Source organism: Herpailurus yagouaroundi, unplaced genomic scaffold (genome assembly GCF_014898765.1).
Source record: "Herpailurus yagouaroundi ecotype Mexico unplaced genomic scaffold, PumYag 162, whole genome shotgun sequence".
NCBI lineage: Eukaryota > Metazoa > Chordata > Mammalia > Carnivora > Felidae > Herpailurus > Herpailurus yagouaroundi.
Window position 1 is genome coordinate 34,064,669 of NW_024412403.1, and position 72,089 is coordinate 34,136,757.

The window sequence follows — 72,089 nt, forward strand, 5'->3', positions numbered from 1 at the left end:
ATACATTTTGTGTGTCTTGTTATGACAATAAAATATTCCAGTGTGTTTGTCCATCTTTTTTATTTATTTATTTATTTATTTATTTATTTATTTATATATGAAATTTATTGTCAAATTGGTTTCCATACAACACCCAGTGCTCATCCCAAAAGGTGCCCTCCTCAATACCCATCACCCACCCTCTCCTCCCTCCCACCCCCCATCAACCCTCAGTTTGCTCTCAGTTCTCAACAGTCTCTTATGCTTTGGCTCTCTCCCACTCTAACCTCTTTTTTTTTTTTTTTTTTCATTCCCCTCCCCCATGGGTTCCTGTTAAGTTTCTCAGGATCCACATAAGAGTGAAACCATATGGTATCTGTCTTTCTCTGTATGGCTTATTTCACTTAGCATCACACTCCCCAGTTCCATCCACGTTGCTAATGTTTGTCCATCTTTTACCTTAAGAATATTACATTATATAATATTCTCAATTTATATTAATTAATTTATATGGAGAATATTACCCAACAGCTTCATTTTGTTCAGTGATATCACTGGTCTAAAAAATTAATTTTTTTCTTTTTTCTGTTTTGCAATTCTAAATAACTGTTTTATGAGTTCATAATTTTTTAACTCCGTTGTCTCAATCTATGTCTTCAACAAACACATTTCCTAGATAATCATGAGGCAGAAATCAAATCGCACCACATGAAAGGTGACAACAGAGTAGTTGGAGAGAAGATTTATTCTGGCTGAGCAGAGCAGGGAAGGCAGGATAAAAAGAGGTGGTAATCAGGTTGAGTGGAGTTGCTTATAATTCCCAAAACACTGTGCATTTTTATCCCTCCTAAACTTGATAGTGGCTATTTAATCTTGGAATTTCCAGCCTCCATTGTCTTGTATTCTGGTCAAACTCCTACTCCTCTTACAAAGGCTTGGCTGTCATCTTCTCTGTGAATTTTTTTTCTAACCTTTTCAGATCAAATTAAGCATTGCTCTTTGAATTCCCCACTACCAAATTGCACGCAAGAGCTACAAAATATAATTTACCATACTGTGTGGTAATTTTTTTATGCCTGTATCCATGACAGAATGAGCCTTTTTTTGGTCAGGGGTAGTGTTCTTCAAAATTACATTTTTAGTGGTGGAGAGTTGGCATTCAAACAAAGTTTTGTTTTATGTCTTTAAAAATGAAATAAATGAAAAGGCATTCATTAAGATTTAATAGAGCATTTTAACCTTATTTTCTCTAATTTTGCAATGCTGTTCTCTGTATAAGTGAGAATTTTTATTCTGAAAATGCATTTTAAATATTCGAGTTACATGATGTGATTTGATTCAATAACAGTGAAAGGGAAATTCATAATGCAGTATGATAGACCCCAAACACCCCCATATCAGACAGCTTTTTGTTGAAGAAACACAGGAAAGAGTACAGGAAGATAACAGTGAATGCTTCAAAGAGCATCTGAAATGCCAATATGAATTCTAATGCATCTTGAATGCTAACTGACAGGTAAATCCTGATTCAGAAATGACAACAGAGACAGGAACCAAAGATGGACAGTCAACGTCCATCTGGCATTTGGCGTTTCCAATTAATGTTGATTTTTGTTTACTAACTGATACTGTTGTTAGACATTATAATTGTAAAGAGTAAAAAGAAATATATTTTATATTTCATGTACCCCACATATTTTTTTCATGTACCCCATATTTAGTAACACTTCACAGTCAGATGTCAACAAAAGTAGACAGAGAAAAAGACATTTCCAAATGTTTCTATTTATATTGATGAGTTGGTTTTTTCTTAGCACTAGAGGAAGTGGTCACATACTTTGATATACTTACATTAGTTCTTTAATATTTTGATACCAAACTTCTTAAGTATTTGTTTTTATTTTTAAATTTAAAAAATGTATTAATTTTTGAGAGAGAGAGAGACAGAGTACAAGCAGGGGAGGGGAAGATAAAGATGGAAACACAGAATCCGAAGCAGGCTCCAGGCTCTGAACTGTCAGCATAGAGCCCGATGTGGGGCTCGAACTCGTGAACCGCGAGATCATGACCTGCGCTGAAGTTGACCGCTTAACTGACTGAGCCAATCAGGTGCCCCTTTTCTTTTAAAAAATTTTTTTCAATGCCAAACTTCTTAATTATTATCATAAGGACCATTTGTATTTTTCTAGTAAGACATGAGATGGAAAAATATCAGTGACAGGAGGAAATAAGGTATTCCATAAATTGAAGAGTAAGTACATAAATATGTCAAAAGGAATGGAAAAATAACCAGATAACAACAAAAACAGTCTAATTAAGACCAAATATGGCATATAAAGATTATAATTCTCAACAGTTCAAGGTTCTGGGTATCATACATCTAGTAGATGCTTCTCTATAAGTTCTTAGGCATAAAGAAAAGGTTACTAATAATAGAATATATCATTGTTGGAGTTTGAGAGGGGGTGCTAAGAACTTTAAAAATGAATTCATTTTACGATTCAGTTTTTAAATAAAAGTCAACTTTTACTTTACTGTTTATTAGAATCATCTGATTAATAGGTTTTAAGAATGACCTTATCTTCAATATACATTCAACTCCACAGATATTCTACTCTATAAAAATAAAGACAGTCAGTGGGCACGTGGGCTGTTCTCATAATTTGGCTATTGTAGATAATGCTGCTATAAACATTGCAGTGCAAGTATCCCTTTGAATTAGTGTTTTTGCATTCTTTGAGTAAACACCTAGCAGTGCAATTAGTGGATTGTAGGGCAGTTCTATTTTTAACGTTTTGAGGAAACTCCATAGTGTTTTCCACATTGACTGATGAATGGATAAAGAAGGTGTGGTGGAATATTGCTCAGCCATAAGAAGAACAAAATCTTGCTACTTGCATCAACATGGATGGAGCTGGAGAGTATTATGGTAAGTGAAATAAGTCAGTAGGAGGAAAAAAATACCATATGATTTCACCATATGTGAAATTTAAGGTACAAAACAAACAAGCAAAGGGGAAAAAAAGAGAGAGAGCCAAACCAAGATCAGAGTCATAACTATAGAGAATAATCAGATGGTTATCAGAGGGGAGATGGGCAGAGGGGATGGACTATTTAGGTGATGGGGATTAAGGAATGCACTTGTGATGAGCATTGGTTGATGCATGGAAGTGTTGAATCACTGGATTGTGTACCTGAAACTAATATTATACTATATTCTAACTAACTGGAATTTAAATAAAAACTTAAAAAAATCAAGACATTTTCTGTATAAGCTTTCCAACCCTGTTTTTCAAACCTTAGCTACAAAATTTTCAACGAATCTTCAAACCCTTTCTCTATAATAAAGTTTCTTGAGCATCTACTCTATTTCAGATGAACTCTGTCAGATGGTGTGGATAAAGAATAAGAACATATATCCAACTTCCTCAGGAATTTCACAGCTTACAAAATAAGAGATGTACACAACATCAATCACTGCATATTGTGGTGACTGTAAATCAGAGTAGCTCTTTCTTTCCCTTGGCCATTGTTGAAACATTTTTTAAATTAAAAAAAATTCCCTTTTATTAACACAAATAAATGAAACTGACAAAATATCTCATTTGAAAAGTTGATGCTTATTTATCACCTAATGATTTGAATAAACATTTTAAAGAATGTTCTTAATTTTGACATAATCTTTTATCTTATTTTGGTTTTAAATTACAAAGATTTGAAATGGACCCAGCTTAATAAATATTACTTTAACCTTACCCAAAGTTTCTATGCTTTTTCCTTTGTTAATGCTAAGGTAAATTTTAGATTGACTGTAAATAGATCAATAATGTTTTCACTACTCATCCTCATGGAAAAAAAAAGAACTCTTTAATTCATGAGGGAAAAATCAATATAATGCAACATTTTCCTTAGGTTAAATAGGAGCAAAATCTTTTTTTTTCTTTTTTTTTTAATTTTTTTTTTCAACGTTTATTTATTTTTGGGACAGAGAGAGGCAGAGCATGAACGGGGGAGGAGCAGAGAGAGAGGGAGACACAGAATCGGAAACAGGCTCCAGGCTCTGAGCCATCAGCCCAGAGCCTGATGCGGGGCTCGAACTCACGGACCGCGAAATCGTGACCTGGCTGAAGTCGGACGCTTAACCGACTGCGCCACCCAGGCGCCCCGGAGCAAAATCTTGATAACTATTTGTTTACTTAATTTTTGGCTTGCTTCAGACACAGCCTGAATGCAGTTATGTTGTAGGACCAGATAAATGGGGCAAACACTCAAATGTAACAGTGTGTTCCAGTTCACTAGCAAAATTTCCCAAAGCAGGGTCTGTGATCCAAATCACATTCCATGTTCTCTCACTAGGCAGCTGAAGTTCAAAATCCTCAAGAAATTGCTTGGGCACCTTTAACGAATAGCATACCAATGGAAATGATGTGATGAGAAGAGTGAAGACTTTGGTTGCAACACCTGTACTTCCATCCTTGATCCCCTACAAATGGACATTCAACTCTGAGAAGTCGTTTAACCTTTCAGCTTATCCAGAAACAATCACAATATTGGTGCCATTTCTTTATCTTTCTTACAGGATAGTGTAGCCCTATAAATACAACTACTTGTGATTTATTTTTTTACTCCTTTTTTGTAAGTGTATTTATTTTCAGAGAGAGAGAGCTGTGTGTGAGTGACGGAGGGGCAGGGAGAGAGAGAGAGAGAGAGGAGAGGGAGAATCCCAAGCAGGCTCTGTTCTGTCAGCGCGGAGGCGGAGCCCGAGTGGGGCTGGGTCCTGAATCTTGAAATCATGACCTGAGATCAAGAGTCCGATACTTATCTACTGAGCCACCCAGGCGCCACTAGTTTTTTACTTCTAATTAACTTTTGAAAATTATCCATTCTAGTTCAAATATTCAGAGATACAATGTCTTTTAAAAATGTTTCCTTTAATTCATACATTCTCGGAGGATAATTTAGAGCATCTATTAGAGATTAATGCAGCCTCGTTCATACATCAGTTGTTTAATGATTATATATATGAAACTGGGAATAATTCAGAATTCCTGAAACATCTCCTTCTGATTCATTGTGCTTTATTGAAAATTCATTTTTATATGCAAAAAGACAGTTTAACATCACCTCTCAGGGAATTCTAAGTTTCTAGTTAAGTGTTTACTAGCCTGGTCATACCAAATGAATACTTTCCCTTATGTTGTATCTTTGGCATCAGGGCAGACTTTGAAGAAATAATGTTAACCTCTTCCAAATTAATTCTGTGGTTGGAAATTCTATGAACACCCAACCAACAAATGCCTAATTGTCATCATTCATTATGCAGTTATCAGAGGTGGGCACTGATTTTAATATCTCCTGGAAGTCTTGTTTTTAACAAAATAAGCTTTCATTAGTAGTACAACCAGCAAGTTATTTTAGATAGTAGTTTCTGATTTCGTTTTCATGGCAGAAATTTGTCCTCTGTAAAAAAGGAGTTTTCCTTTTTTTCTTCCTCTTTTTGTATTTTTGTTTTTGTAATCTTCCCTCTTGTTCAATATTTTGCATAGCCCATGTTAGCTGATGTGCTAAGACTTAGTATACCTGATGAACTGCATTAATATCCAATGTATAACTCACAGAGAAAGATAGAAAATTAAGCTTGTGGGCACATCATTTTGATTGAGGCTATGATGAAAAAATTCCCAGAGATATTAATAACATTTTCTGATATATGTGCATAATTGTGTGCAAGATAAATCTCTATAGAATAGGTAGCGATTTTTAATGGCTCATTGCTTTGAGCTATTTGTTTCTTAAGAAAAACCATCAGTTTCAATAAAATATCAAAGCCCTTAAAGCAACTATTTTCTACTTATATCTTTGTCTTTAACAAATTATCACAGGTCACTGCTCGAAGTAATATGATTGTTCTGTATAGCTACACTCACTTTAATTTTAACCACAGGTCTCTTATATGTTTTATTTTGCTTTGTTTTTTGGCCAAATAATATCAGGTTATGTCAATCTGGGAATTCAATAAATAGACAAAACAATGTATCTTATTTTCTGAATTATCACTTCTATAATGTCATTTAAGGGAAGTGCTGTGAATCACTTGTTCTCAAACTTATTTTCTGAAGTGATAGAATGGCTGAATCCTGACCATCATGTAACACTTTAGTCAACAACGAGGTCAAAACCCAATGTTTTTGCTTAAAAAAAACTCATTCCATGTTCACATTATGTTGGCAGACTGATTAATATTTGGCATTGGGCATTTAAATGGTAAGGTGATGTTCAAAATTCAAAGGCCATTATTAATTTTCACTTGCAAAAATTCACAAAGAATCATTTTATATATGTTTTAAACCCATTATTAGCTTCTCAATTAAAAACATGAAGTCCCTTTAAGTAACGTAGTGAATTCACTGAAAAGGTGCTCTAACTACTACTAGTTTAGAATGCCCTAAGAATATTCTGTCCTAGGTTCTCAAGCACATTTTTACTTCTGAAAATAAGGGCTACAGGAAGCAAATGTTATTTAGAATTTTTAATACACATGGATTTTAATAGAACATATGATTAAGAAAATGATGAAAGTATGAAAAATGAAGACTTTTAAGGCTCTTCTCCTTGAAGGTATGAACATACCATTGTTTGATGTCTGATTTAATAGAAATGAAAAGCATTTTCTTAGATGATATGTGAGAGCAAATTAAAGTGTTTTTGACTTCCCAAATGAAAATAAAAATCTCTGAATTTTTTGATAAAACTTTTAATACTTTAAGCTATTAAGATTTATATGGCTTTCCGTGTTATCTTTGATGTATGAAAAAATTGTGGTTTCTTTGTGTATTCCCATACTTCACAGTGTCACAAGTTGGGGATTTATATACATATTTTTTAATAATATAAATGCTGTTCTATGAGAAAATATATTCATATGCTAGGATACGTGATTAAGTATTTCTGATAAAAATCAAAACAATATTTTTAATGAATTTATTGAATTGCACTTTAGAACATTCAGACTGAATGAATATTACTTTGCAGCATTTATTTGTATGAAGTCCACTGTGGTTTGCTTCTCAGATATCCCGGGTATTGTGGAAATCCTAACATTTGTTTAGGATAACATTATTTAGTTTTAATCAAAAGTCCTCATGAGTTTTGAGTCTTGAACGGGTCCAACTGGGAGAAATGAGAAACAGCAATATTTCATGTCAAAACTACAAAAGAAAAAATAATTCAAAGATACTGTACTAATTTCTAATATCAGATAATACGCTTAGTACTAAAAGGTAAAGTTCATACAACCTGAAAGTCAATATATTGAAAATATGCTATGCCATACAGTGAGTAGTTTTAAAATAATACGAGCATTAAAAAAATAGCAAATATATAGGAGATACATTTAGTAAGGCAATGTTCACATGTGATACTTTATTAACCCCCAATTCTGCATGCTTGTGTTTGTTTTATTATTATTTTTGTTATTAATCCTTTTTATACATGGAATCAAGATAAAAAGAATTAAAAAACTAGCCCATGTTACCAAGCTAATGTGAGCAGTGTAATTTAATGAAGGCAAAAAATACCTTTAAATCCCTATTCTCTACCTAGAAAATAAACTCCAGAAATATGAGGGTCTTTGTTGTTCTTGTTTATTCATGATGTTCATGCTCCTTGAGCACAGGCCACACGCAAGGGAGACACTCAGAAGACATTTGTTGAATGATTCCACATGTGTCCGTTGGGCACTTTAATTGCATTCTTTCTCTTGTAGAGCAGTTGAGTCATTAATGACACCTACTACGTTGAGTGATAAGAATTATGTAAGATATTACCAGAAATGCATTTAGTAATGCTCTCTTAGTTAAGTTTGAAACAACTTGATACATTAATTCTGGGTATGTATTTTGATAGTAGATTCCCACTTTTATCTAAAGACATGCCTAAAAATTAATTCTAGATCCCAGGTCAGGCTAAAATAATACATTTAAGCAGATTTTTCACCAGTAATATTCACATTATAAAAGAAAATCCCCTATAAAATTTCCCAGAAATGCAAAAAAAATAAAATAAAATAAATAAATAAATAAATAAAAAAAAATAAAAGAAAATCCCTCTTTGGCCTATGATATAGGCAAACGGTGGATTCTGACAAAAATCATGAATATTAGTAAAAATTAGCTATGTGATAGGAAACTGTTAAGTACTTTACCAACATTAACGCTTTTATTTCTTCTCCTTTTACAATCTCGTAGATATATAAAAACCATTTAGGGGCGCCTGGGTGGCGCAGTCGGTTAAGCCTCCGACTTCAGCCAGGTCACGATCTCGCGGTCCGTGAGTTCGAGCCCCGCGTCAGGCTCTGGGCTGATGGCTCAGAGCCTGGAGCCTGTTTCCGATTCTGTGTCTCCCTCTCTCTCTGCTCCTCCCCCGTTCATGCTCTGTCTCTCTCTGTCCCAAAAATAAATAAAAAACGTTGAAAAAAAATTAAAAAAAAAACCATTTAAAAAATTAAGAATGTACTTATTTAAATTATAAACCCAAATTATTATTTTAATATTTAATTATATGGAAATCATTATTGTGATATTTTACATTATTTAATCTTTGAAATCTAGTGTGTAGTTTATACTCACAGAACATTTCAATTGAGATGTTAAATTTTCATAGAGAAATTAGATTAGCTTTCATAAAATTTATTTGAAAAATTAGACTTATGTACTCAGAATGTTCCAAATATACTTAAAAGTTTTCTAATAACTGAATGGAATATTAGTTTTAAAGTTCAGACAACATATTAATAGAGAACAAGGAAACAGGAAAGCATGATGCTTAATAAACATATTTTAAAGGCATAAATTCATTTATGACCTTTTAAAAGATATCTGCCACTTAATAGAACTAGAATTTCTCAATTTTCTGTGTCCTTTCATATAAACTATTTATATTAATATTTTCTAAGGAGCAACAATTTTGCTTCATCTGATTTATTCAGACGAAATCTTTCACCAAATTATACATAGGAAATTAGTTTGGTGATTCTTATATAAATCAATATGCCTCTAAACCAATTCATCATATATATTTTTTTAATAGATAGATGCATTTTCTGAGACTGTGTGTGTGTGCGTGTGCATGTGCATGCATGCACACGCACATGTTGGTAGGTGCTTGTTAGGACTCTAAAAAGGAAAAACTAAAATAGATTAATGTGTTACTAGGGGTTAGGCTGTAAAATACACATGTTGAACAAGAAAACATAGATTCACATTTGATAATCTTTTTTTTCCCCATTAAGGATTGTCTATCTTTGCAATAATTTAGTAACAAATGCTATAATAACTTATGGACATGGAAAAATGAGCACATATTTTTAACCTGTCCAAAAAACTGATAAAAGTTAATGTAGGAGACACAACTAATTCACATTAATTATTTTAGACTTTTCTATTATTGATTATTGTGTTCAAGGCATCTTTGAATCTAACACTCAATTGCAATGGTGTCAAATTTGACACTGAGCCAAGTCTGATCTCATTTTTCCAGGCTTTGCATGATTATATCCTAAACACATAATTCATTTGTTTGTTCTATTTTAACATTGTAAAAAGATGATGAGTTTTGAAATTTGAGTGAGTGTATGGTTGTTGATTGACAAGTGAAGATTGAAATTATAACAAGTTTGCTTTATAATTTGGTGAATTTGTTCAAACATTGCCATCTGTTTTTGCAGGGAAACCAAGAACAATCTCTCAAATACAAATTGATTCTGCTTGGTCACTCAGCTGGTGGAACATAGGGGTAATTTACAGAGAGATGATTGTTCATTTACTTAAAAATTTCCTCATTCTTAGGCAAGTGATCATTCCAGAGGCAATACACTACTCACAAGTCTGTGTACAGTCTGATATTTCTCAACTGATTCAAAATGGAACTCTTGTCTCTGAGCTACTGGCTTTCAAGTAGAATCCAATTATACACCTTTCACTTTTTATAAAAGTCTCAGTGAGATTTTAAAGATCAATATAACTCCAAGGCAGAACAAAAAGAGGGTAAAAACTATTATTTTAACTAAAGATATAATAACACAAATCCTTATTTAAAAATTATAATCATTTAGCAACTACTATGCTAAATTCTGGTGGTTGAAAGGTACCGTACATTTGGCTTATTTTTTAACTCTTCCCTGAATAGACTAAAGAGAATCTTTTTTTAATTTTTGAAAACTACATAAAAATAGAACAAAGTCTATAATTAGAATCTATGTCTTTTCTTCAAAAGGCAAGATAATGTCATTTGGAACTGTTAAATTAATTAAACCAAAAGGCCATTGGTCTGTTCTAATGCCTTTAGTGGTCTGCAAAAGCTGCAAATGTTGTAAGATAACGAAATCAAAACCTAAGGACAGACAATTAGGCTTTCCGAAATAAGGCAATCTATATGCTATAGCCAATTATATAATTTCCTTGTTTTGCTTCGACTTTTTTATAAAAGTCTTTCCTCTAATCTCTGTGGGTGGAACTTGCCCCTAATCACTTGTGGTTTGACACTGCTTTATTAGAGTTGATTCTTTGCTAATCTAAACTCTTGAAATTTTTAAGAGGCTTCAGTTTATCTTTTAACAGAACTGAGATTCTTTGAGAAAGATAACAACGTATTCATTCAGTTTCCAACAGATACTTTGTAAATATTTGTTGAATGGAGGAAACAATTAAATTGAAATAAATTGAGTAGAATTGAAATGAGTATATTATCTATAAATGTAAAATTTCTTTATATCAATGGGATTGTAAATATTAAAAAAAAGAGATAACTTAGTAAAATACTTGTAATATATATTAGAGGAATTTTTTTAATCTAAGGATGACTTTTCAAATCAATAAGAAAAAAAAATCAGCACTTCCACTGAAATAAAAAAGAATATGGACAAAGATAATGGCTTGTGAATTATTTACAAGTGACAAAAATTTTCATTCCTATGAATAACCAAAAAAAAAAAAGGGAAAATTAAAAGAATACAATATACACATGATTTCAATTAGTGTATTACAAAATAGGGAAACCAAAAGTTTTCTTGTATCCTTTCCAATCCACCTGTTCTCTCTCCAGCCAAAGATGACTCCTGATCTGTTTCTTATCTCTACAGATTGTATTTTTTATAATTTTATAAAAATGATTCTGTAAAGAATATTTTCTTTGGCTATCTACTTTCACTCAGTGTAATAATTTTAAGATTCACTTATATTATAGACTCATTTTTCTTATATATTTGTATATATTATGTGTAAAGACTTTCAAAAACACTATTTGACATGACAATATATATTTATATTAATATATTGTATATAAATTATGTGTATTAAACCATATTCAATTATATGTTCTTATTAACTGTCATTTCCACTGGAGTAAAATCAAGGTGGAGTCAGAGATTTTTTTCAGTGACATTCACTTTTTTAATTTCTTTAGCTATTAGCTTAAGAAGTAGTTTTTGACGCATAGTAGACAATAAATACTTGTTAAACAATCATCAATGTCTGTATTTATAAAACATTTTATACATATCTGATGCTTTTTTTAAGATGCATTCCAAAACATGAGGGGCGCCTGGGTGGCTCCGTTGGTTATTCGTCCGACTCCAGCTCAGGTCATGATCTCATGGTCCATGGGTTCCAGCACCACCTGGGGCTCTGTGCTGACAGCTCAGAGCCCAGAGCTTGCTTCACATTCTGTGTCTCCCTCTGTCTCTGCCCCTACCCGCTTACACTCTGTCTCTCTCTCTCAAAAATCAACATTAAAAAACATTAAAAGAAAAGATACTTTCAAAACATGAAATGGTAGATTTCAAAAGGTAGGACTATCTCTCCACTAATGGATGGATAAACAAAATGTGATAAACCCATACATGACAACTTTTTAAAAAAATGTTTATTTGTTTTTAGAGAGAGAGAATGTGTGAGTGAGTGAGTGGGGGAGGAGCAGAGAGAAAAATGGGACAGAGGATCTGAAGCAGGCTCTGGGCTGACAGCAGAAAGCCTGATGTGGGGTTCAAACTCACAGACCCTGAGATCAGGACCTGAGATCATGACTTAAGTCAGGCACTTAACCAACTGAGCCACCCAGGCTCCCCATGACAATTTTTAGATAAAGTGGGAGTTAAGTAGAAAAGTAGCAGGACATACACATTTAAGATATCCTAAGTTTGCTTTGAAGAATTTTTGTGTGGGGTACGTGCGAGAAATTGTTATCTACTAACTGTTATCTATTCTCTGTCTATTGCCTATTTATTTATTTTTTTCTCTGAGAAACCGGATATACAATTAACCATACTGTTGTAACCAAATGACACTATGTTAGCCATGCTCATTCTGTTGATCAGATGTTACAATGATAAATGGAAATTGTGCTTTATTACTTTCCTTTTTACTCTCTTTTATGTTCTTTTCATTTTCTACAGTGAAATCAGTTACATTCATATTCACAAAATTCAGGCCATTTAAATTGAGTTTACTCAAATATACAGTTGTATTTTCATTTCTTTGGAAGTTGAAGTGTGACTTGCAATTATTTGAGTTTGATTGTAACTAAAACATTTGTAATGTCTATCCACAAGATAAGGGATAGAGATGGCCAATAAATAAGAAAAATATTTCATCTCCTTTAAACTCCAAGAAGCACAAAATCAGGTTAAATAATAATGAACTACTAGTTTACCTTACCAAATTGGGAGTAATAAGATAAATGTAATTATTTTGTTATATGATTGTTATTTCTGTGATATTTATAATACTTACATTTTTAATTATTATGCTTCTTAGAATGTAGTCAGAAAAACTGGAAAATAATTTGCTAGTAATGTTTATATTGCTTGGTTAAAAAAAAAGAAACAAAACGTGTATGTGTAAGAAAATGTTGAAAATCACGATCTCTGATAGATGAGGTGTTGATTATTCCATTTTCTTCTGCATGAAAATGTATTTATTATTTTATTGGGAAAGCTTATAAAGTTGATATGCTGTGGTGAATTAGGGGACAAAGACCTAAAATTTAGCTTAATAGCTTTATTTCTTTTGTATTGCCTACATGAACGCCTTTTCAATATATTATTCTAAGACTACTCCCACTGTGTTTCACGCATCAGTGTCACCAAAAACTGATTCTATCTCAGATTATTTTCTGTTATGTAGCAATATATTTCCATCTCAAAGACATTGTTAGACATTCTACAATGTGAAGGTAAAATAGCTCCTCTTCTATTTACTGATATGAATACCCAAATGTCTCCAATGTGTGATTTTCCCCAAGTTGCTTACCCTCTGTAAGTCTCATTTTTTCACCTATGAAATGAAGCCATTGCTAGCATGCCTAAAAATTAAAAGTAATTAAATAAATAAACAAATAAATAGTTTGTATTATTTTAATTACAGCTAAAGTTTATTGGATAGCCACCACATCTCAGAAAAAAAGGTTAAAGGCTTTGAAAGAATTATTTCACTGAATTCTAATTGGCAATATTTTAGTTAGAAATCCCACTTTACAGGTTAAAAATACTATATCTAGATATTTTGTGTTTTCCCCAGTAAGAGAGCCCTTAAAAGATAAAACCAGGATTAAATCTCATATAGTCTAATCTGAGTTCTTTTGTTTTTAGCCTCTCACTAAAGTTTCAACAAAGGCCTGGTTCTCAACATGGAACATGCACCCATTTAGACTGGGAGTCATTTGTAGTGCTTTCTGGACTTCTTGGCCTGGAATTTTATTTATCTATTTTAGTCATAATCATATCATTGTTGACTTATGGAAAAATAACATTAGTGGTACTTTTATGCAGAAAATAATAGGGACCATTGCTAGAATTCTAATTTAGCTATTTGTGGAAATTGATTCAAACTGGACACACAAACGTTACAAGCCCTAATAAGCAATCTAAGGATAGTTATAGTGAATTTAGCTTCCCTGAGCATCCATTTTTGCTTGACATTGTAAATACTTCACATTTACCCTTCAATTGTCATGGTGGTTAATTTTATGTGTTAACTTGGCTAGACAATATTATCTCAGGTTTTTTGTAAAACACTATTCTAGATACTGTTGTGAAGATATTTTGTAGATGTGATTAACATTTATAATCAGATGACTTTAAGTAAAGCAGATTATTCTCTGTAATGAGGGTGGGTTTCATTCAAGTAAGTTTAAAACCTTAAGAGCAAAAACTAAACTTTCCTAGTAAAGAAGGAATTCTGCCTTAAGACTATCATAGAAATTCTGTCTGAAATTCCAGCCTACTAGTCTATCCTGTGAATTTCAGGCTTGCTGGCCTTCACAATGACATGAGCCAATTCTTTCTATTTTTAATCTCCATCTCTGTCTGTCTATTGATATATCTATCTATCCTATTGACTCTGTTTCTTTGGAGATTCCTAAAATACTATTTTATAAGACTAGCAATAGTAAACCTAGTCAAATAGCTGATCCAATTTGTCTTGATAAGCAAAATAATACAAACAAAATAGATCAATAATAAACAAAAAAAGTAATTAAAGTACTCAGCTTTTCCATATGACTTGTGAAATGATGCTTTATAAACCATATAATATACTAGCTTACTTGACATGGATTAATGAAGTCACATAACATTATAAGCTCTTGGGTTTTTCCTTTGTTCTTTGTTGTAGAGTTTCAGGGACATCCAATTGAAAGCACACTAGTTCGACAGCTTTTGAATATAGCTCTTCATTTCTGAACTGTATTTTACCTTTACAATGAGGAAAGTTGCCTGGCTGGCTCCTAAGATTCTGAGTATTTCACGTATGATACACTGAGTAATGGAAAAACAATTGTTTGTTTCTATCCCTGCTACTACTATTGAATATGTATATAAATGCTCACTTTGTGAATGTCTGAAAAAATATATTTACTTCTTTAGAAAAACAATCACTTTAGAGGAACAACTAAATTTCTCTTTGAATTTGACCTAGAAATGTTTTAAAGATCATATAAAAAATATCAGCTCATATTTCTCACTCAAGATTTGTCTATGTCTCTATCCTAGTGAGTTTTGTTACTTGAATTAAATCCCTGAGAAGTTATTTCAGAAATCTTCATACTTGTCAACACCAAAGAAAATAAATATAATGGAATTAGCAAGAATTAATTACTAATTTTATTTCTAATTGATAATCAAATCCAGTGCCATGTTCTGAGAACTTCCGACATTTTTCCTTTTCTTTTATTCTTGTAAACATTATAGTTAAAATTTTAATGGAGCAAAACCCCTTAAGTATTAGTAATACCATCATAAAAACTGATAATCTGTGACATCTAATACTCAGAGTTATCACAAATTATTAAATGAGAAAACTAGCTCTATATGTTTAAAAAACATTATATTTTGAACTTCCTTTTAATACCTGTTATACTTAATGGTCTGTCATCATTTCATTATAAATCCAATAAATGCAATGCATATAACTCATTTTGATCATCCCTTAATTGAAACTTATTATATTGGTTTAAGGCTATCTTTTAGGTAGACATGGAACACTTTCTTTCCCTTGAGCAACATTATTTAAAAATTAAATTGAGGGGCGCCTGGGTGGCGCAGTCGGTTAAGCGTCCGACTTCAGCCAGGTCACGATCTCGCGGTCCGTGAGTTCGAGCCCCGCGTCGGGCTCTGGGCTGATGGCTCGGAGCCTGGAGCCTGTTTCCGATTCTGTGTCTCCCTCTCTCTCTGCCCCTCCCCCGTTCATGCTCTGTCTCTCTCTGTTCCAAAAATAAATAAACATTGAAAAAAAAAAAAAATTTTAAAAATTAAATTGAAAAATACCCCCCCCAAAGTTCCTAATGACACCTTAGTATTTTCTAGAGATTATAAAGCACAAATAGAGAATATTTTTAAGAACATCACTTTCTTGGTATTTGCTAAGTCCAGTGAACTTATTTAAATGCAAGTGAGAATGACCTATGCCCTTCCAAAAAGGTCTTCGATGCATAGACATTGGCCTGCAGGCAGCTAACAGAGAACTCCACTTGTCTGCCCTGATAAAGTATAAATTCATTGGAAGCACACAGTTATATTATCAACAATGAATAAACAAAACTAACTGGTGAGAACTATTGTTGTTTCTGTAGAAGTGTGCATTTCAAAAAAAGAGAACTGTTCTAAAGATATTTTGAAGTCTTGTCTTTTGAAATAAAGATCACTGTTCAAGAGAGAGTAGATTCATGGATTATCATAGGAACATTAGAATGTCCATTTAGAGCACAAGAGCATTTCATAAGCTCTATAAAATGAAATTATCTTTTCCTCTAGACCTTCAGCTGTACTCTAAAGCCAAGTTTTCTCAATTCTAAATGATTATTATAAATTATTCAAATTTTAACAGTATTGCAAAACATGAAAAATATAAGCTGTGACATGAATATTATATTTTCCAACACTGTTAAACAAACTGACCAAGAAAGCAGAGCAAGTTCCAACAATTATTTTTTCCCAGGTGAGATGTGTCACAAGAACACAATAATCTCTATGTGACATTTATTTTATTCTGTATGATGCTACAGAATATGCTATAATTATATGTCAGTCTACACCCAAGATTTTAAGCTGATACAGATTTTAAGAGACATATTTAATCCATAACAACATACTCAAGAAAAATGAAAATTATTTAATTAAATAGAGGCATGGGTAAATGTACTTTTTTCTACATTTTTATCAACTTACTTACAGTCAAGATCTTTTGGTAGCCATTAGCAATCATGTCACTCTTTCCTTTTATTCTTGTAAAATGAATTTTTGTAGTTACTCTGACTTATTTTCCTGATGCTTGGGAAATAACTCCAGTTACACCCAGACACATTTAATGGGTGACTGCATTTAATTACAACATCTCTAATTTTAAAATTTACATTCTGGATTATAACTCTTTTTATTCAATAAAGGGTCACATATTTTATATTTTATCTCTAAAATATCTCCAGTGTGTTTGTCTTTCTCCTTCCACACAACACCATTGAAATTCAGTCTCTTAGGTCTCTGGCATAAAATTCTGGGGTGCGTTTCTTGTCTATTTCCCTGAGTCTAGAATATTTACTTCCCTAATTTTTCCCCAAACTGAAAATTACCTTCATAACATGTACATGTAACAATTTACTTTCTATGTAAAAATTTCTCAGCAACTATGAATTACTGCTTAACTAGACTTAAACTATATTCCTAAATTGCCTTTCCCACCTAACCTTGAAAGATTTGCTTTTTAAAGAGGCACGTAGTCCACTAAAATTTTTATCAAGCCCTTTTTCTTCTGTACGTATTTTCTCATTTATACTCTGTGTCTAAAGTTCATGGTTTCTGACTCTACTTTCAGGAATCTTATGCCTTTGGTCATGCTACCCGAAGTATAGGCAAGTGAAAATAATAGTGTGGACTAGATTACAACATTTTAGCTTGTTTTTAAACGTTGTAACCTATTCTGGCCAGTTATTCACCAAAGTCTTCCTATTCTCCCTATGAGAGTACCATTAGAATATACCTCCCTCCCCTCTTACAGTCAGATGTGGCCATGTGATGAGTTCTGGCCATGGGAATGTGGACAGAAGTAAGTTTTCCAATTTTACAACCCAATACATATGATTTGACATAAAGCTCCATGCTCTCTGTTCATCTCCATGCCCGGACGCAGAGTGCCAATGAGGGACTCTGAGGTCCTAGGTAATAGCAGCCCCCCCTGGATGAACCAAGAATAGAGTTTTCAATGATTGCCTAAAACAAAGCCCCCCTACAAACTGGTATGACCTAACACAAATGCATAAATCTTTATTGTGTTAATGCACTGAGAGTTTCATTACACCAACCAGTAGCTTTCCCTGAACTATAAAAATGCCCAGCACCACATTTGGTAGATAGTGCTACTAAAGATTCTACTAAACATGTATGTTTGATAATTCCTCTACATGAACTCATGAGTGTTGCTGAAACAAACTCAAGTAAAAACTAGAAGATAGCCTATTTTCTCAGTCTCTATCTGGATCCCTATCCATACCTACATATTTTTAAAATATCCATTTTCTTAAAGGCCATGACATGCATCTACTCTAGTATATGCAATTTTTCATATATTTAATAATAGTTTTGTTATGAAATTTCAAATCATGTATTGATTCTGTCCCTTTACTTGAACTATATATTATTATTTATATAGAAAGAGTTTATAGCCAGAGTTTGCATGAGTAAAAATTTCACCTTATAATTTTCCACCTTAACTTTGCTGTGCTTCAAATTCACCAACTTCAACAACCATAGATTCGGTAGAGATTAGTAGTACGTTGAAGAAGATATATAAAGAATGGTTACTATCGTTGAAATTGGTAACTAATATGTGACAACTTACTGTATTTTAACTTCATAAGCAAGTGGATGTGAGCAAATGAGACTGCTTTGATACAATAAAAAACACTTTAGTTTTGCTATAAACATAGTGATATATTAATAACACAACAGATGTATTATGAAACCCCAGTTGGTACAAAGCACTGTACTGATTAATTTGAAAGAATGTGTTTCAAAATAAAGCTTCAATCACATGAAAGATATTTAATTCTTCTGATTTCAATTTCCAATTTCCAATTTTCAATTTACATCAATACTCATATTTTGGAGCTACTGCGTTCAGATTATATGAAGAAATTTTATTTAGAACACATGATGCTGTGCCCGGCACACACCAGGCTTTAACAAATGTAGGTTCCTTCTTCATCCTCTTCACTGAAGCCTTTGGCTCTGCTGTCCAGGTCTCCCTTCCAAGGCAGTGTCCATTTCTTCCACATTCCTATCTCATTTCTGTCTCACAGGAAAATTCAAATTCTCCAAATACCATCTTTCCAACTAGTATCACAGAACAAAGTTAGTCCATAAATATCTACTCATATAACATGAGCCTATTTAATGATGACTAAATGTATTGATCTCTTGTGCTAGTGTATTGGAGTTCTTGCTATTTACTAGCATAAAACTGTCTTTAAAGCCATATCATTTTCCCATTAAAAAATGAAACAACTACTAGCTATACAGCATTTTCTAAGTGCAAGGCACTGTTCTAATTACTTTACATATATTGACATTTTTAAGTATACCCCGAATCCTGTGAGATCAGCAAAGTTTCTCAGTTCCTCTAAAGGGCAAGTTTGGATTTCTGTTTCCAATAGATTTTTTTTTCTCCTAAGACACTGACTAAACATTCTGACTGTATGGAATAAAGTAATAGCTCATATAATTTTAAAACATCTTTTTAAGTATATCGACAAGATGGCCTGAAAGTAAGGATAGATCATGCCCCAAATGCAATGAAACTGACAACACTAGAAGATAAACACAGATATCAAACATAATCCTCAACCTGAGGACTTTCACTGAACCTTGGATATATTAAGCTTCTGTTGAGTCACTGAATTCGGAAAAGAGAATAAAATCTAGGGATGTATAAGCCAGGGAATCTAGTAGGACAACACTGCATAAAACTGAGATTCTGGAGGATACATATTTAACATAAGAATGAGTGAGAATTTCTAGGTACATTGGAAGAAAATACAAAGACAATCTGCCTCTCTCTCCTTGACACTGAGTAAAAGAAAACATATATATATATATATATACCCTCTAGAATCATATCCCCATGATGTCCTTCACCCCCATTGTTGCAGTAAATTCACACACACACACACACACACACACACACACATACACACACACAAAACGTGGGATTCAAAACAAAGCAAGAATGTCCACCATTTCAAGGCATTACTGAAACATGACATGAAAAGAAAATATAAAGCACACAGTTTGGAAAAGAAAAAGTAAACAAACTTATTTACAGAAAACATGACTATGTATGCAGAAAATAATAAGTAATCTACAAAACAGCAATTAGATCTAATAAGCCAATATAGTAAGATTGCAGGATAACCAGTCAACATACTAAAATCAATTACATTTCTATATGCTATTGGCAAATACTCTAAAAATAAATCTATTAAGTGACATCATTTACACTAACATAAAAATAAAGGTTTAGAAATAATTTAAGAAAATAGGTCATGATTGTATTTAAAATCAAGATTTGGTATCGGCAGTGTTAAGTTTTTTTTTTTTCTCTGTAATTTTGAGTATATCTATTGTTCATCACTAAATAAAAAGAAACATTATAATATAGAGAAAACTTCAACCATTTGTTACTAAACTATAATGCAAGGCTCAATATTCAGACCTGAGCTCCAATTTTACTTCATACTGAAGGCTTGCATGGTTACCGAATTTGGTGAAGTTCCACAAACACAACATACACACATGCATGCTAGTAACTCTCTATGGAGCCTGTCACATTAATGGCTCTCGATTAACACAATACCTGATAACCATGCCCTTGTGTAGCCCCCTCCCATATTGGCTCTGAACATCACCATAGAATTGTATAAGCCAATGGGACGATCAGCAAATTTGACACAAAAAGATTTAATAATCCTTATACACGGGAACTTGCCCTCTTTTTGTGTTGTGACCATCATGTAAAGAAGAACTGACAAACTTATTGGGGAGGCCCTTTCAAAAGCCATCAGTAACTTCTAGACATGTGAATGAAGCGATGTTGAACTTTCAGCCTCAGCCAAGCCACTACCTGAGTATAGTTGCATAAGGGACCACAGATGACATCAAATGATCAACTCAGCTCAAATTATCAATCCAGCAAATCAGAGCAAGTAGTAAGAGTAACTTTAAACCACTAAGATTGAAGGTGATTTGATGCATGGCAATCTGTAACTGATACACACTGTGTAGTTTTATTTTCTTCGTGGCAGCAAGTACTATCTTGAAATGTCAAGTTTATTAATGTATTTATGTATATATTTACTTTATCTTGTGTACTGATTTTCCTCAATAGAATATAAGCTTTATAATATGAGAAGCCTTATCTATCTGGCTCACTATTGTATTTACATGGCCAGGAATATTTAGGGTACATCTTAGATATTTAAGCAATATTTTAACTTAATTTGAATAAATAAAAGTGCCTTTATTCCAAAGAATTCCTGGCAATTTATTTCTCTGGAATAGAGCTTCGACTGCCATATTCTGTTGCTCAACTCCAGTGAGTATCAGAAATATAGAACAGGCATGTTCAAAACTCTTACTATAATAAAAAAAATAATAAATTAACTTGAAAACACTAAATATAACTATATAATATACATAATACATATAATATATAATATACTATCTATAACACATTCAATATACATATTTAATACATATAATACATAACAGTGTATGCTATGAATATATTATACAACCATAATAATATAATACACAAATAACATAAGAAAAGTCAACAAGCAACATGCTACCAAATAACATTTTAAAAGCCTTTAATTCATGTATATTGGGTTAAGATGGAGGAGAAGCTGAGTAAACTTTTCTTGTTGAATTTGATGGCTAAATCTATGATTGAGTGCTAATCTCAGGATTACCAAAAGTTATTATAAGGGTCTTTGTGAAGTCCTAATAAGTAGCACCGTTCCAAATTACCTGATTTTTGATTGATTTGAGAAGTAAGATTAAGTTGTAATAGGTGGAGGCCAAATTAGCAGTTTACTGATAAAGGTATTTTTGAATATTAACTTTTATGTAGGCTGAAAGGATTTGCTTTATGTAACAAAATTGCCAGGATTGTGCATGTTTACTTATAGTATGTACTCAGGACAGGCACGAACAAATACACAAACACATCTCATGGAGGCATTTGGCCAGGATTTATGATCTGAAATAAGAGAAGAGAACCCTTGATCCCAGTAATTAGTTACTCCCAATACAAAAAATGAAGAAGTTAGTGAAGAAAGTTCCATTTACTTCCTTAAGTAGGGGATTTCAGGTGACACCCAAAGTACTCTGGACAGAAAGGGACAGAAAGAGGGCAGTCATCTCAACCTGTTTAATCTCTCTTTGTATGGAAAGAAAAATCAGGTATAAAGAGACAAGATCTCCTTCACATCACTCAGTTATTTTCCTTTGGAAATTTTTAGTCTCTTGCCAAGTAGGAATAGAGCAATGTCATCTCTTCATGGGGACAATTTTGCTCCCACCTTTATGAGGTCAAAGAGCGCATTCATTGAACTAAATCAAAAGTCTCTGCACCTAAGACTGAAAGTCAACTCATTCGTTCATTACTCAGTACAAACCCTCTCCTTTTCATGGAATTTTTAGAGAGAAATTCGATGCCAAATATCAAATGCCATAGCAAATTCAAACCCAATGATGTTAATTTTAAAGGAATTAAAGTCAAAAATAAAAGTATTTGACCCTTGTCAGTTATATTCTAAATAAACTACATTATAAAATTCATCCTTATCTATTCACTGAATCTTGAATCTGAGTTAGAGGAATTCTTGATTCAGGAGCAGAGTGGGGTCTCTCAGCAGTTAGAGAGCTCTCTTACAAGAACAGCAAACAAAAACCAGGATCTCAGAAAAAGTGTTATCCCAGTACAAAATCCCTAGTGAGTTTTATGTTTAAGGATTATAATGAGTTACTTAGACACACAAAACTATTAAAACCTAGATCTCCACACTTCACATTTAGAAAACAAAACAATCTCCAGGTTCTAGAGCAGATATCTCAGGGGAAATTATTTTTCTCAGAATTCAGTTCTAACCTTAAATGTCACTTCACCAGGATACTTTTTATCTGTATAGAATGCATGACCTAACCTGTATACTTGAACTTAAGCGGGAGAAATCTCGGTAAGTTTTTTTTTTCATTGTGCATTTACCAGAACTTGAGGATGGAAGGAATGGAGAGGAAAAGGTATCTGTCTATAATGAATATCTTTTTTTAAGAAAATGGTATTTGGTACACTATTGCTTTCTTCAAAATTTAGAGATTTGAAATGCTGGAAGCCCCAGTCAACCATTCTGTATATTAAACTCTTTGTATGTTCTTTGTGAGCCCTTCAATGTTTGCATTTGAATGTTGCTTTTCTGGTGAGTGCTGCTGCTGAATATGGCCATCATTATCTTGTCTGCAAGCACTTCTAGTCCTGTGCCACAGTTTCTTCATAACTATTTTATAATTTTACATATGCATCAGCAATTTATGAGGGAGCTTGTTTCCCTAGAGTCTTGCCAACAGAGTCTGTCATCACAAATTGGATTTTGAGACAAAATAATTCATTAGACATGATCAGTTTAAAGTTGTATTTCTCTTATGGGTAAGTTTGAACATCCTTTAATATATTGAAGGGCCTGCCATATTTCTATTTTCCATGATATGTCTGTTTATACTTTCGGTTCAATTATTACCAGATTTTTTCTTTTCAAATTTTAGAAGCACTTTAGATCGTCTCTTAGCTCTGTGTGATTTAAATTGAAAATACTTTTTCTTCTGTTTTCCATTTATTTTGTTTTTGTTATTATTATTACTATTTCCAAAAAGGTGTTAAAATATATTTATTAAGATATCGTTTTACATGGCATTAAACTTTTTAGTGTAAAATTCCATAGGTTTTGATAAACTCATACAGACATGTAACCACTACCACCATCAAGGTAGAGAAGAGTTTCATAACCACTTGATAGACATTGAAAGTCTCTCACAATTTCAGGTAGGACTGACTTCACAGGGGAGGTATTATTATATGACTCGAAATTAACCAAAGTCAAAGTAACCTCTCTACATTCTAAAATCTGATATTGAAGGCCTCATTCTGGCCTGTCAAAAATTCACTAGGTTTTATTGTTTTGCACAAATACTACTTCTTTTTTCTTTGCTACTCATATTCTCAACCCGTGCACTAGAATAGGGGTTTTTGTGGATTTTTTTTTTGAGGGGATAATATCTTTCAATAGTCTTGATACTCACTGGTTGATATATTGTCACGATCACATCCCTAATTACATTTTATTCCTTTGAATCCCTCTGAAATCTGAAACAACTATGACCCTTGTGGAGATAATGGGGATAAATAAAATGTGTGACTTGTGTGACTTTTCTTCTTGTTTCACATCACATTCTTTCTAATACAGATTTATCAGCCCTTCACACATGAAAATAATAACTCTAGATGGAGAGTCAGGAAAATACCATCCCTCAGATGAGTGGGTATTTGAGTGACTGACCTTTACAGGATCTGGCCAAGCAAGAAGATGATTCATGTGTGCATTTAGTGGGTTTACTTAGGGGTCATGAAACACATTCCATGAATTGTTGGCTTTTTCCCAGTGATTCCAGTGAAGGTTTGTCTTCTAGAACTATTCTTACCTCACAATAGGCCCACTTGCCTAATGTTGTGATATGAAGGTGCAGGCCAGAAGTCAAATAGTCACAGAAAAGTGTTTGGTGGCAGCTGACATCAGAAATATGTAAGTAGTAGGGCCGTCTGGGTAGCTCAGTCAGCTAAGTGTTTGACTTCAGCTCAGGTCATGATCATGTGGTTCATGAGTTCAAGCCCTGCATCGGGCTCTGTGCTGTCAGTTCAGAGCCTGTAGCCTGCTTTGGATTCTGTGTTCCCTCTCTCTCTGACCCTCCCCCGTTCATGCTCTGTCTGTCTCTCTCTTTCAAAAACAAATAAATATTGAAAAAAATTTTAAAAAGACGTATATGTAAGTAGTAGAGGAGAAGCAAAATTTGAATTGTCAGAATCCAGAATTAGTCTGCTGAAAATTATAATAGGAGTGTCAGGAAGTCAAGAAAACAGCACCTTATTTTTCTAGATTTATTGTATTTATGGGTTTTGTTACATGTTTCAAATGTAATTTGTGGCGATTTGTTTCTCATTATAAATAAATCATTTCCCTCTACAATTAAGTTTGTATTTTAAATGTCATATTCGGGGCGCCTGGGTGGCGCAGTCGGTTAAGCGTCCGACTTCAGCTAGGTCACGATCTCGCGGTCTGTGAGTTCGAACCCCGCGTCGGGCTCTGGGCTGATGCCTCGGAGCCTGGAGCCTGTTTCCGATTCTGTGTCTCCCTCTCTCTCTGCCCCTCCCCCGTTCATGCTCTGTCTCTCTCTGTCCCAAAAATAAATAAACGTTGAAAAAAAAAATTAAAAAAAAAATAAATAAATGTCATATTCATGTTCTTAAAGGAAGGACCTCAAAACTATAATATCTGTGCTCCCCAAATCTGGATATCCCCTTCTTATGATCTGAATGTTTGTATGCCCCCAAATTCATATGTAGAAATCATAAGTCCCAAATGCTGATATTAGAAGATAGCGTCTTTGGGAAGTGGTTAGGTCATCAGGGTGGAGCCCTCATGAATGGGATTAGCATCCTTATAAAAAAGGGTCCAGAGGAATCCTTTACCCCTTCCAACTTGTGAAGATACAGAAAGAAGATAGTAATCCGTGAACTAAGGTGTGAAACTCGCCAGTCACTAAATTTGCTATCCCCTCGATCTCTTAATGCCAAGCCTCCAAAACTGTAAAAAATGAATTTGGTTGTTTATAAGCCACCCAGCCTATGATATCTTATTAAAGCAGCTCCAATAAATTGAATACTAATTGCTCTACTATTCACATCTCTTTCCACCAGCCAGGAGAGTCATAACCCATTTTTATTCTCTTGTGGACTTCCTTTGCCATGATTTTTAAGTCACTTCTTTCCATGTTACTTTGTGTTCTGTAATACTTTCAAAATCCTATGTAACACTTATTGTACCTCTCTTGGTACATTTCTTTCTCCTACTGAGTTAGGTACCATTTTCACCACCATTTTACAGATGAGAATACAGAGAATAGAGAGTTCAGTCAATATCTAGGTCAAGTTTACGTGATCATCTGAGGTCAAGTGTCTGTGTGCTTAATCACTGTGTTATCCTGGAATCATTTAATCACAAATACAAGTAATAACAACTCCAAGTTGTTGATTAACTATTTTATATCCTTTTATGTTTGAGTTATGCATATAAGATGGCCTTCCTTTCTTTTCTCTTATTCTTTTACCAATATCTTCTCAAAAATACAATGAATAATGTATATAAAAGTGTTCCATTGAATAATGTCTCATCAAAACTTTATCTTCAGAGTATCTTCTATATCATTTAATATAATGGAAGATAGGTATACAGGGTGGCTCAGTCGGTTAAGCGTCCGACTTTAGCTCAGGTCATGATCTCACAGTTCACAAGTTCAAGTCCCACGTCAGGCTCTGTGCTGACAGCTCAGAGCCTGAAGCCTGCTTCAGATACTGTGACTCCCTCTCTCTCTCTGCCCCTTGCCTGTTCACACACACACTCTCTCTCTCTCTCTCTCTAAAAAATAAATAAAAATTTAAAAATTAAAATTAAAATAATAGAAGATATTGAGAAGCGAAAATCTCACAGCATGTGTATAAACTTTGAAAATAAATGTGAATCCAGATTTTGAAGCAATTAGCAAGTCAGAATATTTATTAGGAAATAAAATTTTTGTTCTAACAACTGAGTGAATTTAGGGGATTTAGTTCCTTCACACATCTTGTCAGAGAATAATGAGATTTAATGCTTCATAAATTATAAAACAAGCACTGGTTTCAGAATGACATGAGTTTTGAAATGCTTTTGCAGCATGTACATAGTCACGAATAGCCCTTTGTCATCACTGGTTAATCACAAATGAGTTGAAGTCAGATCGGTTTAGTGTGTAGCAAGCTGCAACTGAAACTCTTTTTTATTGCCCTTCTGACTAGACAATATTCACTAAAGTGCATCTCAATAATACTAAGAACGGGGTTAATATATTTGACCCATATTAAAATTGCCTCTTGTTGAGTCTACATATACTGCAATTCATTATGATATAAATTAATGTTGAAAATGAAAAGCAAAATGAACCTATAAGGAAATGCTGATGTCTTTTACTTCCTCAATATATATATTTGAAACAGTTCTCTGAAAAGGGTCTACACAATGTATTTTAGCCTTGATATTATTAATAAAGACAGCCGCCAATGTCTTCCTGGGCTACACTAAGGGAATGATGCTATATATTTGCATAACACTTGAAATGTTGAAAGTTATTTCATAGATCATATGTTATTTATGCTCTATTATGAACATCTGATGTACTTTACGTAGATTTGGTATTCTTTTGCAGTCATTCTATAGTTGAAGAAACTGAAATTTGGAGATGCTTAAAAATATGCACATAGATTTATGCTTAGCTCAGCATAGGGAGGATCTCTCAAAAATTTGTTACTAATGTGTAGTTTCAGCTGCTTTTGCTTTTATCACACATTCTTATTTCTTAGCCATATTTGTGGTTTGTAAACATTTCAGAGATATTGTTATGAATTTTTTTTTTTTTTTGAGAGAAAGAGGGCGCGAGTGAGTCAGGGGCAGAGAGAGAGAGAGGAAAAGAGAGACAGAAAGTCTCATGAGGGGCAGAGAGAGAGAAAGAGGGAGAGGGAGATAAAGAAAGAAGGAGAGAGAGAGAGAGAGAGAGAGAGAGAACCCAAAGTGGAGCTCCAACTCATGCCTGTGAGATCATGATCTGAGCCGAAGTCAGATGTTTAACCAACTCAGCCACGAGCCACCCAGGCGCCCTGTTGTGAATATTTTTGAAAATTGTTTTCAGTTTCTAATGGATTAATGGTATTAATGTTTACTCTCCTCTATTTCTCAGATTTTAAAGGAGTTTCTTTTTTGGGGGAGATTATTCTTTTAAAGGTATAATGATTTATAACATTTCTCTTTATCATGTGTCATACCTTAATAATTCATGGAAAACACATCATATGAAAATTATTATATAAATTCTTGTATACTTACCTCTGATTTAATATGACATGTGTCATATCATCGCAGTGCAGGTGTATTTGGATATGACTTTCCTGGGAATCTCAGGATTCCCGCACCATTTTTTCTGGATATGCATTTAGCTTTGAAATATTGTCATTGCTTTTGCTATGCCTGATTTGTTTGCTTGGCAATAATAATAGTCCCTATTAGTTTAGTACTTTTATCATCAGTACTATCAAAAACAGGAGAACAGATTCTATCTAACCTGAATAATTTTAAATCAATCAAGTTTTCCTGTATATATATATAAATATATAGAGACTGTATATTTTTATTAATATGCATATATCTACTAATTCATATTCATTGCAATGAATGAAATTTACAAGTCAATTATTTACTCATAAATAACCAATATTTAGACAAGAAATTTGCATTTTTTAAAAATATACGAGTTGACCATTTCCCCAAGATCATCCATTTATTAGGAAAGTGGTATGTAGTTCTAATTTACATGAAAAAGAAAAAGAGGTAGCCGAAACCTACTGAAAAAACATAATCCATAAAATACTCAATTAGTATAGGAAAAAAAAATGTGCTTTCTTCTCCAAGTAACATATTTCAATACACTAAGGAGTAGAAGTACTGATTCCAACAGAGATAAATCCATTTGTTTCTTTACTTTTACTTATACTTAATATTGTTTACCTTATACATTAAAATCTTATATTTTAAGTGGTTTGTTATGTGACATTGTAACATAGCAGACATTTGAACATATATCTCAAAATTAACTTTCTTTTACACTAAAGGTCCTCTTTTGAACATACTACTAATTACTTTCTTGAGATCAAAATTTTTTATTCTGGACATGTTTCCAAGATTTATTCCTTCTCTATATCAAGTCAGTGAGAAAAATTTTTCTCCTGCTGGCATATATATAGCAACAATTAAGTGGATGATTAGAAAATTGCAAAATGTGTAATAATAGCTTCCATTTAGACAGTACCAATGTGTAAATTGCTGTTAATAAGTGCTTTATTTATTATGACTTGTATAATCTCCACAAGAGTTCTCCAACATATTATCGATATTATCCCCTTCTATATTTGAGGAAACTGAGGCACAGAGCTCTTAAGTAACATGATCCAAGTTCTTACAGTATTAAGCATGAGAAGGTTCATTTGAATCCAAGCTTCCTGACTCCAGAGTCTGAACCCTATGATGTCTTGCCTCTAAATTATATATTCTGATAATTTCATTCTATTATTCTATTCTATTCTTTTTATTCTATAAAATCTATTCTATCAAAATCTATTAATTAAAATATCACTAACATACAAACACAACAAAAAAGGATATTTAGTCTCTATTCCCACACAAGGAAAGTAAACCATTAATAATAGATTGATATCACTTTGCCGACTTGAAAATTGAAACATTGCTCTTCATTTTGATCACCTTAGATATTCTACTTTTCTCCTAATATATTATTTTTTTAGGAACTTGGTATTCATAAATTAAAATACATAAATGTAACTAATTAAACTAAAATTAGTAAATTGTCTGTACTGCTGGACTGATTCTAAGCAGGTGTTAATTGCATGTCTGAATATGCTTATAAATTTGCCATATAGGCAGGATTCTCTTTACTGTTTACTATCATTGCTTAGTGGATTTTGATTTAAATCATTCTGTTATTCTGTTTAAATATCGTAAACAGTTTTTTTAGAAATCTTCTGAGTCATTTTGAAAGGAAGTAACTGCGTAGTTGAATATTCCAACATATTCATATTTAAAACATTTAGAAAAGAACTCCTTTGCCAGTTAATGAAGCAAGGAGTGTTATATAGACTAAAATTATCTATAAAAAAGGTTGAGCTTAATGCATCACTTTCAACATACTAATGATAGATACAAAGTTTTTTTTTTTTTTTAAATATGGGTAGTGTGGGTAAGGAAAATCTATAAATCAGGAGAGTGCAGTGATAACAGAAGAGCACATTTAAAATGTTGATGAAATTGGAATGTGTCTTGGGATATATAGTGAATATTCATTCACCCAAGAAAAACTCATCTAATCTCCATCTAATAATTCAGCATTCTAATTACATGGTTAGATTTGAATTAATATGTTTACCAAGGATATGCATTTTAATTTTACTTAACCCCATCATAATTTGATCCAAAATATGAATGATTTTAGTCTTCTGCTGGATACTTGGCTCTTTTTGCATGTACACAAATGAAGGCTTATGTGTTGGAAATTGACTTTGGGTTTTATGCAAAGTCTAGTCTGTTTGCATTGATGTTAAATCCTTCATTATTAATAATGGAAGAATATTTTTGAAATATTGTAGAAAAGAGAAATGAAACATTAATATTACTATTTAATGGAAGGTTTTCATTCTTTCACAATTTTTAGAAAATTGTACTTTTTTATGATACATTTTATTTATTTAATTCCGTGGATGGAAAAAAAAGTGCTTTGGGGTAAGGTTATACATGAGACATAAATTAAAGAAAATTTAATGGGAACGTACTTAGTAAGGAAAAGAGAATAAAATATCTCTGTAACAAGAAAATTATTATTTTTTCAATGCAGACTCAAGGTTACATTTGAAGGTAATTATTAAAAATACAAAATTCCGGGGCGCCTGGGTGGCTCAGTTGGTTAAGCGTCGGACTTGGGCTCAGGTCATGATCTCACAGTTCGTGAGTTCGAGCCCCGTGTCGGGCTCTATGCTGACAGCTCAGAGCCTGGAGCCTGCTTCAGATTCTGTGTCTCCCTCTCTCTCTGCCCCTCCCCTGCTAATGCTCTGTTTCTCTCTGTCTCAAAAATAAATAAATATTTAAAAAAATTAAAAAAAAACCAAAATTCCTTTGTATTTATGACTGTTAATGGAACTTTATGATCTTCGATTCCAGTCACTTCTCCACTTAAATTTAAATATTTTTTTTTTGTGTGTGTGTGTGTGTGATATCCAATTCTTCTATCACAAGAAATGCCCTCAAATATGCTGTCCATCATCTGGCTATTTTAGTTAGCCTTTATCCCATCAGCAACAAGCAAGCAAGACTCTGGGGCTATGCCTTTCTTATTAATCCAAAATCATTGGTTTGCTCCTCAGTAATTAAACTTCTTTCTAACCTTGGACAAATAAGACATTACAATTTAAATGAGATTATTTTTTATTGTGAAAGTAGAATGAGAATAATTTCTTTAAAACATCTAGGCTTGGGGCAACTGGGTGGCGCAGTAGATTAAGCATCAGACTCTTGGTTTAGGCTCCAGTCATGATCTCACAGTTCATGAGTTCAAGCCCCACATTGGGTTTTGTGATGATGGTGAGGAGCCTGCTTGGGATTCTCTCGCTCCTTCTCTCTGCCCCTCCCCCACTTGTGCATGTGCACATGTGCATTGTCTCTCTCTCTCTCTCTCTCTCTCTCTCTCTCTCAAAATAAATAAACATACTTAAAAAAAATCTAGGCTGAAAAATATGTTCTATAACTGAGAAAGCTTGCCACTCATTGGTAGTTAACACCGAAGTTTCCCAGACCTTAATGTTCTTATCTAAATTATAACAAAAGCAATATTTTTATAAGTAGTTTTGATTATTTAATGAAGTGTTAAATTTAAAGAACATATTGTAAGACATAAAGCATTATACATCTAAGCTACTACTATAACAATTAAAGAAGAACAAATTTCCCAAATGAAGCAACTACTGAAATACATAAAAAAAAAAAAAAATCATATGGGATGATTGAAGAAAGCAAAGAATACGATTTTATCACAGACCTAGCAGCATGTATGTAGGTAATCAAAATAAAGGATATTTGAGAATTGTCACATTACCATTATAGGCACAGTAGTCAGGGCAACATTTTTCATTTACGATTTATCGTCTAAAGTGTACTGTATTGGGATTAAATTTTAAAACTTTCACCTACAGACACTTTTCTTTCTATTAGTTCATTGAATGATTTACAGATATTCGAAAAAAATAAAACAAAGATTGTGTTCAATAGTTTATAGAAGGGTAGAAATATTCTTAAATTATAATTGATAATCACTTTTTAACTTAGCTATTTCTAGAAACTCCTTTCTTCCACGTATGCTTCAAGTGTCACAGAGAAGATGTCAATCTTTTGACTCTGTCCTTGAAATAAATGCTGCAGATATGAATTGTGCATCTGTCCTTTGATAATATGGTCTTCAGCAGAGGCCCGAGAGAGGTGTGTGGGTGGCTGAAATTGTGCTTTTTAGGTCATATATAAGCTCAACAGCAGAAATGAAGTAAATGCACATTTCAGCTCAGTCTTCTGGCTTTACACTTTGCAGATTTGCCCCGCAAACTATATTTGCTCTAATTCCTGTATGTATTTTACCATGCTTTATACAATCCATTTTAATGTCTTATTTTATGTAATATTATAATGGACTAATTTGTGGCTCCCAAAATTCATATGCTGAAGTTCTAATCCTAGATAACTCAGAAGGTGACTATATTTGAAGATAAAGTCTTGCAAAGGTAATAAAGTTAAAAAGAGGTCATTAGAGTGACTCTTCACCCTTATGACTAGCATCTTTGTAAGAGGAGGAGATTAGAACTGGGATAGATCCAGTGAAGATAGATCTTCCAGGGGAAGATCCAGTGAAGATAAAGAGGAAAAGACAGTTTTCCACAAACCACAGAGAGAGGCCTCAGAAGAAACCAACCCAATGCACCGTGATCTCTGACTTCTAGCCTCCAGAATCATGACAAAAGATCTCTCTGTTGTTCAAGCCACCAAGTCTGTGGTACTTTGTTATAAAACCTTATAAAAGGAATACAAATATTAATAAACCAAATAAGCTATAATTTTCTATTTTTCTCATTTATTGCCTTTTGATATTTTGTTTCTTATGTCACAAGTCTCTGTAGACTAATCCACGTTTCACGATGGTCATTACTAACTAAACTACAAGATGTAGCAAAAGTAGATTGTTACCATAAAGTACAGTCATAATGAGTTCATGAGACCCAGAGAACTGAAGTGACTAGAACCCATTTTTTCTGACTAATGACAGAGTGGAATCTGACATATGATACTATGCTTATCATTGGTCAAATTTGATATTGTTTGTCTTTACTGTTAGAAATGTGCTCAATTGTGAGAAGTCTAGATTAACAGAATTTTTAGAAAGGTATCATTCCAGGGGCATCTGGGTGGTTCAGTCGATTAAGTGTCCCACTTTGGCTAGGGTCTTGATCTCAGGGTTTGTGGGTTCAAGCCCCACATTGGGATCTCTGCTGTCAGCACAGAGCCCCTCTCTCTCTTCTGTCTCCCTCTCTCTCTCTGTCCCACCCCCGCTTGTGTTCCCTCTCTGTCTCAACAATAAATAAGCATTAATGTTTTTAATGTATCATTCCAAACACCACAAAAAAATAAATTAACCTCTTTTAGGGAAATTCTCCAGAATTATTTTGATATTTGTTATCTTCAAGTTAAAATGAAATCTTATGGTCAGTATGTATCAGATGCCAGAAAATGATAAATATTTTCTGACTGAAAAAAGTAAGCAATTTGACTACTTAAAGAGACCTGATAATTCCACTGTTAACATATGTGGAAAATAAAAAAAATAATGAGTGGGAAGTTTTTACTGTATTTTGGATGCTCATTTGCAATGTGGGCTGTAACTGTTTTTTCTACTAAATATCAAATGAAATTATGAGAGTCTAGAGTCTAAAGAATTAGTAGGTGAGGTCAGTTTCAGAGAGTGAAAGAGGATGTGTTTTTGAGTAGGAAATTGTTGAATGCATTAATTTGGTAGAAAAATTTTGAACTCATTTTCCCTAAAATTTTAAAACGCATAAAATGCCCTTTAAATTTTCCAGACAACTTGGTAGGGGAGTTATTCATTCTGATGGAACAGGGAAACTGATCGGGCACAAGAATAAGTGAGCAGAGCCAAAGGGCTTAGCATAGTATGGGTTATTAAATTGCTTTCCAGGCAGGTACTCAGGAGAAATGAGTCCAGGCAGGTACTCAGCATCTAAGAAAAATTAAAGTTAAGGGGTGCCTGGGTGTCTCAGTCGGTTAAGTGTCCGACTCCTGGTTTCCGCGCAGGACATGATCTCACAGTTTGTGAGTTTGAGTCTCGTGTTGAGCTCTGTGCCAAGAGCATTAAGATTGCTTGGGATTCTCTTTATCACTCTCTCTCTGCCTGTCCTAGGCTTGTGCTCTCTCTCTCTCTCTAAAAATACATAAACATTAAAAAAAAATTAACACAAAAAAGAAAAAAAGATAGAGTTAAAAGGTCATAAGATTAAAATCTCTGCGAGAAATAGAGTCTCAAACAGCACCACTTTATGGCCCTCTAAAAGAGTAGCACACAGTAGAGGGAGGTTTTCTAGCAGAATAGGAGTAACTAGTGAACTAGGACCAAAAATTGCCACTGGAGATGATTTACTTTCTATTAGTTTGTTGGATGACTTAAAGATGCTATTCAATAGTTTATGGAATAGTGGATATATTCTCTTTTTTTTTTTCCAGTTTATTTATTTTGACAGAGAGAGAGAGGTGAGGAGGGGTAGAGACAAAAGGAAAAGAGAGAGAATTCCAAGCAGGCTCCACACTCAGCACAGAGCCCCATATGGGGCCCCAACTCTTGAAACTTGAGGTCATGACCTGAGCCCAAACCAAGAGTTGGAGCTTCACAAACTGAGCCACCCAGGCGCCCCTGGATGTATTCTTAAATTGTAATCGATAATCATTTTTCAAATGTGCTATTTCTAGAAATTTCTTTTTCCATGTATGCTTAATGTGTTACAGAGAATATGTCAACCTCTGTCTCTGGCCTCGACGCAGAAGCTGCTGGCTGCAAGAGCAAGCTAGGGAGTTTCAATTTGTTCACACTCCGGTGACTCTACTGCACCATCCACACTGAGGGTGGACTGCATAGGCATTTTCCAACGTCAGTAATTTAACGATGCCCTACAATCAAATCAATTCTCAGTTCAAATAATCTTCTAGGAAAACTTTCTTTTGCAATTAAGAAAAGTGACAGTTCCCTAAAATGATTTTTTACAACTGCTATGGCATTTTATTCCTGGATTCCCTTCTGGATACACTACGTATCTTGTCAAAGCCTGGTTTACATTGGGGCACCATAACATGTTTATACAAGTAACATAATTATATCCTGAACTCAGCTGCCAGCTGATTACATTTTCATTCATAACCCAACTCGACTGTTGTGCTCATTATTCTAGGTTAAAAAGGCTTTAGATAAAGAAAATCTTCATTTACTTACATGAAATTGGATCTGAGCTTTGCATTCTAACCTCCATTAACCCATTCTTAAGATTACCCAATACTAACATAGGAAATCATTTTAAACTCTTTAATACCCATTATATGCAAAGTGAAATATATAAATATAACAGTTTTAAAGGCTTTTGAGGTATGACACGGTAACAACATTTTTAAGATGTTACATCTAATCTTTTCTTGCAGAGAAGAAATATTTTTAATTACTAGGTGCAAATAACAGAAAATTCTATATATTTCACCACCTATCTCTCCTCTTCCATGTCATTATGCTTCACGTTATCAAAGTGACTTAATAACAACTCTTTTTTTTTTAATTTTTTTAATGTTTATTTATTTTTGACAGAGAGAGACAGAACATGAGTGGGGGAGGGTCAGAGAAAGAGGGAGACACAGAATCCAAAGCAGGCTCTGGGCTCTGATCTATCAGGACAGAGTCCGAATTGGGTCTCAAACTCACGAGTCATGAGATCATGACCTGAGCCGAAGTTGCACATTTAACCGACTGAGCCACGCAGGCGCCCCGAGTAACAACTCCTTTTAATAAGATTTTATATATTGATTTATTTTGGTTGATAGTACTATTCTCAAGGAAATGCTATATAATATTTAAATTGGAAGATTTTCTAAGAAATAGCACTATCCTGATTTTTATTTCCTTAAACATTGTTCACATCAAATCATGTCATTTTAGTTTGTAAATATATATTAAAATCGGCACTTTCAGTTGACCTTAATGGCTTGACTGAATTTCAACTTATGTGATTATTATTTGTCTATGCAAAGCACTCCTTTAATTAAAATTGCATAATATAGTTCCAGTTCTATGACCCAAATTATGCTCTTTTTTTGGAGTCATTAAATTTTATTAAGGATTGGCCATGCTTCTGGTACTAAAGTTTCATGGATTTATTTCTTCCTAAATCATTTAACTGATGAATCGGGACACAAAGCAGTCACTTTGATGCAGCAGCTTTGTACAAATGATCCTATGAAAATATAAAGGAATGATGTTTTATAGCCAAGTAGTACAGAGAAGAGGTAGCTGTCATCCGTATCACTATCCTCCCCTAAACTATGACATTGCTTACTAAATGCTTATATTGATTAATTCTTATATAAATTTGTTATTTAGGGGCGCCTGGGTGGCTGAGTCGGTTGAGTGACCAACTTCAGCTCAGGTCATGATGTCATGGCTTGTGAGTTTGAGCCCCACATCAGGCTCTGAAGCCTGCTTCAGATTCTGTGTGTGTCTCTCTCTTTGCCCCTCCCCTGCTCATGGTCTCTCTCTCTCTCTCTCTCTCTCTCTCTCTTTCTCTCTCTCTCTTTCTCTCTCTCTCTCTCAAAAATGAATATACATTAAAAAAAGTAAAAAAAAAAAAAAAGAAACATTTTAGGTAATCAGAAAATTAATTGCTTTTAATTATGTTAGAATGAGGCTAATTTCTGAGCCATCATCAATCCAGTCTCCCCAGATTATTGTTGTATAAGAATCCTTGTGTGTTGGAGAGCCTGGGTGGCTCAGCCAGTTAAACCTCTGACTTTGGCTCAGGTCATGATGTTGCAGTTGGTGAGTTTGAGCCTCGCATCAGACTCTGCACTGTTAGTGCAGAGATCAGCTCTCTCTCCCTCTCTCTCTCTCTCTGCCCTTCCCACACTGTTTTTTTCTCTCTCAAAATAAGTAAATAAAAACTTTTAAAAAAAAGGATCCTTGTGTGCTAAATATAATGTATTAGAAACTCAAATGTAACAGAACTTGTTACCAGTCTGAACTATATGCTAAGTCCAGTAGGAAAAAATATAGAGTGATATTTGCTTTGGCTTTATGTAGAGGCTTAGTTATAAGGAAATTGTCTCACAAAAACAATAGGAAACATTCTTCAAAAACCTCTTTTCCTTTCCTCTCCCTCCCAAATTTTGCACCACACAGCATCAAATCCAATCCCTCTCCACACTCTAGCTCTCCTATCCTGTTGTCTCTATACCGAGCATTAGCTCATTTTCTCTTAATTTCTCATTCACATCTGCCTACCCCTTCCTGCCCCTGACACTCTTCCAATTGCCCTTTACTGGAGCCCAAAATACCTTTCAGGCGTCATTGCCGGCTCCCTTTCCTCTCTGGTCCTTGCTGTTAACAGAGTAATCTTTCAGGATTGTCACATTCCAATTATAAAACTGAAAGTGACATGTATTCTTCCGTTTCCTCTCTTTTTTCATTTGTTCTTTAAGAAAATGAAGGCTTGGATGTATTTATATCTACAAAAGGGACCAATCCAATAGGATTCGAGCAGTTAAAAATGTAAATGAGGAAGGTGATAATCAGAAGATTCCAGAGGAAAAGGAAGGAGAAATGATCATGAACTCTGATGGGAAATTAACGTTAGGCAGGAGAGAATGTGTGATATAGATATGATCATAGAAAGGAAGAGGAGAAGCTCACTTCAAATATCCTGATCTTGGGGAGTTAGACAGACATATGATCTCTTAGGAATAAAGAGAAGTGTCATAGATTTTCTTGGACTTGCAAAGAATAAAATAGACTATTGAAGTGTATATCAAATATAAGTGAACTCAAATATAGATTAATGAGGGCTCATTCAACATTTGATAGGTCAATTTGTCCTCAACAAATTGAAAATTCCCTTATCACTCCTTTAATTAAAATTGCATAATATAATCTTAGTTTCATGACCTACATTATGCTATAATCCCTTATAGGAAAGGGCACAGTTAGGATACCTGACTATCTGATGTATGCTGAAAAGCAAATCAGGTCATCAAAGCATTGTAGCCTGTGAGCTTACAAAGGGGGAAGAGAAAAACAAACAAAAAAACCAGTATTGGTGTCAAAGATTAAGCTTAATGTATAGAAGGGATTACTGTGAAATAAAGAGGATAGATGACATTTTACATTCATGTTTTTCTGGGGCACCTGGGTGGCTCAGTCGGCTAAGCATCTGACTTCAGCCCAGGTCATGATCTTACTGCTCATGAGTTCAAGCCCCACGTCAGGCTCTGTGCTGACAGCTCAGAGCCTGGAGCCTGCTTTGGATTCTGTGTCTCCCTTTCTTTCTGTCCCTCCCTGGCTCACACTCTCCCTCTCTCAAAAATAAATAAACATTAAAAAAAAAAAAAAAGAATCTGACTTCAGCTGAGGTCATGATTTCATGGCCCATGAGTTCCAACTCCACATCAGGCTCTGTGCTGACAGCCTGGAGCCTGAAGCCTGCTCCAGATTCTGTGTCTCCCTCTCTCTCTCTGACCCTCCCCTGGTCACATTCTGTTTCTCTCACTCTCAAAAATGAAAAATATTTTAAAAAATTAAAAAAAATAGATTGAAATGTTTCTGATGGGTAATGAGAACTGGTCATTGCATTCAGAGTAGAGAGGGGTCTCTAAAGTTAGGATCATGAGGAACTGTGCATATCAGAGATGCTAAGTATGCTTGTTGGCATTATCAAGGATGGATTTTGGTGATATCAACACCCTCCAGTGAAGACAGAATAAATATTTGAAGGCTCCAAATATCCAAAGATAATAGTTCATTCAGAAAACAGGTGAAATATTTGGGGGGTGTGTAAGCTCCCCTGTGACTTTTGCCCGTGCTCGACCTTACCTCTTTATAATTACCTCATTGTGACAGCTCAATCCACTTTGGTTTCTCTCTGCCATCTGTAATCTAATTTTCCTCATCCCTTGGCAACTTGTAGGAAGTGATGGAGTTACACCTACTGATTATATTGATCAGAGTTCAGTTTCATAGACTTGTTACTTCTATAACTAGTTAAACAAAAGGTGATTTTCAGGGTATTAATTGCATTTTAGAAGAATGAGAAAGGTGAAGACACAGATTCAAGGATGAGCTCATAACAGGCATACTATCAAGGCCACTTTACAAAGTTGGACAGAAATAGCATTGTTTGTTTTCTGTAACAATCACAAATCCTCAGCTAATTCAGGAAAGTAAGACTACCGGTATTAGTTTTATAACCAGGTCATTTCTGCCCCACATTCCATTTCTCATCTCATTGTACTTGATTGCAGAATCAAAATTACATTTTATAACTTCAGGGACACAGGTGTCTGGGAAAGTTAGCATTTAGTATTCCAGCCTGACCAAAGAAGAGATATTAAAAGGAGGTTGGCATTCATATTGTACAACTCTATGATGAAATTTAAATTTCTTTTTTTTAATGTTTATAATTTTTGAGAGATAGAGCACAAGCGATGGAGGGGCAGAGAGAGAGACACACACACACAGAATCCAAAGCAGGCTCCAGGCTCCGAGCTGTCAGCACAGAACCGGATGCGAGGCTCGAACCCACAAACCGTGAGATCATGACCTGAGCCAAAGTCGGCTACTTAAAGACTGAGCCACCCAGCCCCGACCCCGATGAAATTTAAATTTCAATAACCCTCTCCCTCAACGCTAGTTGAGAATCTTTGACTTTCTACAGGATCACTGTATTAGAACTCTCCAGAAAAAAGGAACCAATAAGATATAGATAAGTAATACAGGAAGAGATTATGAGAATTAATACACACAGTTGTGGAGGACAAGAAGTTCCACAGTCTCTCATTTGCAGCTGGAGAACCAGAAAAGCTGGTAACGTAATTCTGTATGTATCCAAAGCTCTGGTGGCAGGGATGGGGAGATATGGTGTAAGTCCCAGTATGGGTCTGAAAGCCTAAGAACCAAGAACACCCGATGTTCAAGGACTGAAGAAAATGAATGTCTCAGTTCAAGCAGGAAGTAAATTTGCCCTCCTTCCACCTTTTTGCTTATTCAGACTCTGCATGATTTGAATGATGCCCACCCACATTTGTGATGCCATCTTCTTTACCCAGTCTACTGATTCAAATTCTAATTCATTCCTAGTGACACCCTCACAGACACACACAAATATGCTTTACCAACTATTTGGGCATCCCTTCGTCCAGTCAAGTTGATACATAAAATTAACCATCAACATCTTCAGCAAGTATTTCTATAAAAAGTCCATCTGGTACCATAATTTCATCCAGGTAGCCTAAATCTCCCTCCTGGTATTGCTTCTTTCCAACGTGCTGGTGATTCCTGTGCAGAAAAGCCTTTATAATAATAAACTTTACAGTAATGAAGTCTCAAAGAAATAACAATTGTTGCCAGTGTTCGGTATCTGAGCAGATTATCTTTCACAGACATTCCTTCTTAGGTTCCATCTGAGAAGCATAAAGAATCTGTTTCACTGTGGTCGGATCAAGGAATTAGGCTGATGATGGTACCATGGTACATCCAGCTTCACTACTCCACTTCTATGTCTAAGGCTTTCTTGTGCACACAAGGGCATTATACTTGAGTATTTCTTGTTTTAAAATAATTGCCCCAAGAAGCATATCACGGTTAATGCATATACATAAAACTCTGGTAGGTCTACCCCACTAGTGTGCCAAACATTCATAGACATGTAATTTCTATATGATATCTTACCAAGAACCCAAATACACATGACATATAGTCCCCTTTGTCCTAAATAGGTATTCTATTCCACTGTTCCCATCAGCTTCTTAAATCCAGGTTTTCAATGTGCCTATAATTGTGCTAACTATTCTTGTTTCCAGCCTGTTGTCAAACTTGGATCAGGAAATTTGCACAAAGGAAAAATATTGGCAAAAGACCTGTGGTATTGAGGAAACTCTGTAAACAGAAAATTGCAAACTTGGGGAGGGTGGGAAGATAGTATATTCAAGTTTTAAAAATCCAATAAATAAAGTCATTTCAGCTCTATCACTAACTCTCCACCCTTCAAAGGAAAATTAACAAAAGTGTAGAAAATCAAATAGGAAACTTTCTTCACAGGGGAAGTGAGAATGTGTATTTCGTGTTCTTTTTGTGTTATTTCATTTGGCAAAGAAGCAATTAAGCAGGTGAGAGACAACCCCATGGAAACACAAAAAGTAGAGAAAGTCTGTCTAAAACATCTGTTTAAAAATTCTGAAGTCAGAAGATTAGAGGTTGATAAAGAGAAATATTCTCTGCAATAGGTTTAACACCTGCTCACTGAATCCCCTAATGCTCTCGTGTTGTGCAGTGTTCTCCAAATCACAGATAAATCTGTCAATCAGGAAATCACTTAAATGAGGCCAAAACACCTTGTGGAAAAAAAAAAAAAGAAACAGCAATAAAAAATACAGGGACCAGAGAACTGTGGAACATTGAAGATGTAAAAATAAAAAAAAAAAAATTAAAAAGCACAGATTTTCATTTATGCTTCTTTGCAGTCCTTACTCAAATATTCTTTGTCTTGTAAATTTATTTTCAACAGAAACAATATATATTTTATTTTCCCATTGAGACTCCTTCTTTCTTTTATCTCTTGACATTCTACTATGATTTATTCCTAGGTTTACAAGCAGAAACTATAAGAGTGATATTTTCTTCACGCCGTGATCATTTTCAACTCTCCCTGTGATTCTGGTCTGCTGGCTCACTGTACCATCACTATTTGGAGCAAAGCAGTTACAGGAGAAGAATGTCCAACTTTCAAATGCATTTATATTTAAAACTCATAATATGAATTTTAAGGACAACTTATAACATAAATTAAAATTTCCAGGGTTCACTGTTTCTTCTTTTTGACAAATTGTTTATAAAAATGTCATTCATATTCACGACAGTTTTACTTATTATATTTTTCATTTTAGCATAAATGGCTGCTGAAATTATGGCATGAATTTTCATCATTTCACTCGCTGCTACTTTTTACTAAAGATAAATGTGAAATTATGTGTAAATATTTTTTTTCCTAAGCTTGTAACTGCTTTTCAAAAATCTGTTGAAACGTGTTTTTTTTTTTTTTTTTATTTTTTTTTTTTCTTTTCCATACATTGTTGGTAAATGGTACCCAGGCCACAATACAAAAATGGAATTTCTGTCCTATCAAGCTTTGGAAATTCAATGAGATGAACCTTGAGTTTCATGTTTGCCTCTCTAAATAATTTTACCAATTTCTTACAAAAGGATTTATTTACATAAAAATAGCCTCTAGGGGCGCCTGGGTGGCGCAGTCGGTTAAGCGTCTGACTTCAGCCAGGTCACGATCTTACGTTCCGTGAGTTCGAGCCCCGCGTCGGGCTCTGGGCTGATGGCTCAGAGCCTGGAGCCTGTTTCCGATTCTGTGTCTCCCTCTCTCTCTGCCCCTCCCCCGTTCATGCTCTGTCTCTCTCTGTCCCAAAAATAAATAAAAAACGTTGAAAAAAAATTAAAAAAAAAATAACCTCTAAACTGACAGCATTTTATGATTGCAGTATATGTTTCACTGTAAAAAAACTAGTGGAAAACAGCAAAAAAATACATATTAGTATAAATTATTTCAGGTTGTCATAATTGTTTCAGTTGATTGGACTACAAAAGATCATTGTCTTACATTTTAGATTTTAAATAAGTGTTAATTTCTGAAAATGTTCCATGATTTGTAGGAACAGGCATAAATAGTGCTTTAAGACATGACTCCCGGTAGAATAAGGAATTACATTCTCTGTAACTGGTTCAGTGCTTCGGGGGAATAAATTTGGTTGAGTAGACTGTTGGCTGCCACAACATACACTGGACCTGATTTCAGAGCCACTATGTTCCTGTCATAGCTCTGCCATTTTATCTTTCTAAATCCCATTTCATCAGCAACAAAAGTGAAGGATTAAATTGAAGTTGGATTTTACATCATGTCAATATTATACGTATTTATTTTCCTCAAGTTGCTCTTTGTAGACCATGTCTTATCACGTGTGTTCAACATGAGCCCACAGGTAACACACGGAGAGTCATGTAGGTCTACTAAATCATAAAGAAATCAGAATCCTAGTATATCAGAAATTCTCATGGTTTTTGAAAACTGATTGATCAATGATAGGAATAGACTTCATTGACCTATGCCTAAAGTTGATGGGGACTGACAATTCTGCACTATTCCTAGATGTTATCCCAGTTTAAGCTTATGAGTACATGGAGCAGCTACATGACCTGTCTTCTATTCAGATCTATTCTTTCTCTATCCTAACATACTCCAGGAAACTTTCTAGGGCCAACTTCCAGCCTTGATGGTGTCAGTTTCCAGAAATATCACTTATCAAGTTCTAATATAAAAGGATTCTTCATATAATTAAGGTGGGAAACTTGGATTGCACGTACTCCTATTGACTTTTCTATTCATTGACATTGCAGTTAGTAGCCAGCTAATCAGAACCATAGCATGTCCAGTTTGATCCTGATTATGTGTGCTTTACCTTGCTAAGAAAATCTCATGAAGTATAAGATGCCATTATGGAAAGAATAGTGGGAGTTGAGAGACCTTTTGTCACCATCCATATTTTGCCTCTTTAAAAACTGGAGTGGCAAATGTAAGTCTGATCACTGCCACCTGTCAGTTTCTTCTTGAGATTAAGGCTATGACAATGGCTTATTCTCTAGGCAAATCCTTAATTAGAGTGCAAAATTTTAAAAAAATGATATAACATTGTATATGTATAGACATTCTGCTTGACTTTCAGAATATTTCTACTTATATAAATCTCTCAAAGTAGGTATTAAGTCATTTAAGGATCAGAAAATACTTGAGTTGACATGTCATAGTCATGGAAGAAATTGGGAATACTGAAGAAAAGACTTGTTGCACAGTCAGAAATGGTTTTAGCTTTTTATCTAATATACTTACAACAGGCTTACCTTGTGTCTAGACTAAATTGGGAATTTTAGCATTGAGGCAAATAACAGTATGAAGATCTCACTAAAAACATATACTAGGAAATAAAATGTCCACAAATTATTTTCAAAAAGGGGATGTTTTGCTGGCAAAGCCTAAAGACATATAGAAAATCAGCATTCACATTTGGAAGTTTAACGTTTCACTTCTGGTCACTTCTCTAGAAATGTCCATGATCAGAGTACAGCAGAATGAGAGGCAGCATAGTGCAGTGGAGTCTGGGCTTGGGAATACAGAAGAGGCATTCTTTAGGTAAGGAATCCACGCTTCTTTATACTAGGGCTGCTGTAACAAATTACCACCCATTAGGTGACCTAAAACAACAGAAAACTGTTCTCTCACTATTCTGGAGTCCAAAAGTACAACATGAAGTTATCTTCAGGGACAAACACTCTGAAATCTCCAAGAGAGAATCCTTCCTTACCTCCTCCAGCTGCCAGTGGCTCCAAGCACGCTTTATTTTGTGGCGGCATAACTCCAAACCCCGTCTCTGTCTTCACTTGGCTCTCTCCTCCTCCTCCCTGGCTTCTCTCCCATTTTAAAGACATTCATTGCATTTAGAACTCATGTTAATCCAGGTTGAGAACAACTTAAGATACTTAATTGAATTATGTATGCAAAAATCCTATTGCAAATAAGGTCACGAGATTGAAGTATCTTCTTGACGGCTACTCTAATGTTTGCCATGGCTGCCATAACAAAGTACTACAGACTGGATAGCTTAAACAACATAAATTTGTTTTCTCACAGTTCTAGAGACTAAAATTTAGAGATCAAGGTGTAAAAAGGATTGGTTTCTTCAGAGGCTTCTGTCCTTGGCTTGTAGGTGGCCATGTTTTCCTTGTGTCTTCATGTGATCTTTCCTCTGTGTATGTCTGTGTCTGAATTTCGTCTTCTTATAAAGACACCAGTCATATTGGATCAGAGTCCACTTATAAAGATCTCATTTCACCTTTAAAGACTATCTCTTAACACAGTTACATTCTGATGTACTTGGGATCAGGACTTCAATATACTAATTTGGGGGTACACATTCAGCCCAGAACATTGATGGACCAACTGAGTATAAAGTTTAACTGAAACTCATTACGTTCTTACTTTACATGACCTAAGCATACCTTTCTGGAGCTCTGAATGAGGATAGGATAGGAATAATGACATCTACCCTGCGGAGGGGCTTCACGAAGATGGTGTGAGAGATTCAGGATACGTGTAAGCTCCATGCTGATCTGATCCAATCTGTTGAAACTATGCTCCCACAGTTGTCCTCATGCATAGTATATAGTAGTTGCTCTCTATATATTTGTTGAAGAATCGATGAGATATGAGCATAACAAAAACTTGTGCTCGATAAATAAAAACAGCTGCAGGTGTTAATCAAAACGGATTTCTTTATATTTTCCCTCTGACAGACTGGGTAGGAGCTGCCAAACATGAGAAAATAAAGATATTGTGTGGATTAGGCAAAAATCGTGATATTGTCCATAAGGTCACTTTGTATATTTAATCAATCAGGGATCTAATGCAAATTCCCTTAAGATTGTCCAACCTATAATTCATTTCTATTTCTGTTAACAGCTTTACAAAATGAATGCAAAGGTGGGATTGGCGTCAGTGGAAGTGGAAAGGGAGCAGGAAAGGAAAAGCAAAAAGAATGAGTGTGTTATCTGGTTCCCTTCCATTACTCCATCATGATTAGGAGCACTTGATAGATTTTCATTCTCCAAAGAATCTATAGAAGTTATCTCCAAAATCTCATACAATATTTGTTAAACTATCAACAAACCATTTAACATTATTTCTGAGCCATATGTAGGATAAATAATGTCACAACGATGGACACATTTTTTATAAAGGGGACAAACATTGTTATTAAAGTGAGGGTTCATAAAGCTTCACTTACACATATGGAGAAATGATTGCAGGATGATATATCTTGCAAGGAATAAAGCAAGACAGGCCTATCTGGTTTGTATTTCAAACTAAATGCTCGGATCTCTCTAACAGTTGGTCTTATTGATTTATTTGGATGGATACCTTTCTAAGTATGTAGAAAAACATTTATTTATATACCTGACTAGGTAGGAGAATTAATATCATCAAGTGACACTTATGAGACACTCCAAAATAATTCCTTCATTCATTTACAATTATGTAATCAGCATTAATAACATACCATGGATGACATATGTCATAGAGAATAGACTTTAGTCTTCGTAAACGTGCTATTGCAACCAAGAAATACAAGTGATATTATTCCAGTCTAAGGGTGTATGCCATGGAGACTGCTAATTCAGGCTCTAATTCATTTTACTTTAAACACATCCCCAAGTGATAGTAACATGGTAACTTGGTAGCATACAGTTTTCTACAATTCTTCTTCCACTAGGTTTTTGAGAAGCTCTATATGTATTCTTAGCAGAGAAACCTCCAAACATAAAGTCCAAAGGACCAAAGTATCCAAGGAATGTTTTATTTAAGATTCCTTCTCTGAGCGGGGAGAATAAGATTTATGACCTCTGCACAATAAACTGAACAATGACATTTCAGTAGAATGATTGTTGCTACTCCCTATTCTAAAACAAGGGCATTTCTAGTGAATCACAGAGTACTAGTAGGGTGTGCATACTGCTGTCCTGGTTCATGGGCAATTTTCCACCTGGTTATACTCAGCTGCATTTTATTTAGCGAATTAATCTTTCTGTTCATGGATTTACCCAAACCCAAAGTACCTCTCCTCCCAACACACACACACACACACACACACACACACACACCTTGAGGATGCTTAAATGTCTATGCACATTTTCTTATCTTGATCATATCCTCAGCTGCAGATTCCTTCTCATATCATATTTATTCACTTTTTAAACAACCACTTAAAATGTATTTAAGTGACAAAAAGCCACTTCCCAGAGGTATGGGGGCAATCAAAAAAAGTTAAGAAAAATGATGTTTCACCAAAGGAAATAAATCAACACGGCAAAAGGGCATCAAGGGAATGATCCCTAGGGAGCATGCTAGCAAATGTATAATAATTTAACCATAATTTTGAGGTGTGCGCAATTGTTTGTGTATGTGTATAAATGATTTTAAAATTTAAATTAAGAAATTGCTGCAGAGCCATTAGGGATCTCAGCTACAAAGCAATCTCATCAGTGAGATCTTTTCCAAACAATGGGATCTAATAGGTCCGATTAAATGATTCTTTATTTCACTTCATTGTTTGATTCCTTTATTGTGTTTCATATCTTATAATTACTTCTCACTTCTGTCAGGTATGCCTCCTTCACTAGATTTGAAACTTCTTAAAGTCAGAATTTGGTTTTGTTCATTACTGAGCACCTAGAACCCACCAAAGTGCTTATTGTTTAGAATGCTTAAGTGATTAAACAAACTAATAAAGATATGACATTTAAAAAGTCACAGGATTCCTCCTTTCTTTTGTTTCTTTTATTTCAATTGAAGGTTCAAAATATTCTCTTTTTAAAAATCTTATAGTAAATACGCAGGTAGGAAAAAGTTATAGATGTAGCAGGAGCTGAAAAGCCATTGTTTAGGAAAAATATTTATACATATATTTATTAATTAAGTACTCAAAAATGTGCAAGGTTCTGTGCTAGATTCTAGGTATTTAATATGCCCTTGAGATTTTTATGGACCAGTGGGGGATATTGACATCTAAACAAACAATACACATGGTACTCTTGTTGTATGAGCAAGAACAAGGGAAAGATTCCCAAGATGAGATAGAAATGTTTTCACAGACATGACCTTTAGTTTCAGTCATTAATGTTGAGCACGCTTTCTACTGGTGGCAAGATAGAGAAAGCACTCCACAGAAAGAGAAAGGGAAAAGAGAAAGGGCACAGCATGTTCACGAATACCAAGGAATTTAGTGCAGCGTTCATGAGTATGTAGGAAACAAGGAAATGTGAGGATGAAAAGTGAAGAGAAAACGTTTGGTCCTCACTTATATTGAAAGTGTTAATCTAGTGTTTTCCATCTCCACCAAGATTATAATAAATAAAAATGATTTGGGTGGAAGCAGGTGGAATTTGGATTAAGATTTTAAGGGAGATTTAAGACTCCCTATTATTGCTAATATTAAAGACCAGAACAGACATAGCCGAGATCAGTTTGATAATGGAGAAATAGACTAGAATACAAACTACTTCCAGGCCTTTTTCTTTTTTCCTAATTTCCTAATTTCCTAACACACAGTGAAAATATCCTAGTAATTTACCCTGTAACTCAAAGTTTGGAACTGCACTTCTGGAAATGTGAAGTTTGAAAACTTGAATTCTTATTACAATTACTTTTCTATACTTTACATTTATATAAAAGTTTTTAACTTCCTGTAGTCTAGAGCCAGAGATAAAGCCTTATTTGAAACTAGTATAAGTGTTCTTATATCTCTTATCACTTTACATTGTAAGTGAAAAAACACTGAAATTTCAGAGACAAGCACAATTGATTCACTAATGCCCTAAAAGATGTCATGCTGCTGTTTTTGCAAACATTTTAAAACTTACACAGATCTTGAGATAATGAATCATTCATACTGTATTTCTTTTTAAACTTTGGGATAAATAAGAATCGCCCCAGAGATAAGTTAAAAAAAATCACAATTTACTGAGCGGAGGGACATGCTGAGAGGGAAATGTAATACTCAGCAACAGAAGGCTGGCGTACCTTGGAAGAAATAAACAGAGACAATGTGGAGAGTATCTGGGGCCCCAGGACCTGTGCTCTACAGGCTCAGATTTCAAAGGAGGCAATCCAGAGTAATGGGCAATAAAGTCATCACCAAATGGTTTTCCTCTTTTTTGCACTGAATATATTTAAGATGTTTTGTGTCATGTGTTCCTGTTCTGTAGTCTCCACCTGGGAATTTTATTATGTCAATTATACATACTCTACATGCACCACAGATCACACACATCGTGCAATGGGGGATCATCCTTATAAGTGGGAGAGTCCGTGGGACTATAGTCTTCATTCTTCTCCACATCTCTCCTCCCTGACATTCTACTACCTATACAAATCACTTCCTTATATCCATCAATCTCTCAGAGCTAGATTTCCCAAGAAAATTTATCTTCTTTTGTTCCTTCCCTCATAGGTAAAGAACTTAACTAAAATTTCTGTCTTTAGCAATAGTCCTTGAGGGCTTTGTTCAAGGATGTTCAGTTGAGCTCCTGTAGTATTTGAGTCGTGTTGGCCTTATACACTTCTAGAGATGGCCCCAATCTGTATTCAAATACTCCTTCTCTCACAAAAGTACCCATTTTGTTTATTATTTTTTCCTATTAATTTTTCTGTCTACTTTGCTCGCTTTACTATTCCCTTTATTACAGTCACTGCTTGTTTTTCCTTCTCTTGTTTACTGTCAAGCAGCTCCAAATATGAGCTCTCATTTTCCCTAGGAGCTTTATACACAAACACACGTGTACACACATACAACACATGCTCACGTACATCTCCCTTTCTAGAAATTCTCAAGACACTAGCTGCCCTTGCGTTCTTACCACCTATGGGCTTCTGAATCCTCACCTCTGTTTCTCCAGTACTTGCCATTCAAAGGAAAACAATGATCCACACACTGAAAATTAATTCACTCTCTGTCTTTGTAGCACTTTACTAACGTCACCCCAAGTGCACTCGTTCCTTTGCCTAGATATCCTTCGGGTATCTAGGAAGCCTGTTGACCATCAGCAGAAGGCCATCTCCAACAGTAGATTCCTTCACACCCTTAGGAGAAGGCAGCAAGCAAACAAGGTTTTATTCTTGTTAGGTTTCTCTTAACTCTTCTCCTCCTTTCAGAGTCAATGCCTAATAGAGGCTCTGGGGACTCAAGTCTAAGCTTCTGTAATTCTGTGGTCCTAGTATAAACATTTCTGAATACAATTTAACCAAAATAGCAACATGGCAGAATCATCATAACAACTCCAGGCAATCGTCATAGCAGCTACATTCTTGCTCATTTTGTCTGTGTTGATTCAGCTACTCAACCAAAAGCCCCATCCATAGACAGTTGAAAGAGAGTAAGTCTGTAGCTCCATTTGCGTCTATGATGTAGACCCATAGTCTGCTCCACGTCCCTTGCATTCTCACCTATTTATTTGTTAAAACAGAAGACAGAGTGCATGTCAATTTACCTGCTCTGAGGTAAAATTTGAGGAGCAGATACATAAACAAAACCAAGAATCTAAGAAAAATCATCAAATGACTCCTAGAGAGCAAACATGCATTATAAAGTGTGGGTGACAAAGAAGACTAACATCCAAGAGAAATTTCTCGTAACATGTTCTCTTATGTTTTTAGAATGAATTCATAAATTTAAAACCTGATTTGAAAAAGTTTCTTTCCAATTGACATTCTAGAAACATGTTTTACCATGGTATCAATCAGTTAACTTATTTTACAGGGATATCTACGTGCTTGACTATATTCATCATGACCCAAATCACTGTACAGGCAGGGAGCTCACATAATGGTAAAGATAAGCTATTCTGTTTTGCTGCTACTGAGTCAGTGGGAAACAAGGGATTTTTGTTCTTGTTTCTGTTTTTCTTTACTGAAAATTGCCAAGTCCAACATGTAAAAATATTTCTTGGACATTTTTTTGTAAAAACTATGCCACTCTAATCTTTGATTCTTTAATGTCTGAAAATAGCATTGATTAAATTCATATAGCTTATCTCATTTTTGACCATAAAAATAAGAACACCATTTTTAAACCATCCTATACTTTTGTAAAATCTCTAAAACCCCTCTTGTTTTTACATGTTTATTCTTAATTTTTCTAGGTATTTTAAAACAAAAAAAGACACAGAATTCAAACTTATGTCATGATATTGTAAAACAGAAATGCTACACAGAACTCTTTCTTCATTTTCTTGGAAAATATTATAGACTGCAGGAAAAAGTATACTGTTATGTATAATCATTTTGTCAATTAAGTGAACATCACTATGGATGTTCCTGAGTTTCAATGAGAAGAATACAAATCTTCAGTGCTATCTTAAGGGGAAATTTACTTTTTTTTTGAGGCTAACAAATTAAAAAAAATCCTTGAAAAAACTTGGACACCATAGCATTTAGACAAAGTACATAACAATATATGACTAGATTTTATTTGCATATTCCTTTAACATTTTCTTTTTAATGAGTCCTAATATTCTCTTGCTATAAAAAAAAAATTGTGTGATAAAAATGAGATGTTTTCCTAAATCAGCCTTATCAGGAATTACTAATATCTATCTATTCAGGTAAGTATGACATAGGACATTTCTTTGCATAGTGTATACTGATAAAAGTCTTAACTTAAGGGGCACCTGGCTGGCTCAGTCAGTAGAGCATAAGACTCAATCTCAGGGTCAGGAGTTCAAGCCCCACATTGGATGTGGAGCCTACTTAGAAAAAAATAAAGACTTCACTTAAGTAAAGTGGTCAAGGGCATTGTGGGATTTGTGTGCCCATTCATCTCTCTTTATACACTTCAATTATGATGCGATGCCACGTGTCCACACGCTTCTGCTGCTAGTCCCAGGAAACTCTCATCGTTAAAACATTGAGTAACATCTTAGTAAAAACATATTTACTTCATGCTAGTTAATAGTGATAAGTATTCATATTGCAGTTTGTTTTATTAACATTGATTTAATCCAGGGGTGTGGCTATTTGAGTAACTACATGAAAAAGACTTATTGTCAAGTATGATGTGACTGACATTCTCAGCATTCTCTTATAGAGAATACACACCCATCCTAGTTCATTTATATGTAAAAGTAAATATAGCACTTTTACACATCCATGGCCATTTTTTTGCTACTAGTTTTGTCCAATGTTGTCTTCATTTAATAATGCCTATTCCTACTTTAAAAGATATGCTATCAACATAACTTTTTTTTAATAATTAGATTTCTAGAGAAATTAAGCATGATATGAAAGCTATCTTTTGTGGGAGAGAGACAAAATATAGTTTCGTTTTGTTCTGTTTTGTTTTTTAACTTACCAAAATTTACATTCTGCCCTATCTGGATGTCTTAGAGACAAAGGTACAAAAAAATCTAATTATTTGATCATTCAGTGCTAAAATAGTAATGTATTTATGATGGTTTGGTTGAAGACAATTTTATTTATCCTGGTCTTTCTTATTCACTTACGTACATATAGTATTTCCATCATGCTCCCATATCTTCAGTATCGCAACGCCAGTCAGCAGAAAGGAGAGAATGAGCCAGAAAGTGACTGTCAAGGTGCCATTTCAAGCCTATAAAGTTGCAACAGTTGCTTCTTAGGATAAAACGTGTAGAAGGCAGAAGTAAAATATAAGGTTACAATTGTCCAAGCTTGTTGAAGGAACAGAATGTGTACTAAAACTGAGTAGGGGACTGTCAGCCTATGGAGACCGTCTCAGTGACCTCAAGAGGAAACAAACAAACAAAAGAACTGGAAAACCACTTCAGTGGAGGCATGCAGGCAATATTTTTAGCAATCAGACATGATAGAAACATAATGTATTAATGGTCTTCCATGTGTCTATGTGGAAATCAGTAAACCTTAATTTTTACAAACAAATTATACCTTATAATGCACAATTATACTTGCAAACTGTATAACCGCTTCTCCCTTTTGCATGTAATCCCCTGTAAACTGACAAGTTTCCGGAGTTCCTTCAGAGCAATCTGAAATGCTGCCCCCAGGCTATAGTGTACCTTAAACAATAAATAAAGCTTGAGGGTTTGTTTGTTTGTTTTTTCTAGTTAGCAACCAGAAATTTGGAATTCTGATCTCACTGCTTTTTCAGAGGACAAGGTGCTTCTGTCAGGGGATTTGAACCTAGGCAAGTATAAATGTACTGTGAACAATTCAATTAGCAACACTTTTATTTATTTTTTTTTTAATTTTTTTCCAACGTTTTTATTTATTTATTTTTGGGACAGAGAGAGACAGAGCATGAACGGGGGAGGGGCAGAGAGAGAGGGAGACACAGAATCGGAAACAGGCTCCAGGCTCCGAGCCACCAGCCCAGAGCCCGACGCGGGCTCGAACTCACGGAACGCGAGATCGTGACCTGGCTGAAGTCGGACGCTTAACCGACTGCGCCACCCGGGCGCCCCATTAGCAACACTTTTAAAATAAATTTAGATATACCAAGCAACATGCTGAATATAAATTGATTCCACAAGTTCTGTTTATACTTGTAAATTAGTAATTTGTTGTTCCCATTTATTGAAAAAAAATAAGTTGGAGGGACAGTTTTCTATCTCAAAATATTGCTCATGTTAACATTTTGGCCCCAAATTCCATACCCCACTTTTATCTTTGTAGTGAATAACTCTTACTCTTCAATCCTGCTCTTTGTATGTTTTTATACATTGATACATTCTGATTTAATATGAACAAAATAACCTTTCTGTCTTCTAATACAGCATGGATCACAATGTAGTGTGATTATATGCTTAAATGTCAGACTGATTTACTAGAATGTGGGCTTTTTAAAAAGTAGTCAACATATACATTTTTTTTAATTCTTAAGGATCAGCATAACATTTGTCCAATAGTTGTTGTTTTTGAATTACCAAATGAATCTTGAATATAGAATGAACATTGAAAATATGCTACGATACAGTTTCTGCAAATAGAGCAAAACTAAAATATAAAATGATTTTTAAAAACAATTTAATGTTATTCACTCCTATTATTTTAAATATAAGAATTAAATATTGTAAGTACAATAATAGACACATCAAAATGCTGTAAGTAAAAGAAAGTTTTTAAAAAGAGAAAATTTTCATTAGCCATAATAAAGAATGGTGAGAAAGGATTTTCTTAAGTAAAGATAAAGTAAATAATTTACCTAAAATGTACATAGTACTATGTGGTCCTTTTAGCTGGAAAATAGTGCTCGAGAGCTGGATTTTGAGCAGCTGAGGAACATGATCTGGTTTTATAGATATTAATTTGGTGTCTGAGCAAAATTCAACCAAGAAGGTAGAGCTAGGCAACAGAATCCAGTTAAAAGGAATGGTTTAGGAGTTAGGAAGACCCTAGAACTTGGGAGAATCAAATATTGTAGTTAGTAAAAAAGAAAAAAAATTAATTAAAAGTCATAGCACACAGAGAGCTTAGAAGACAAGAGGAAGAAGAGTATTTTATAAAGGAAAATAGCGTTTTGCTTGTTTGGATGTTTGGTTTGGTTATTAACATCTCAATAGTCTGATTGAGATGTAAAAACCAATAGTTTGGTTATTAACATCTCAAAATAAAGAGGAATGGCCATTTCACAGATAAATTTTCAATGCAAAACCTTTTTAAAATGTTACCTATTTTCTATTAGAGTTTTGTTTTCTACAATATCTTAATCATTTTAAAAATTCTTTTATTGTTTTTCCGTAGAAAATGGGGAAAAAGCAATTAAATCATTCTAACTTTTGCATTAGTGTACCTTTACTGGAATAATAATTTTCAGACGTAAAAATAATAATTTCAGAAATAAACTGCTTTTTTTAAATGTAAAGAAAGAATGGTGATAAGTCACTAATTTTTTTTAAATTAACTGAAGCATTTTAGAATGTTAATTATAATTTCTTTACAGTATATACGTATTGCATTTTTTAATCAAATGATTACAACCTAGGGCACTGAGCTCACAATTAAGTGCTCATTTATTTGTCTCTCAGGGGATTTCTCAACTCTCCATATATCAACCTAAGTGACTCTTTCGTTTTGTTGAATGAAATATCAGGTTTCAATTCCCCCTTTCTGTCCATCACACAACTGCATGGAGGAACCATTAATTCCTTCATCAGACTCAAAATTAATTTTATTTTTTTCTCACGAAATAATAAATGTAACTATACTCAAATGTAGTAATAAATGCAGCAACTTATCTCTTTCATTCACAATAATTTCTTAAGATGGACTAATGGTAGAAGAACATTGGCATTCATTTTAAGATTGTATTCATTTAAAATTTAACCTGTGTGCATGCACCCTACATAAACAAGCCAGCCATTTTTCTCTTCTATGTACCATTTTCTTTTTCTAAGTAATTGCTGAAAACTGGAATACAACTTGTGATTTTATTTCAAAAATAAAACTCTACTGAAATGTGGGGATCCTGACTGTAATACAGAACTGGATGGGCAAGTGCCTGGGGAAACAGGGGAGTGAGGCCGCACATACTCAGGAAGAGTAAGTGATGGTCGAACTGATTAACTTCATGCTAAGGGGCACCTGGTGGCTCAGTCGGTTGAGGGGCAGACTCTAGATTTCATCTCAGGTCATGATCTCACCATTCATGAGTTTGAGCCCCGCATCAGTCTCTGTGCCGACAGTGTGGAGCCTGCTTGGGATTCTCTCTCTCTCCCTCCCTCTGCCCCTCCCCAGCTAAGTAAATAAACTTAAAAAAAAAAAAACAAAAAAACAAAAACCTGATTATCTTCATAATGAGAAGCAATTCAGTGCTACAGAACTCTCATTTTCCAAGATATTAGAACAATCATTCTGTATAAAGAAATAATATTTAAACATAAGTTGGGATGGAAGAAAGAAGTTTTCATTGCTAATGGTCTAGAAACATTATTCTTATGTACAGTGAATAAATGCAAACAGTCATGAATCCCAAACATTAGGAAAACATCAACACAATCCTGCTTGCAGACATATGTGTGAAGTGTGTGTGTGTGTGTGTGTGTGTGTGTGTGTGTGTGTATTTTTTCAATAAATACTTAGAAAGGCACTCAGGAATCTCTATAGTATGATTCTAACGTAAGATGTCGTTTTAGTCTCACATTTAATTCTGTTTTTCCACTTCATGATCCAGTTACAATACATTATTCAGGATATCCTGAACTGATTTCCTGAATAAATGTATTGCTAAAAGTGTTCATTATCATAGAATTCTCTACAATTCTAAGAGATCCATGTTGTTTAAACTGGTTTTTGTGTGTTTTCAAAGAAATCTGCCTTCAAACATTTAGCATACTTCTCATGTAATTTTCATTTTATTGGTTTAATACCAGCTTATCTTCTTGGATTATGCTTTATTTATCTTTGTAGTTTTTTTTCTGTTTTTGTTAGTACTTTCATAATGCTTTTATATATTTATACTCAATCATATTCAATCAATAAGAATATTAAATTTAGATAATATCCAGGAAGGTAAGAGATGTAGCATGGGGTTGAAATATGCTGCAATACAAAGAGAAGAGTGTCAAGATAGTGTAGGAAGTTTGGTTCCAATGTCATTGTTCACAGAAATAGAAAACAAAATCCTAAAAATCATACAGAAACACAAAAGACTCCAATAGCCAAAGGAATAGTTAGGCAAGAAGATCAAGCTAGAAGCATCACACTTCCTGATTTCAAATTATATTACAAAGCTATGTAGTATTCAAATAGTATGTTACTTGCATTAAAAACATGCATAGGGGCACCTCGGTGGCTCAATTGGTTGAGTGTCTGACTTCAGCTCAGTCATGATCTCACAACTGGTAAGTTCAAGCCCCTCATCAGGCTCTGTGCTGACAGCTCAGAGCCAGGAGCCTGCTTCAGTTTCATTCTCCCTCTCTCTCTGCTTCTCCCCCACCCACGCTCTGTCTCTCTCTCTCTCTCTCTCTCTCTCAAAATAAATAAACCTTGAAAAAAGTTAAACAAACAAACAAACAAACAAATGCATAGACCAATAAAACAGAATAAAAAGCCCAATGATCCCACACATACATAGTTAACTAATCTTCAACAAGGGAACAAAGAAATGGGGAAAAGACAGTTTCTTCAATAAATAGTTTGGGAAAACTGGACGTCCACAGGCAAAAGAAAGAAACAAAAAGAAAGAGAGAAACAAAGAAAGAAAGAGAAAGAAAGGAAAGAAAGAAAGAGAGAGAGAAAGAAAGAAACTGGGATCATATCTTCATGATACCCAAAAATCAACTCAAAATGGATTAAAGATTTAAACAGAAGACCTAAAAAACATAAAATATCTAGAAGAAAACATAAAGAAAATCCTTGACATTGATCTTAGCAATGTTTTTTTTTTTTGATGTAACACCAAAAGTACAATAAACTAAAGCAAAATAAACTAGTAGGTAATATAACTATAAAGCTTCTGCACAATGAAGGAATCAGTCAACAAAATGAAAAGACAGCCTAGAGAATGGGAGAAAATATTAGCGTATCATATATTTGATAAGGGTTTAATATTCAAAATATATAAGGAACTCCTACAATTCAATAGCAAAACAAAACAAACCAATTTAAAAATAAGCAAAGACCTGAATAGTGTCACTTTTCTAAAGAAGATATATAAATGCCCAATAGGTATTTGAAAAGGAAATCAACATCACTAATCATTAGGGAAAGGCAAATCAAAACCACAATGAGATATCTCACACTTGTTAGGATGGCTACTATTAAACAAAATAAATGAATGAAATAAGCATTAGTGAGGATCTGGAGAAAAGGGAATCCTGGTATGTTATTGGTGGGAATGTAAATTGGTACAGCATTATGGTAAACAGTGTGTAGTTTCCTCAAATAAGTAAAAATAGAACCATTCTATGATCCAGCAATCCCATTTCTGGGTATTGATCCAAAGGAATTGAAATCAAGATCTTGAAGAGATATCTGAGTCCCCATGTTTATTGTAGCATTATTCACAGTAGCCAAGATATGGAGACAACCTAAATATCCATTGATGAATGAATGGATAAAGAAGATGTGGTATATATATATATACAACAGAAACCTTAAAACGGAAGGTAATTCTGCTATTTGTGACAGCATAAACCTGGAGGATATTTTACTAAGTGAAATACGCCAAGCATGGAAAGACATATAATGTATAACCTCACTTATATGTAGGAACTAAAATAGTAAAGCTCATAGAAGCAGAGGGTAAAATGGTAATTGCCAGAGAGTAGGTAGAGGCAGAAATGGAGAGGAGATGGTTGAAGGGCACAACTTTTCAGTTATGCAAAATAAATAGATTCCAGAGATCTACTATGCAGCCTAGTGTCCATAACTAACAATAATGTATTGCATACTTACACTTTTCAAAGGGAGTAGATCTTATGTTAAGTGTTCTTACCGCAAATTAATAACGGTAAAGAGGATGGGAGGAAACTACGAGGTGATGAATAGGTCTTTGACCTTAATGACAGTGGTGGTTTCAAAAGTGTATACTTATTCCCAAATTCGTTGAGTTGTATATACTTAATATTTATAGCTTTTTATATGTCAAAACGAAACAAAATGAAAACTCTGTTAATTAAGGGTTCTAGTTGGATATAGTAACTGTATCAGATTTTGTGTGAGTTGTAGTTGAAGAGATCAAAGAATATTTTGGGCTAGTGTACGGGAAGCTTCAAGCTTTCAGAAAGATAGAAGAAATACAACATATTTTTTCAAAACCTTCTAGGACAAGGAACACCCCAACTACCTTAATTTTCTCTAAATAGTCAAATCTTAATGTGGAATACATTCTAATCACATATCCCTAAATATGATTGTTATAAGCCTTTTGTGACTAATGGGGAGTGTATTACAACTGTGGAGATATTAGTAAGGAATTGATCATTGAAAAGGATTTGCTTTTTTATTATAACATAAGAGAAACTCATGTCACAAGAATTTTCTAGAAAAAAATAAATTTTGGCATTGATGTTAAATTAGAGAACAGATTATTACATTAGGTTTTACATATATATTAAGATTTCAATGCCTTTCAAGTTTTCTTGCAAAGTTGATGTACAGTTAACCCCATCTACAGCTCCAACTATATAGTTCTGGAGCTGGGCTCTGAAGGCCATGTTCATAGTCCTGTATGTTTTCCCACCCTGCTCCTTCTCTTCATGACATCAAGGCTGCTGGAACAGTGGTTTCTAGGAGTATTCCTGGAGGTGGCTCTCACTTGTGGATGTTTAGCCTAAACTAACCTAAAATGAGAGAGTGAATCACATAAATATATGACAAAATGCAAATGAAATGAATCTTCAAGTTCAACAGTAGTCTTTCTAATACCACATGGAATTAGAAAAAGTGTGTAAGAGGGAAAATCAGAGTACGGAGAAGCAGTTTTAATGGGTTGCAAATATCATCTTATTTCTGCACATTTTACGAAAATATGTGACCACAAAAGTATGCTTCCTGCTGGAACTTTCCTCAGAGACTAAGAAGGAGCCGGCTTAGGTGAGGAGCCTGAGAGCTTAAGCTTCATAAGCTCCAAAGTAAATGTACTTCTGAGTAGCAGCTGGAAATAACCACACTACAAAGCAAACAGGAATGGAGAAGCCATGGAGAAAAAGACAGGAGAAAGAAGCAAGGCTGGGCTTAAAAAGAGGCAGTTTTGAGCCTGGAGTAGAGTCTGAGCCAGTAACTCTGAGGAGCAATGTCTGAGCATGAGTATCACGGTTTTGGCATTTCAATTTGCGCCCCTTTGTAAAATTGCCTGAGTGACCGTGACATCTGAATTAATGGAAATCACTTCACTTTACAGATATTTATTGAGTGCCTATTATGTTCAATATACTGGCTATTTTTCCTCAATCTAGATAGCAGCTCAGAATGATGGGATTACACAAGTGATAAAACAAGTGGGGGTGTGCCTATGTTAGGAGAGCCTTAAAATGTAAATTAGGTATGACAGTTGATCTAATGGACGAAATTTTTTCATCTATTTGAGGGGATCCGTTTTCAAGTAGTAGATAAAGTTTGAGGATTCTTAAAAGTAAATAGTTTCAAGAGAAGACAATCCAATGATAAGAGAGACCAACATGAATAAATTTGTTTTGGAAGATAGAATTCACTGGGATATTGCCTAGCATGCAAGATTTTTGACAATCTCTGAGCAAACATTCCTTTCTGACCCTAGCCGCATTATCTACCAAACACATGGTTCACCTTAAAACTGCTGTGTCTTTCACCTTCAACTCTATATGCCATGAATGCCCCGTCCATTCACCTCTGCCTAGTTACCCCCTATTCATACTTCAGTGTTGCTCTCCTGTAAGTTCTTTCTGCCTTGTTCAAAACGTAATAAATTACTTTTTCTTATGTGTTTTCATAGCATTTTGCATATCACATTTTATTATAGTGATTTTGTGTCTAACTCTGCCTATTAAACTAAAGTCTTTGAGGTTTGGGGTAAGGGTTAATGTATCTTTGTAACCCCTGTGTGCTTAGCACAATACTTTGCACTCAGAGGTACTCAATAAACATTTGATAAATGAATAAAAGAAGAGAATTTAAAACTATGCAGTGGTTTTGCCAATATCCCTTAAAGGTCTTCCTTCTTTGCTGTTGTATTCCTGAGAAAAATTGCACTTAAATTCAGTCTATTTTATATTGTATCTTACTAAGAAAAATACAAAGTTACTGAAACACAAAAACAGAGAAAGTAAACACTAAGAATATATATACATACATACATAGGCCTAAAGAAAATGTGAACATATTTCTCATAAACTAAGAGAATAAAAGTATATAAATCTGATGAAATTGTTAAATCCTCTGAATTCCTTCTTGCCTCCATATTTATCTGCATTTTTATTAACATTATAAAAGAATAGGAAAATGATGGTGAATGTTAATATAGTCTACTAAAATACACATATTTATTGCTTTCCTTTCCAAGATCTATAATGATTTAAAGTGTTAAAAAATTGATCTCTGAGTTATAGTCAACTTTATTAAGTGATACATTGATAAATTCTAAAGAAGGCCAATGAAACAAATGATACTAAATTCTACTTGCCTCCCCCCAAAAAAAAACCCACAAAAAGAATAACTTCCATTTCACTGGAACTGCTCTTTGACAAAGGCATCAACTCTTATGAAATTGAATGCAAAGTGAAAAATACAATGTAAAGTATTAGCTATAGTGCATGAAATTTCCCCTCCTGAAAACTGGCCAAGACATAACACATTGTTAGCAACATATGGAAAAGACATTTGAAGATCATTTAGTTGTCAGAGCGAAGGACATTCAGATATTTAGCCAGCTAGTGTTGAATTTCTTACTACTGTTGACTCTTGAACAATGCGGGTTTGAATATACATGCCCACTTTATGCATTTTTTTAATGTTTATTTTTGAGAGAGAGAGAGAAACAGAGAGAGACAGAGCACAAACGGGGAGGGACAGAGAGAGAGGGAGATTCAGAATCTGAATCAGGTTGCAGGCTCTGAGCTGTCAGCACAGAGCCTCATGTGGGTCAGGCTCAGGAACTGCAAGATCATGACCTGAGCCGCCCAGGCACCCCACTTTATGCATTTTTTTTGAAAGAGTTGACAGCAAAAGGCACAAGGCATTTATTTAGGATTGTCCATCCCAGTCTCCCTGGGGACCCAATAGATGTCCACTGGGACAGAGGTGATACTGCTGTTTCCCCCCCCCCCCCCTCGGGTAACCAGGGAGGCCTTCAGAGGCTCTCAGCAGCCCCCAACAGCCAAGGAAGGAGCAGGGCTGTAGGGTGCCCCCTGTACCCTATAGGTGTTCAGGTGGAGCCGCCCAGGACTAGCAGGCAGGAAGCGAGGCTGAAGGTGGAGGAACACGGACAGAGAGCAGAGACGACGCTGTGCGGGGAGCCCTGCAGCCCCTGCTGTTCCTGTCCTCCAAGTCTTCTGTGAGCCCGGCTCCAGGGTTCGGGGCTAGACGCAGATCCCCTTTCCTAAAGTGTCTGGTCCTGTGGTCCTCTGAAGGCTGGTGCACTCATGTGGCCACAGCTGCTACTGGCCATGGGCTGGTGGTACACATCCAGGACGGACATATTTTTTCAAGAAAATTAGAAGCTGTGGAAGAAAAGCAGATCATTCAGGAGGGAAGCAAATCTTCAATGAAAATATTGAGCCTAAATATGATGACATCTCCAGTTATACGTGGAAATAATGGCCGATGCTTTGTTTATTTTTTAATGTTTATATTTGAGAGAAAGAAACAGAACATGAGTGGGGGCGGGGGGAGGAGCAGAGAGGAGACAGAATATGAAGCAGGCTCCAGGCTCTGAGCTATCAACACAGAGCCCGATGTGGGGCTCAAACCCACCAATCATGAGATCATGACCTGAGCTGAAGTCAGACACTTAACCGACTGAGCCACCCTGGCACCCCAGAGATACTTTCTTATATTTACTGGGTAAGAGACAACAGTAATTTTATAAACAAATTCTGTTCCCACCATTTTCTTGCCACACCCTGGACCTTAGCAACTTTATGTCTAAAGTATCCCCAATTATTTCTGTGTGTACCTGGAGATGTTACGATATTTAGCCTCAATATTTTCATTGAAGATTTGCTTCCCTGCTGAGTGTTCTGCTTTGCTCCCACAGCTTCTAATGTTCTTGAAAAAAAAAAAATGTCAGTCCTCTGATGGCCATAATTAGTCACTTCTACTACCAGAAGCTGTCGCTTTTGCACAGCACTACCCAGGCCCACAGTGGGCCAGCGCAGAGCAATGGAAAGGAATGGTCACTCCTATTCCCAGCTTTTGTCATCAGTGCTCAAATCAACACCCCTTTGTGCCGTTAGTTTCATACGTACTTATCTTAGATTCACAAGCTCACTCATTAAACCAGCTGCCATATCTCCAGCCTCTACAATGTGGCTCAAAATAAAAAGCTTCATATCAAAAACTGGCAGAAATTTCATGCCCTTCACTGTCCTTGTCTATCTTCTCAAGATTTCTGTACACACACACACACACACACACACACATATAAATAAAAAAAATAAACTTACAACTTTTTTTTTTTTTTTTTTTTTTTTTTTTTTTCTTTTTTTTTTTCTTCTTTTTTTTTTTTTCAATCCAAACAAAGTCTTCTTGCCTGCCAACACATGCAAATCATTATTTGGAAAATTTGCCTTCAACCAATTCAGCAAACAGCTTGATCTTGGATAAACTAAATACATTATTTTTTCTCATGTTGTATGCTGGGCACCAAAAGGCTGAAAACGTATCATGATTTACACATACTGCTTTTATTTTTAATTATTATTAAATTATTTTTACACAAGTCATTTAAAAAAAAAATAAAAGTGAATGGGTGGTGGTCCAAGAGATAAGAAATTGAACCTGACTCATGTCCATATTTGTAACAACTACCACAGAGGATTTATTAAGAATTGAATGAGTTAATATTTGTAAAGTACCTATAATAACATCTTGCCATAGTAATTGTACAGATGAGAGACATAGCAATAGTCTGATTTGTGTTGGCAGAAATGTGCCCCGGGCGAAATAGATAAAAGAGAAAAACAAAAACAAAACACACCTCCAAGTCTGCTTTATGTCAATGTCTTCTTCAATGTCACTCTTCCTATGTAAGGATTTTACCGTTGGTGCTTTAGATCCTCTCCTGTAACTCATGTTTGGGCTTACTGTATATTGCATCAGAGCAATATACAGAACATTGTTTATGAAGCTACAAGTTTCTCAGTTGTTTCTTTCAGTTCACCTTCTTCTTATTCCAGTAATGATATTCCAGTGATGATATGTCTCTGGAGTTCTTCATAATTCTAGTTGCAGGTAGCAGATGTCAACCATTTGTTGCTGGTTTTTCATTTTGTTCTGTTTTCAAAACATTCCACTTCCTCTCCTGTCTCTGACTTCAAGGAGGCAATCTGAGTTATCCAAGTAAAGTGTGTGTATATATATATATATATATATATATAATTTATATATAATTATAGAATTTAATATAGTTTAAATTTATAATTTAATATAATTTATACATTTATATATATTATATCCAAGTATAAGTAATCTTATACTTAAGAAAAACTTTTAAAGGTTCATGTTAAAAAAAAAGTTAACAGTGGTTTCTTCCAGTTTACAATTCCACAAGCAGCACAAGAGATTTCCGATTTATCTGAATTTTCTATATGGATAATTTAATTTCGTATTTTTAATTTCTGATTTTATTTTAATCACACAATTTGAAAGTACCTATCATTGTGAGTTTCAAGCAGGTATGGAGCCCCACAATTTAACTTGAGCAAAAGCAAGCTTAGAATAAATGCAGGTTGGGGCGCCTGCGTGGCTCAGTGGGTTGAGCATCTGACTTCGGCTCAGGTCGTGATCTCATTGTTCCTGGGTTCAAGCCCTGCCATTGGGCTCTGTGCTGACAGCTCAGAGCCTGGAGCCTGCTTCTGATTCTGTGTCTCCCTTTCTCTCTGCCCCTCCCCCGCTGGTACTCTGTGTCTCTCTGTCTCAAAAATAAATAAATGTTAAGAAAAACAAAACAACAACAAAAAATAAATGCAGGTTAAAAAGTTATATTGAATGATATTTATATAAATTTATAATATATAAATATATATATTATAGATATAATAAACTATATAATTACTCCCAATCCACCTTTAGAAAATGTACCATTATTGTCATCTGAGCTGTTTTGTTTAGTATGGAAAGAACGGTTTACTTCTGTGTCATAAAACAATTCCTTCAATTTGATTTGGAGGGATCTTAAAACTTTTATGAGCTTGAATGCACAACACAATGTAGGTAAGAAACCACCCAGAACTTGGTCTATACTTCCTTGTATTGTACGCACGAAAAGAAAATTATTTATATTAGAAACAGTTATATGCAGCTAATTATTTCCTAAGGCAATGATTTTTATTTGTAGAGGGACAGGAGAAAAAAGGAGAGTAATTATAGTGTTTTGTGATACAATCTAATTAAAAAAAAAAAAGGCCACTATATAAGCAGTGATAAAAATAACCATAATTTCATTTGCAGTCAAATGATATAACAAAGTATTTTAGTAAACTTTCCTTCCCAAATTCTCATTGGTAATTTTCCTTATTGTTTTCCTTGTCAAATTTGAGACCTCTGCTCGTCATTCAGTTTGATGTATGAGAATGTATTATTTGACATATTGGCAATGTAGGAGAGTATCATAAAGGTATATTTTCCTTCGTGCCCATGAAAATATTAGAAGCGTGATATATTACCTTTTAGTCTTTCTAAAACAATAAAATTTAAAAAATTAAAACCTTTTCCTGTGATTCTGGAATAAAACAAAGCGATTAAAACAGTGTTTTAATACTGAGTGGCATGCTGAAATTATGAATGTACAAAGTCACATTTTCATTAGAAATATAAATACTTATACAAGGTTTTTTTCTTTCTTTTTCCATTTGGGAACAGGGCCAGGCCAACAGTACATAATCATCACACTGAAAAGATTTAGACCTCTTCCCTCTGGCAACTAGTTTTTGATTTCCTAGAGATGGTGAGTCTAATTCTCTTGCTGTGTGAAAGGAATATTAGATTGCCTCTAACTTGGACTTGGGTGAGAATGGCAGGAAGCTTTACTTTTAAAAATACATTTAGCTATTCTATAGAATACAGTGTAAATCATAAAAAGTAAAACTGAAACCCAGAGTAGTATAACATGACCTATAAGTAAAAAGATTTAGATTGTGATAGTCTGTAACCTCAATGTAATTAGTTTACAAGTGATCATGGATGCCTATAGATTTTAGAAGAACTACTTAAGAGTTAAAATATCTTCATTTGTGGAATTTTTGAAAGTAAGACCAGTTAGGAGGGAAGAACAACCGCCACAATGTTAAAATCAATAAAAATGTCCTTCAATTATATAGAAAGACTTGCATTTTGTCAAGTAGAGTAGTGTGTACCTGTTAACCAGTTTCAGGGAAGGACTCTAAACACCTTCACCTCCTGCATCTTGGTATCGCAGTCACCAAGGAAGCCACAACACAATCAAGCATTGGTTGGAACAATGCTATACTTACACAGAGACAGAGCAAGATTAGCTTCAACAGTGTGCACGGGTCCCCCGTGGCAACTGGCCTGCCCTACACACACCCTTCTGGTGTGGCAGGAGAAAAAGCCAGTCCTCTCCCAGCAGAGAGCACATATGACAGAGGGATTGGCCGGGCACGATTAGGACACACTCACTTTAGGCCGAGACAAAAGAGCATCCGTGAACTCAAAACAGGGAAAAATATTCCCACGAACGATAAGCCCAGCACAGGCTGTGTGGGATCTTTATCTTTTGCTAAGGAAGTCTTCCTAGCCCAAGGCCTATTCTTATGCAGCAGAATAGAGGCAAGAGACTGCAGGCAAGGGACTACCGTTCCTAACATATTTCGTGTTAAAATTGTCGCAGATATCCATACCATTTCAGTGGTCATTATATTTCATGTCTCCTATTACTTTGGCGAACTTTTTAATAAAATTACCAGTATCTACTGTGTGTAGAAGTATGAGTGGATTTTCTAAAAATTACTGAAACAAATACTTTAAAATTTTGGGACATAATTATGTTTCCTGGTTATATTTTCATTAAAAAATTCCATTTCTTTCCAATTTGCCAAATTATTGGCAAGAAAAGTTTCCTATTATTTTCCTTTTTTAAAAAAGGCTCTGCTATGTCTCCAAATATACTCACTTTTTTTTCATTCTGGATACAGTATTAGTTATTTTTTTCCTTCTCTACTTTATTGTTGATAAATCCATTCAGTTTATTTTAGTATTCAAATATCTAGCATCGAACTTCTGACTTATTTGTTATATTTTATTTCTTTAATCTTTGCCCTTTGTATTAATTCCTTCCCTCTATGTAATTAGAGCTAGTTATGCAGGCTTTAAAATTTTTTTATTAAAAATGTTTTTTCCTACATTAGCATTTTAGTTTTCACATTTCCCTGTAAGTACCTATTGACCCATAACCCACAAATGAACAATATAGCATTTTCATTAGTGTTCTAAATGTGTTATATAATTTGCACCATGATCTCATCTCTATTTATGAGTATTCAAATTGTGACTATTCTGTTTTCAACTTTTAGAAAAAAGTTGGATTTGTTAAAACTTGTCTTATAAATGATTTACAAATTATTACATTAAGGGTGGAGATTGTGGCCCGTATCATATAACTTATTTAAGCTTGCTAAGAGCATCTTTAAAGCCGCATGCATCATCATTTTTGGTATTTCATATGTGGTTGAAAATAAAATGCACATTATATCCATTGAGCTTGAAAGTGTGTAGGTTAAATTTTCTATATTTATACCAGTTTTTTCTAGTTTTGTAGACTAAGTCTTTTGTATTGGTATTCTTTTTAAAATCTACTTGATCAATCAACTAACGAAGGTGATATGTTAAAATCTCTCACTATAATTGCGCATTTTGGACATGATACATATATGTTATGTGATTCTAATGAGATAATATCATTTTATAATTTTGTGGTGAAATTATATAGTTTGAAGTACGGATCCCCAGAGTATATTTTCCTGCAGTCTATTTTGTCTAACATGCTAATTATCCCTTATTGGGAAAAAAAAAAAAATTACCGCAAAACTTAGTGGCTTAAAAACAACATTTACTTTGAGCACGAATCATTAACTTGGGCAGTTTTCAGTGAGAACAGCTCATCTCTGCTCCACTTGGTTTCATCTGAGTTGATTTGAAGGCTGGGAGCTGGAATCATCTGAAGGTTTCTTGCTTCACATTTTTGGTGGCTGAGGCTGGCTGTCCGCTGACATGTTAGCTGTTGGAGGAATCGCCATCTCACAGCTTCTCCGCATTGCTTGGGCTGCCTTACATGACGTTTGGGTACAAAAGCAAGCAGCCTGATAAAGAGAGGATGTTGTTTGTAAAATGTTTTGCTTTTCAATCTTCGGGTTCCCAGGCCAGAAGGAGGGCTTTCCGCATGTGAAGGGAAGCTGTGTAAACCTGCTCAGAGCCTAGAAAACACTCTCACAATCCTTCATCTCTCCTCCCCCATGAAAGCACATACTCTCCAGTGGGGTTGGTCTGCTTCTCTTGCCTTCCAGTGTTTTCTGGTAGTTGTTTTTTGTATCATATCCAGATTTTACAGTTCATTTTGCAGGGATGTCATCTGATCGTTGGTTATTTCATTGAACTCAAAACAGAAGCTACAAAACCTGTAACATTGGACTTTGAGAGTATATATGATGAACATAGGTTGTGGGATTAAAAAAAAAATTTCTGAACTCTGAATTCTATTATCTATAAGTCCCCTTATTCTAGTACAACACAATATTTTTTTACCACACCTTTATAGTCAGATTTGAAGTTGCAAAGTGTAGTAAGATTTGAAATTGAGAAGATTCCTCCAATATTGATCTTCTTATGAGTGTTTTAGCTATTCTGGGTGCCTTGCATTTCCAAGTGAATTTTAGGATCAGCTTGTCTATTTCCCCAGAGCCAGAGAGATTGTCTGGACTCAAGGGTAGAAGTTGTACTATCTCAGGTATCATGCAGTTCACTTGTGTAGACTGGTGAATCTTAGAGACACTTCCATGTTAAAGGAGCATCTTTGAGAATCCTTTGAGACCTTTGAGAGGTGGCATTAAATTTCTTAGGGCACTACCAATCTAGGAAAGCTTTTTGTTATATTATCAGTTTCTGATTTACTAGATTCTGAAAGCGTGATGTCAGTTTAAATCCCAAAACATTACAAGCGTAAGCCTCAATTTTGTATTTTCAGGGGAGAGTTTTTCTGCATAGGGCCCATAAAAAGACAGATTTCCTGGTTAGGTTCTCCTGCTGATTTCTATATTTCATTCCATTCTTTAACCAAGGAACTCGTGTTCAAAACTTCCATTTTAGATAGCATGCAATTTTCAGCCTCCTCATACGTAGTATGGAAACTGCCTAAAAGGATAAAGTTGAACAAAAAACAAAATGGCTGCATTAATGCTTCAGCGAAGCTGGATTTTCCACTGTGTAACCTTTTTCCTCTCTTCTTCAAACTTTCATTCCTCCCTCTGTAGCCTTTTGTTTCAGGAAACTGATATCATCCTAAAGACGTGATGAAAGAGGCTAGCAGCACATGCACAATTTCTGTCAAAAACAGCTGGATTCTGTACTTCCTAATAAAACCCCCTCAGCCCCTTCCTTAGTGGTGTTTGCGGTTTTTGAAGGCCATAGGAAAGTGTCCCTTGCCTAGCAAAGCAATAAAGCTGTTGTTCTGTTTTTATCCCAGAGTCTGTCTTTGCATTGTAATTTGGCTCTAAATCATAGAGTTCCTTTTCGACGACAGTGTCACCTACTGTTTGGGCCCTTAAAATCCCATTCTCTTATTTCCTGTGTTAGCAAGTCTCCGAGACAGCAAAGCCTTTAGCATTAGTGTAGATTTTTTTTGTAGATCACTTTAATTTTTTTGTCCCTGAGGGCTTTTCTTACTCTTTCAAGATCTGAAGTGTTCATGTAAACAGGAAGTTCTATGTTCTAATATCTCAAGCTATGTTCTCAGGATACATCATTTTACCTATTTGCTAAAAACATAAGTTATAGTAGTAGATAATTTTTTTTTCCAAAATATTTTATTGTACTAAATGAGAAGCTATCTTACGATACCCCTGGGTGGTGGTGGTAGGGAGAAGGTGTGCCATCCTTCACCAAGAACTGACTGACATAAGGGCATAAAAGTAGAACCCCAGAGTGCCTGGGTGATTCAGTTGGTTAAGAGTCCTACTCTTGATTTCTGCTCAGGTCACGATCTCAAGGTTCATGAATTCGAGGAACTCGAACTCAGGCTGCATAGCCTGCTTGGGATACTCTCTCTCTGCTCCTCCCCTGCTTGCACTTGCTCTCTCTCCCAAAATAAATAAATAAACTTTAAAATAAGACAAAGGTAGTGCCCCTTTGTTCAATGTAGGACCAACTTTATGGTACATTTTTATGCTTCAGAGCACCGTATAGGAATAGACTGAGGCTAGACTCCAGCTACCACAATCTTGCTTATTTTCTTCCCTAGCCATATCCTGTTTTTTCTCAATTAATTTGTCTTGAAAGTGCTCCCTCAGTAAGTCACAAGCACCAGAATCCCAGTCTCAGCCTCTTCATTTAGAAGTTCCAACCTAAGACAGTAAGTAAATCATTTATTGTCTCTTAACCATGACTTGAATCTAAAACTTTTTATTCCCTTCCTCTTCATGAAAGGAAGTAAAGCTTATGTGTCAGAGAATATTGCTGATTAATACCATTAAGTCCTTCTACAAAACGTTGAGTTTTCCATACAATGAATTATGAAAGTACATTTCATCTATCATGGGGTAGGGGAAATAGTGGAACAATAATAAGAAATATCAAACTTCATCTGGAAACTAGTCATAGAGTAGACATGGTATATAATATTCCTAACAAAGGTGAAGGTATTAATGGAAAAGAATAATGGCATTTTATTTATTTATTTATTTTTTGTTTATTTTTGAGAGAGAGAGAGAGAGTATGCTCAGAGGAGGTACAGAGAGAGGGGGAGACACAGAATCTGAAGCAGATTCCAGTTACTGAGATGTCAGAACAGAGCCTGATGTGGGGCACAAATCCATGAACCACAAGATCATGATCTGAGCCAAAGTCAGATGCTTAACCAACTGAGTCTCCCAGCGGTCCACATGATGCTGTTTAAAGTTGTTACATTAAACAATAAAGTGTTAAGGGGCAGAGAGAGAGGGACAGAGAAATACCAAGCAGGCTTCACACTGCCAATGCAGAATCTGATGTGAGGCTCGAACTCATGAACCGTGAGATATGACCTGAGCCAAAATCTGACACTTAGCAGATTGAGCCACCCAGGTGCTCCAAAACTGGCTGGCATTAAAACAACAACAACAACAACAACAACAACAACAACAACAACAAAACACAGACTATTGCACATCTAGGAGAATTCATAATGACTAGATTTCCTTTACTTGATGTCTGTAGCCAGCTTGCTAAGGGTAGACTAAAAAGAATGGACTTGTGGTACTGTTCTTTATAAAAGGAAATCTATATTTGGCCTTCATCTCCATTCCTGGAACAGATCTCCTAAAGCCCTTTAGGATGAGAGCTGAGAGCAAGAAAGGTGAAAGGAAGTCTTGTTTTTTATAAAAGGCCCCTTTTTACCTCACCTGAGTTAATGAGGTGATTTTTGGAAAATGCTTAGACAACCAAAGATTCAGGTTGTTTGCCAGGGGAACCAACAATGTGATTAAAGGTTTGGAACTTTCAGTTCCACGCCTTGTTTTGGGAGGAACTAGATTTCCTGTTCAATCACCAGTGGACAGTGATTGAATCGACCCTGTTTGCATAATGAAGCCTCTACAAAAATTCCTAAAGTACCAGTTTGGAGAGCTTCCAGTTCAGGGAACAAGTGGAGGTGCTGGGAGGGTGGTACACCTGAAGAAAGCATGAAGCTCTATGTCCCTTCCCCATACTTTGCCCTTCTTATCTCTTCCCTGTGGCTACTTTTGAGTTATATACTTTTATAATAAATTAGTAATCTAGTAAATAAACTGTTTTCTTGAGTTCTGTGAGCCCTTCTAAGATATATCAAACCAGAGGCAGGGGTCATGATATTTTATAACTAGTCAGTCAGAAACACAGATGACAAACTGATTTTTCTTTTTTTTATATATATGAAAAAGAAAGAGAGAGAGCATGGGGTGGGGGGAAGGGCAAGGGAGGGATTGAGAGAGAGAGAGAGTGAGTATCCCAAGCAGGATCCACACTGTCAGCACAGAGCCCAATGCAGGGCTTGATCCCACAAGCCTGAGATTGATCCTGTGACCCTAGGATTATGACCTGAGACAAAACCAAGAGTTGGATGTCCAACTGACTGAGCCACACAGGTGCCCCGACAACCTCAGTTTTTAACTGGCATCTGAGGTAGGAAGCAGTCTTGTGGCACTTAACCCTGTGGGTTGTGAGCTAACTTCCACTAGATAGTGTCAGAACTGAACTGAATTGTAAGAAACCCTGTTAGTCTCCAGAGAGTTGGTGAGTTGGTTGGGATGGGGAAAAGTCCACACATCTGATATCAGAAGGGTTCTATGTGTAGTAGTACAGAAAAAGAGTGTTTTCCATGTCAGGCCTCTTTGTAACCAACAACTAATCATCTGTCTTGATCGATAAACCCAAACTTATTGTCCCCAAAGGGTCTGCAGGATTTTCTATTGAAATTAAGTTTTGATCTTTGATAATAACCATTTTTCCTTTATCCTTACATTAATTTTAGTTGTCTTCAGTTTGCAAATTATTCCACTATCTTTAGAACAGAAACTATACGGGACGCCTGAGTGGCTCAGTCAGTTAATTGACTTCGGCTCAGGTCATGATCTCATAACTTGTGAGCCCCATGTCAGGCTCTTTGCTGATGGCTCAGAGCCTGAAGCCTGCTTCAGATTCTGTGTGTGTGTCTCTCTCTCTGCCCCTTCCCTGCTCAGACTCTGTCTGTCTCTCTCTTAAAAAATAGATAAACACTAAAAAAAATTTTTAAATAGAAACTATATGACAAGA

At 34.9% G+C, this 72,089-nt stretch overlaps 2 long non-coding RNA genes across 2 annotated transcripts; one reads left to right on the forward strand and one right to left on the reverse strand.

Annotated features, from left to right (window-relative positions):
• Nucleotides 1–6,946: 6,946 nt before the first annotated feature.
• On the reverse strand, nt 6,947–24,234 carry LOC121035758 (uncharacterized). Its single transcript, XR_005793052.1, has 2 exons — nt 24,136–24,234; nt 6,947–7,149 (listed from the first exon to the last, which is right to left on the reverse strand). It is a non-coding gene; the product is annotated as an uncharacterized LOC121035758 (long non-coding RNA).
• Nucleotides 24,235–24,316: 82 nt separating this feature from the next.
• Nucleotides 24,317–52,443, forward strand: LOC121036090 (uncharacterized). The gene is made up of 3 exons (XR_005793229.1): nt 24,317–24,382; nt 42,343–42,347; nt 51,975–52,443. It is a non-coding gene; the product is annotated as an uncharacterized LOC121036090 (long non-coding RNA).
• The last annotated feature ends 19,646 nt before the right edge of the window (nt 52,444–72,089 follow it).